The 72089-nt window shown below is 34.7% G+C and overlaps 3 protein-coding genes across 3 annotated transcripts; all 3 read right to left on the bottom strand.

Annotated features, from left to right (window-relative positions):
* Positions 1-33447: 33447 nt before the first annotated feature.
* On the bottom strand, positions 33448-38492 carry LOC139844328 (coatomer subunit delta-2-like). Its single transcript, XM_071834549.1, has 12 exons — positions 38432-38492; positions 38271-38331; positions 38065-38104; positions 36955-37178; positions 36429-36671; positions 36184-36358; positions 35596-35900; positions 34570-34762; positions 34330-34483; positions 34146-34208; positions 33947-34043; positions 33448-33792 (listed from the first exon to the last, which is right to left on the bottom strand). Exons 2-12 carry the CDS (start codon positions 38271-38273, stop codon positions 33703-33705), a joined length of 1587 nt encoding a protein of 528 aa, XP_071690650.1. The 5' UTR covers positions 38274-38331; positions 38432-38492; the 3' UTR covers positions 33448-33702.
* Positions 38493-43101: 4609 nt separating this feature from the next.
* LOC139844327 (probable glycosyltransferase At5g03795) lies at positions 43102-48861 on the bottom strand. The gene is made up of 4 exons (XM_071834548.1): positions 48317-48861; positions 44633-44877; positions 44181-44532; positions 43102-44088 (listed from the first exon to the last, which is right to left on the bottom strand). Exons 1-4 carry the CDS (start codon positions 48650-48652, stop codon positions 43414-43416), a joined length of 1608 nt encoding a protein of 535 aa, XP_071690649.1. The 5' UTR covers positions 48653-48861; the 3' UTR covers positions 43102-43413.
* Positions 48862-51882: 3021 nt separating this feature from the next.
* Positions 51883-52380, bottom strand: LOC139842108 (uncharacterized). The gene has a single exon (XM_071832282.1). The coding sequence runs from the start codon at positions 52378-52380 to the stop codon at positions 51883-51885; it is 498 nt and encodes a 165-aa protein (XP_071688383.1).
* Positions 52381-72089: the final 19709 nt, after the last annotated feature.

Raw genomic sequence — 72089 nt, 5'->3', positions numbered from 1 at the left:
ATGAAGCCCACAAGTCGAGGTATTTGATTCATCCAAGAGCCGGTAAAATGTACCACGATCTCAAGGAACAGTATTGGTGGCCTAATCTTAAGAAGGATGTTGCAACTTATGTTGGGAGGTGTTTGACTTGTTCGAAGGTTAAGGCTGAACATCAGAGGCCATCTGGATTACTTCAACAACTGGAAATCCCACAATGGAAATGGGAAGCAATTACGATGGACTTCATCACAAAGCTACCAAAGACAGTAGGCGGTTATGATACCATATGGGTTATCGTTGACCGACTTACTAAATCTGCACACTTCTTAGCCATGAAGGAAAAAGATACAATGGAGAGACTTGCTCAACTGTACATCAAAGAAGTTGTGTCTCGTCATGGTGTACCCCTATCGATTATCTCAGATCGCGATACCCGTTTTGCTTCAAGGTTTTGGCGTTCTTTGCAAGAAGCCTTGGGAAATCGTGTCGACATGAGCACTGCATATCACCTGCAGACCGACGGTCAGAGCGAACGAACGATTCAGACTTTAGAGGACATGTTGCGTGCCTGTGTTATTGACTTCGAAAAGTCTTGGGAAAGGCATTTGCCGTTAGCCGAATTCTCTTACAACAACAGTTATCACTCGATATTAATGCCGCACCTTTTGAAGTGTTGTATGGCCGCAAGTGCCGTTCTCCTATTTGTTGGGCCGAGTTAGGCGAAGTACAAATCACTGGACCCTAGATAGTCCATGAAACGACGGAGAAGATTGCCCAGATTTAAGCGAGACTTAAGATGGCCCGTGATCGCCAAAAGAGTTGTGCTGATCTTAAACGTAAAGACTTCGAATTCAACGTGGGTGACCGTGTGATGTTGAAAGTCGCACCTTGGAAAGGTGTGATCCGATTTGGAAAGCGCGGAAAGTTAAACCCGCGATACATTGGCCCTTTCGAAATCTTGGAACGTGTTGGACCCGTAGCTTACCGTTTGGATCTTCCGACTCAGTTGAGCGCAGTTCACCCTACTTTTCATGTGTCGAATCTGAAGAAATGTCTTGCCAAACCAGAACTTGTCATCCCTCTCGATGAACTTACGATTGATTACAAACTCCACTTTGTGGAAGAACATGTTGAAATCATGGACCGAGAGGTTAAGACTTTGAAGCACAATAAGATTCCAATTGTTCGAGTCCTATGGAATGCCAAACGTGGACCTAAGTTTACTTGGGAATGAGAGGATCAAATGATGCAGAAGTATCCTCACCTCTTCCCGACTTCAACACCTGCCTCAACTTAAATTTCGGGACGAAATTTCCATTAACAGGTGGGTAATGTAACGACCCGACTTTTTCGACTTGCTTTTGTGCCTTGTGTTTTAGCGAAACTGCGTATTTGTGCGTATTGTGCTACTTTATACTCTGGAACCTTTATATACATGGTTTACTTTCATTTATGCATTAAAACGTGCCTTAGAGTACATAGGATACTTAACTTGTTCACCGGAAGCTTTTATGACCGTTAATGTCACTTGACGTTTCGAATTAACTGCGAACCGCGCACACGTTTAACTTTTGTCACAATCGGAATATTATGACTACGAAATATTAATTATTATTTTATAATAATAATTACTTGGGTTTATGGATGCTTAATTACGCGTAGTAATTTACTTGTGCTTACTAGTTAGTCTTGTTGAACTTTCTACCTTGTTGGACCTAAGCCCACCCTACTCTAGCTAGTAGCCCATTTATTTAGCTCACTTATTAATTACTAGTGACCCATTAATATGTAAGACAAATGCTCATTTATTAGAGGGAACATGCTAGCATTTATGTCAAGTATTATCCTTAATGTTGCATGGGATCCTAACATAAGCACCAACTTTAGACAACCATTAACCAAAAAACAAACTTTTGTCCCCCTTGTCTCCCCCTCCAAATTTCGGCCAACTCACCACCACCCTCACCCCTCATTCACCTATAAATACCACCCTTATTCCATCCATTTAACACTTGCTCTCATTTGTATTTCACACACACTTACTCTCTTATTTCCTTTCTAGTCTTTCTCACTCTAAAACTTGTAAGTTTTTGATTTTTCTTCTTCTTCGTCTCCTTTCTTTTTCGTGATCATCATTATTCTTTAAAAGATCAAGCTTTTTAGCTTTGATCTTGATTACATCTTGTAAATTCAAGCATGAATCCTTCAAGAACATGGAAGATTCAAGCTTTCTAGCTTTGAATCTTCACCTACTTTATAGATCTACATCTTTTAGCTTTAATCTTGTTATTTTGTTGTAAAGATTCAAACTTTTGTTTGTAATCTTCATGTAACTTAAAGATCCAAGCTTTATGCTTCAAGATCTTCAAGAACAACCAAGATACAAGCTTTCTAGCTTGAATCTTCATATCTTTTTGTTGGATCTAAATTTTCTAACTTATGATCTTGTTGTTTTGTTATAAAGATTCAAACTTGTGTTTGTTATCTTCATGTAACTTAAAGATCCAAGCTTTATGCTTCAAGATCTTCAAGAACACCAAAGGTCCAAGCTTTCTAGCTTTGTAACCTTGCAACTTGTGTGAAAAGGATCCATGCTCTCTAGCTTAGGGTTCCATCACCTCATTTGACTTAGATTATGTTCATACTTGTTTGATTGATGTAAAGTTTGTAGCTTTAGTTGTAAATAGAACTTGTAATTGTGTTAAGACTAAGGATATGATGTAACTTTGGTTCATCATCCATCTAAGACTCTTTATTGAGTTGTGTTCTTACTTGGTCTTAACATATTATGTGATTTATGGTAGAATCTTGGTCAAGGTGATGCTAACCCATCAACGAGTTGTACACTTGAAGCTACAAGCATCAAGGATGAGAACCGTGATGAGCATCAAGCACCAAGAACCCCACCGGAGCACATGTTTACTGTTTTTTGGGATCTGATCAGTAACCTGGGCTACTGTAAAGCTCATTTTCAGTTATTTCGGTTCAAGTAGATGATTTTCTGTTTAGGCCTCGTCTTAATCCGAGTTACGGTTTAGGATTTATGGCCCTCCGAAAGTCACTACGCCCTTATAACGTTGTGCTGAAATTTCTGACCTACTCGCACTTAAACCATCACCACAGTCAAACGAAGATGAGTTAGGTTCTAAAAATTGGTCAGCGGTTAGAGGACTCACATACGGAGCCATAGCCACTGACTAAGCATCTTTTCAATTTACGTAGAGGTCGTAGCAGCTGATCCAAATCAGCCTATTGTTTTGACCTCTATACTTGATTAACTTACTTAGTTTTTATGATGATGAATGATGATGATGATGACACTTAAACTTATTTTATGCACTAATAGAACTTATAAAGACAGCTTACTGACCTAGTAACCTTTGATTTAGGTTGACGACCTTTCGGACCGACTTACTACTTGCACACTTTTGTATCGACTTGTATTGCTTATTCACTGTGAGTTATAGCTTCCCTTTTTACTTTACTATTTTTGGGACTGAGAATACATGCGCTTTTTATGTTTTACTTATTTGACACGAGTACTTAAACTTTACATATGTGTGGGTTATATAACGGCATAAACTTTCCCCTTAGCACGGTAACGTTTAACTATTGGTTTTTGAACCGGTAGACGCGAATCTTAGATATGAATCCATAGGGTTTGACATCCCCACTCGGGCTAGTCGCGCTAGTATTTAACGGGTGTTTAATACTTCGAGGACATACACACTCGCCATGTGTACTTTTAGGGGGTGATATTTATATTTACGTTAAGTCTAGTTACCATGTGCCCATGATTATACATATACTTTTCATACTGTTTTGAAATAATGAAATCTCGTGGTCAATCTTATATTACCGTTACAATTTAAACTATAGCTCACCAACATTATTGTTGACATTTTTAAGTATGTTTTCTCAGGTGCTTAGAGGCTTGTTGCTTCCGCTGTTAGACTTGCGGTCATGCTGTTTAGACTTACTGTTAAGGACCTGCTGAGTTAGATATTCGCTGCATAACTTAGAGATGTCTCAATCATGGAACTTTTCTTTTGCATTCGTAGTTTATATTATTTTCAAATAATGACTTTGTAACGACCTTTGTGTCACGTTATCTTTTGTAAACGCTATGTCTTTTTATGAATGCAAACTGGTTTTCAAACAGCATATAGTATTTGGCCGTGTAAAGATCCTGTTGTTGACGAATTGTACACGATGGTTTTGTACGGGGCGTCATAGTATCAAAGTTCTGTGAGACTCGTGGGCTCAGAAGTGAGTTATTTACCTTGAAAGGTACTTGGGCGTATAAAAGTAAGAATAGGTATATGCCATTAATTAAGTCTCTTGTCCTAAGAGATCAACAATTTGATTTCGTTTCTTGTTAACATGAATATGTCATCTGAATATATACCCACAAAAGGAAAGATGATGTTTTTAGCCTTACAGGCATCATGAAATGCATGAAATGCATCATGAATGTTACCAAATGCGAGGCGTATATGAAATAGTGTATATTTTACTAGGAAATACTATTAAATACGATACAATTTTACACAAGATATTTATTTATTTAAAGAATGGATATACTTAAACCTTGCTACAACACTTATAGGCAGTGTACCTAATCGTACAGTAGTGTAGTTTTTAGTAAGTCCGGTTCGTTCCACAGGGAAAAATCTTTAACCAAAGCTTAACGCAATATTAGTTTTAATTTATAAAAATACAAATATATAAATAAGTAATATTATTATTATAAAAGGGGGTTTTTACCATTTAATGACCGGTTTGTCGATTTTAAAAAACTTTAGTTGCAGTTAAAACCTAATGTAAAATATTAAAAATAAATATAACTTAATTTAAAGCGTAAAGTAAATAACGATAATGAAATTGCGATAAATAAAAGTGCGATAAAATAAAATTGCGATAATTAAAAAATACGATAATTAAAAGTGCAATTAAATACAATGACAATAAATAAAAGTGCGATAATTAGAAGTGCAATTAAATGTAAAATAAAGGAAATTAAATATGAAATAAAAGAATTATGCTTATTTAAACTTCCGTAATCATGATGTTTGACGTGTTGATTTTAGTTTTATGCCCATGGGTTAATTGTCCTTTGTCCTGGATTATTTAATATGTCCGTCTGGTTTTTGTCCATAACAGTCCATCAGTCATAAATATAAAGTGCGAGTGTCCTCGTCAAATTATCCTTATACCCGAAGTTAAATATTCCAACTAATTGGGGACTTAAACTGTAACAAGGTTTTAATACTTTGTTTAATAATTACACCAGGATATCGACTGTGTGTAACCCAAGGTTTTAATACTTTGTTATCAATTATGCCAAGTGTCCTTGTACATAATTTCACCCCTGTTTTAATAATTTCATAGACTATTAATTCATTCCCGTGTCCGGTTAAATGAACGATTATTCGTACATATAAATATTCCGCCCATCGTGTCCGATCGAGTGTATATGGTTATTTATAGGGACGTCCAATTGTAAATCTTTATATTAAAATTAACAAACTATCATTTAGTTAAACAAATATAAAGCCCATTAATAGCCCATAGTCTAATTTCCACAAGTGTCGTTCTTTTGTCCAAACCCCAATTATGGTACAAAGCCCAATTACCCAATTTTAGTAATTAGCCCAACATCATGATTACTTCGGATTAAATAAGCATAATAATAACTTAGCTACGAGACATTAAATTAAAAAGGTTGAACATAACTTACAATGATTAAAAATAGCGTAGCGTTACACGGACAGAATTTCGACTTACACCCTTACAACATTCTCTAACATACACTTATTATTAGAAATTAAAATTAAAATTAAAATTATAATATATATATTATATTAGAAATTATATTAGCTTATTATTAGAAATTATATTAGCTCAAAACTTGCGGTTTTGTGTCACCCACTTGCTAACCTTGTGTTGGGAAAGCAACACGTCCAGTATACTTATTCCGTATATTACCTTTCGGTAAACTACCGTCCGGTTGTAAAGGAAAGTGTTGAACAAGCAACTGTTAAGGCAATGTCTAATGACATGCTTTTGATTATGGTCTATATCGTGTCGGATGCAATTACTATCCTTTGTAGGTGCAATAGTAAAGCTCACCCTTATGGTTTTTCGGTCTGGCATAAGGTCCTGTCTTCGACCATGCTATGCAACCACCGTTCTTACGGTTGACACCCGATTTGGTTCAGGTGACCTAATGAATTCCGGGTGAATTCCTAGGATTTTACGTTCAATGGTAATGAACGCATTGAAAATGGGTTTTCAGAAAACAAATCGGTTTGTAATTTTGATCAAAATATTTTCTCGTTCAAGCTCGAGTTTAGATATCATCGAATTCCATGAGTTTGAATTCTCAATCTTTAAAAGTCAATCTCAAGGATTGAGTAATATCATTCTTAAAAGCTGATTTTTGATCTTTTAAGGAGATTATCCTTTCTGGAGATCTGATTCATTAGTCTTATCAAGCTAATTTGCATGGCACCCTCCCCATTTTACTAGATAGATCCTCTCATGGTTAGGATAAGTCTGACCACTTGGCGACCCTGTTTGATGCTGAGGTCCGTGGATTTTCTGCTGATTTTAGAGATGACTTTTCTAGATTTTTGGTCAACCTACAGCTGGTCTGGACGACAACTTCTTGACCTAAATCAAGAAGCACGTGTCTTTTTCGGAAGACTTTACTTCCTTTTAATGATGGAATTGATTCATCGTGTAGATCCATCTTTCTTTCAAATATATTATAATAAATCGGGTAAAACTGTTTATTTTCGTCCAAAACAAAAGTATTTTCAATTAATTGTACAAAAATATGTGATATATGTTTTGAATAACTTGGTAAAAATTTCCCACACTTGGCTTTTATTTTCCTTTCTTTGCCTTTTTATTCTCCTCTATTCCATTTTAAATGAATTCTAACATTTTGGTTTGTTTCTCAATTTATGTCCTTTCCAAGGTAACAATAATTTCGGTGTTAACACATAGTTTTATCGTTCATAAATATGTATAAACATGATTTTGAGTTCATTTAATTGAAAATTTTGAAAATTTTTACTAGAATTGGGTAGTCAGTATATAATACTAGGGCTGTTCTTTATTATCAGAGAGCACTAGATTCTAATACAACTACTGCTTTACTAGTATTTCTAATGGTAACCAAGTGTGTAAAGTAAAAATTTTAAAATCCGAAAGAATTTAACCCCTTCCCAGACTTAAGATCTTGCAATGCCCTCATTTGCAAGAAATCAGTAACAATTTAAATTATTGAGGGTGATTAGCATAGAAAAATGATTAAATTTTACCAAAGTTTCCAAACATATTGTTGTTTGTGTTGAATGATAAATGGTGCACATCATTTGTTCATTCCGTCTTGTTGTTATTTCACATATATTTTGCATCTTGTCGTCAAAATTAGTTGCTTTTGCTGAACTTAATGCCAGTCTTTGAAAATGCGTTGTTTTACCCTGTTGTGTACATAAGATAAACTGCAAACATATATACATATTTTTGAAGTTTGGTATATTACCCCACATTCAAAAATTATTAAAATCTAATAATAAAAGTTAGAAAATTATAAAAACTATTACAATATTAACATAAGTGTTAAATGTAGTAACATTACAAAAATAAATAAAACTAAATAAACTAGGGTTGATACTGATACCAGTAGGGGTTCCATGCATAACCGTATGTGTTATAAAATGCTTCAGCTGGGTTATAAGTAGGATACGGTGGTTGGATCTCTATAGACCAGGGAGGAAATACGGGCTTTGGAGTAGGAATATAGTTTCTACCTATATGTTGGAAATGTGCTATGATATGGTTTTGATGAACTTGCCAATCTTCAAATGCACGATGTCTAGCATTTTCATACTCTTGTGAAGCTATAAACCTTTGCATTTCTGTCATTTCATTTCCCCCTCCCACATTACCTGGCTATTGATTTCTTTCAACCTGTGGATGTCTTCCATTATATTTACTGCGGCGTTATTTCGCCTCTTCAAAACCTTAGCACCATGATATACATTTAAACCAATTGTATCGTGGGGTTCTGGTTCTTCGATTAATAATCCCCCCCGACTTATATCCACATCGAGATACTCAGCAATTAATGTAATAAATATACCACCTCCTATTATACTGTGCGGTCTCATCCCCCTAACCATAGCCGATAAATAATAACCCACACAATAAGGTATACTTACAGCGCTTTGTGGGTCTCGAATACACATGTGGTAAAATAAATCTTACTCATTTACCTTTTCCTTATTTTTACCTCGCTGTGTAATCGAGTTCGCTAGAAACCTGTGAATTACTCTTAACTCAGCTCTATCAATATCAAGATAAGAGTAATTTCCCCCTTTAAATCGGTGATGGCTAGTCATTTGACTCCATACACCATGCGTATCAAAATTTTCATCAATCTTCCTACCATTTAATATCAACCCTCGACAATCGGCAGATGCTAGCTCCGCAGGCGTATATATACGTAAGGCCTGAGCCATGTCTAGTAGAGACATGTGGCGCATCAAACCTCCTAACAAAAATCTAATAAAAGTTCGATCGGTTAAACTAGCTACCCGATCATTTATTTCTATACTACACAATAATTCTTCACACCATACTTTATATACAGGTCTACGCATGTTGAATAATCGTACCCAATCGTTAAAAGTAGAATTACCATACCTCTGTGTAAGTAATTCTCTAATCTGTTCACCCAATCCTACGGTTTCTAACGGTTCCCATTCTATTACCCTAGGTACTTCAACAGCTTTAGAATGAAGAGTGTGCAAGCTCCTTTGGTATTTTGGATAATATATCCAACGTCTGTCTAATCTCAAGTTCGGGTGCAAATCTTCCACGTGCATATCTGAAAATGTCATAACTGGATGAGGTATATCTTGTTTGTAATAGTTATCAACATCCTGTTGTTCCGCATTCTCAGGAGGAGCAATGCGAGCTTGGGATGAAGATTCACCCCTTTCAGTCGTTTTCCTTGAGTAATTCCTTGATAGCATCCTTCTCAACATGATTTTGTGAAAGATTTGATGAAAAATGGCCAAAAATTGCGAATTCGTGTGTGTTTGTCGCAGTATTTGAGTTTAGTTGGGAAGAAACTGGTCTGTTCGATCCCTTTTATTTTTTTCTGGATTTCGCAACCTCCGCGAGTCGCGGTGGTGTTTCCCTTCAAACTCCGCGAGTCGCGGAGCTTATTTTATTTTATTTTTTTCTAAATCTTTAACTTATAAAACAAATATTAACTAATTTTAAAAATTTGTTTCCCTTGTTATTTAGAACGAGGTCGTTTCGGATCGATGTCCTAGTCCGTCCCTCGACAAAATTTTAAAATTTGTCTATTTAAAGCGCGGTTTTAAAAGCAAAGATTTTTGGGTTTTTTAATATTTTTGGCATACTTTAAATCAATAAGATTAAAAATAATGATAATAAAAATACTCGTCCCTTCCTCGGGTAAAGCAATTTCGGTTCAACGACCTAGTCTTCAACTTACGACGAATTTTTAAAAATCATATTTTTAACTTAGCAAAATAAAGTAAATTTTTGTTTTTAAATTCACACCAAACTTAAATTTAAAATGCATAAAATTAAAAATTCATATTTTAAAAATTCACACCAAACTTAAATTATATTTTTGTTTTTATACATACAAACTTATTTTAAAAATATTAATTTTCCAAATATTTACAATTTTAAATATATTGATTTAAAAAGTTTACAATATCAGTTTAAGATTTATATATTAATTTTAAAAACATGGTAAAAATAAAATTAAAAATCTTTTTGGCTTTTATCCCACTTTAATCAATCAAATATTATCAAAAATATGCGCCCCTCTTTTCGGTAAAGTAATTTTGGTTCCATAACCTAATTTAACTCATGACGAATTTTTGAAATATTTTGAGTTTGATTGATTAAAGATATTTATACCTTAAGAATAAACGGTAAATTTCGCAGTGATGTAATAAATTTTTGTATGATATCAACAATTTCGGTCGCAAGACCTAATTTCATCGAATACCAATTTAATACTTTATAGCGAACAAATTAGTATTTATTATCAAAAGGTTAAAAATAAAAATAAAAATAAAAATAAAAACTGTACAAACTTACCTGTGAAATAGATTTCTTAGTGATATGCTCTAGCCCACTCATAAGATAGTCGAACTAATTGATTTTCCATGGCTACATAGGCGTAACCTCGAGCATTTAATGTTTTTTCTTCTAAACATATGAACGGTCCATCTCTGCATAAAGTAACAAATTCGGTGTTTGAATAGGTTTGATTATTTGAACATTTACCTTCGTGTGACCATTTTCCGCATTTGTGACATCTTTCAAGGTGCCGTGCTCTTCTTTTCGCTGCGGATTTTGATTTTCCTTTACCAAATTGTATCTTATTATCTTCGCATCTGAATTCTTTTCTTACTCCGTCCAATTTTTCTCTGATTACTGATACCAGTTCACTCGGAAGTGTGTCATTATTACGTTTAGTAATCAAAGCGTGTAGCATTAGACCATGGTTTAGTTCACAGGAAGTCTTCATTTCGTAAAAACCTAAAAAAAATAAAAATTCAGAATGGGGGGAGAAGACTAGTTCTTTAGGGTCTGCTAGGGAAAGACCATTCAGGTTCCATTTTCGAGAACTACACGAAAACAGAAAATCTAACTCTAACAGAAATACATATTATCCTTTAAAGACTTGATTCTCCCCACACTTAGTTAGCTGTGGTATCGAAATTGTGATTAACTTCGTTGTTGACTTTCATCGGACTATCTATGTAGTGTTTAACTCTGTGACCATTAACTTTAAATTCAATCCCATTTGAATTTATTAATTCTATCGTTCCGTATGGGAAAACTCTTTTGAGTATGAATGGTCCAGACCATCTTGATTTCAATTTTCCAGGAAATAGCTTGAATCGTGAATTGAAAAGAAGAACTCTGTCTCCTTCTTTAAATTCTTTTGAACTTCTGATTCTTTTATCATGCCATTTCTTCGTTCTTTCTTTATAGATTAACGAATTTTCGTATGCTTCATGTCTTAATTCTTCTAATTCGTTTAATTGACTTAACCGTAGATGTCCAGCTTCATGTAAATCAAGATTACATGTCTTCAAAGCCCAAAATGCTTTGTGTTCAATTTCTACTTGAAGATGACATGCTTTTCCGTAAACGAGTCTAAAAGGTGTGGTTCCAATTGGAGTTTTGTAGGTTGTTCTAAAAGCCCAGAGTGCATCCTCCAATTTTATGGACCATTCCTTCGGATTTGATCCTACGGTTTTCTCTATAATACGTTTTAAAGCTCGGTTGGTATTTTCAACTTGTCCACTTGTTTGTGGATGATATGCAGTGGAGATTTTATGAGTTACTCCATATCTTTTAAGAACTTTCTCAAGTTGATTATTACAAAAATGAGTTCCCCGATCACTTATTAAAGCTTTCGGCGTTCCAAACCTTGCAAAAAGACATTTTAAAAAGTTGACTACAAATCGTGCATCGTTAGTTGGGAGAGCTTGTGCTTCCGCCCATTTAGATACATAATCAATGGCTACGAGAATGTAGAGATTATTATGAGATTTTGGAAATGGACCCATAAAGTCAATACCCCAAATGTCAAATACTTCACATACTTGAATGACATTTTGTGGCATTTCATCACGTTGACTTATTTTTCCGGCCCTTCGACAAGCATCACAGGATTTGCAAAGAAGGTGTGCGTCTTTGTAAATTGTAGGCCAATAGAATCCAGCATCATAAACTTTTCTTGCTGTTAGTTGAGGCCCATAATGCCTTCCTGTTGGTCCTGTGTGACAATGGTTTAAGATTTTACTAGCTTCATCTCCGAATACACATCGGCGTATTATTCCATCGGGACAACTTTTAAACAAATGTGGATCTTCCCAGAAATAGTGTTTTATATCACTGAAGAATTTCTTTCGTTTTTGGAACGACAATCCTTTCTCAAGGAATCCACAAACTAAGTAGTTTGCATAGTCTGCAAACCATGGTATTTCATTATAATCTATCTTCAATAGATATTCATCAGGAAAGTTGTCTTGTATGGCCGATTCATTTAGAACTTCTAATTCGGGATTTTCAAGACGAGAAAGATGATCAGCGACGAGATTTTCTGCTCCTCTTTTATCTCGGATTTCAATATCGAATTCTTGTAAGAGTAAGATCCAACGGATTAATCTTGGTTTGGCATCTTGTTTCGAAAATAGGTATCTAAGAGCAGAATGGTCGGTATAGACCACCGTTTTTGCTAGAACGAGATATGAACGAAATTTGTCAAAAGCAAAGACAATAGCAAGGAGTTCTTTTTCAGTAGTTGTGTAGTTCGTTTGTGCTCCTTGTAACATCTTACAAGCATAATATATAGGTTGAAATCGTTTTTCAATCCTTTGTCCTAAAACGGCTCCCATTGCAAAATCACTTGCATCGCACATTAGTTCAAACGGTAGATTCCAATTTGGTGTTATCATGATCGGCGCATTAGTGAGTTTCTCTTTAAGAATATTAAAAGATTTGATACATTCATCTGAAAAGATGAATGGAGCATCCTTTTCCAAGAGTTTATTCATAGGAGTGGCAATTTTAGAAAAATCTTTTATGAAACGTCGGTAAAAATTGGGATGCCCTAGAAAACTCCTAACTCCTCTAACATTGGTGGGATGTGGAAGTTTAGCAATTTCATCTACTTTAGCTCTATCCACTTCAATTCCTTCCTTTGAAATTTTATGTCCAAGAACGATGCCTTCTTTAACCATGAAATGACATTTCTCCCAATTAAGTACTAGATTTGATTGTTCGCATCTAATAAGCATTCGTTCAAGATTCACTAGACATGATTCAAATGTATCACTGAAGACTGAAAAGTCATCTTTGAAAATTTCCATGCATTCTTCTATCATGTCGTGAAAAATCGCCATCATGCACCTTTGAAAGGTTGCAGGGGCGTTACAAAGTCCAAATGGCATGCGTTTATAAGCAAAAGTACCATAAGGGCACGTGAATGTGGTTTTCTCTTGGTCCTCGGGTGCTATTGGAATTTGAAAATATCCGGAAAATCCATCAAGAAAACAATAGTAACTATTTTCGACTAATCTTTCCAACATTTGATCAATGAAAGGTAAGGGAAAGTGATCTTTTCTGGTGGCATCATTTAATTTTCTATAATCAATATATACACGCCTTCCTGTTACAGTCCTAGTCAGAATAAGCTCATTTTTCTCATTTATAATGACAGTCATGCCACCCTTCTTAGGCACGCATTGAACTGGGCTTACCCATGGACTATCAGAGATTGGATAAATTAAACCTGCATCTAGCAGTTTAATAATTTCTTTCTTAACAACATCTTGCATATTCGGATTTAGTCTTCGTTGGCGTTGCACATACGTTTTATGACCTTCTTCCATAAGGATTTTATATGTGCAATACGAAGGACTTATTCCTTTAATATCATGAATCTTCCATGCAAAGGCTGGTTTATGAGCTTTTAATATAGAAATGAGTTGAGATTTTTCATTTTCAGTAAGAGAAGACGATATTATTACAGGTAATTCAGATTCACCATGTAAATAAGCGTATTCCAAATGATTTGGAAGTGGCTTTAACTCTAATGTCGGAGGTTCTTCTATCGATGATTTATATCGATATCTGTCTTCTTCTTTTAGCATTTGAATTTCTTCTGTAATTGGTTCATATCCATTAGCCATTAGTGTAGCTAACATTTCAGTTTCATCAATTGGTTCAGTTCCTTCTCCTAAAGAACATTCTCCTGTTTCTTGTAATTCTGGAAATTCTTCTAACAATTCTGCATGTGAATCTATAGTTTGAATATAATAACATGTATCATCTGCAGATTGTGGTTGTTGCATTGCTCTATCAACTGAAAAGGTAACACTCTCGTCCTCTATACTTAGGGTTAGTTTCTTACCAAACACGTCTATCATTGCTTTAGCCGTGTTTAAGAATGGTCTTCCTAATATGAGAGGAACTTGAGAATCTTCTTCCATGTCCAGAACAACAAAATCTACTGGAAATACTAAAGTACCAACTTTAACTAGCATGTTCTCCATTATCCTTCTAGGATATTTTATTGATCTATCGGCTAGTTGTATGCTTATTCTTGTTGGTTTCAATTCTCCAAGGTCTAGTTTAGCGTATAGTGAATACGGCATTAGATTTATACTAGCACCTAAGTCTGCCAATGCTTCTATTGAACTAAGACTACCCAGAAAACATGGAATTGTGAAACTTCCTGAATCTGATAATTTTTCTGGTATCTTATTCAACAGCACTGCTGAACAATTAGCATTCATAGTAACAGCCGAGAGTTCTTCCATTTTCTTTCTATTCGAGATTAGATCTTTCAGAAATTTAGCATATCTAGGCATTCCTGAAATCACATCAATGAAAGGAAGATTTACATTTATCTGTTTAAACATATCCAAGAATTTGGATTGCTCGGCTTCAAGTTTCTCTTTCTTCATTTTACTCGGGTAAAGAAGGGGTGGTTGGTATGGTTTAACATAAAGTTTAGCTTTAACTGTGTTATCTTCATTAACCTTTTCAACTACCGGTTCTTTTTCCTTATCTTGTTCGGGTTGTGGTTCTTGTGGAGTAGGAATAGCTTCATCAGAAATTACAGGTATTTCAGGTGGTTTAAGTGTTGTACCACTTCTTGTGGTAATGGATTTAGCTATTTCATTCCGGGGGTTAGCATTTGTATCACTAGGTAGACTTCCACGTTTTCTTTCACCTATTAACCTTGCTAGGTTACTCACTTCTTGTTTCAAATTTTGAATAGAAGCTTGTTGATTTCTAAATGCTTGAGCATTTTGTTCATTGGTTTGTTTCTGAGATGTGAAAAACTGCGTTTGAGTTTCAACTAGCTTCGTCATCATATCTTCTAAATTCGGCTTTTTATCATCGGTTTGTGGTGGTTTGTTTTGAAAATTAGGTCTTTGCTGATTGTAAGTATTATTGGATACTTGTTGATTGCTAGGACCTTGTTGGTTGTTGTATGGAACATTTCGGTTATAATTCTGGTTTTGATTGTAAATCGGTCTTGGCGGTTGATAATTATTCTGATAATTATTTCCAGGCCTTTGGTTTATGTATGAAATATTCTCTCTTTGTTCCATTGTTAGTTCAATACTGAGACAATCTTTTGTCAAATGTGGTCCTCCACACTGCTCACAACTAATTCGTATTGAGTGAATATCTTTAGTCATCTTTTCCATTCGTCTCTCGACAGCGTCTATCTTTGCGGAAATGGAATCTAAGTCATGGCTAGAATCAGCTCTAGCTGCTTTAGATGATCTAACGATATCTTTTTCTTGGTGCCACTCATGTGAGTGGGAAGCAGTGTTATCAATAATTTTGTAAGCATCAGTTTCAGTTTTCTTCATAATGGAACCACCAGCTGCTATATCGATGTCTTTCCTTGTAGTGATGTCGCATCCTTGGTAGAATATTTATACTATTTGACAAATGTCTAAACCATGTTGAGGACATCCTCTTAATAACTTTCCAAATCTAGTCCACGCCTCATATAGAGTTTCATTCGGTTTCTGTGTGAACGTAACAATTTCTCCTTGAAGTCTTACGGCTTTAGATGCCGGAAAGAATTGTTTAAGAAATTTTTCAACTAAAACGTCCCATGTATCAATTGCCCCTTCAGGTAACGATTCCAACCAATCTTTGGCTTCTCCCTTTAAAGTCCAGGGAAATAACATGAGATATATCTGTTCATCCTCCACTTCTCGGATTTTAAATAGTATGCAGATCCTATTAAAGGTACGAAGATGTTCATTTGGATCTTCCTTCGGCGCACCACTAAATTGACATTGATTAGTCACCATATGTAGAATTTGTCCTTTGATTTCATAATCTGGCGCATTAATGTATGGATGAGTAATTGCGTGACCTTGGCCAGTGCGTTTAGCTCGCATTCGGTCTTCCATACTTAGAGGTTCCAGATTCTCCATAATTGAATTTGTTGAATCTGAATCACTAGAGGATTCTGATTTAATGGTTCGTTCCTCAACAATCTCTGTTTGAATGATTGGTGGTTCCGGAGGAAAAATTAATGGTTCAGGATCTATGAATCGTCCCTGAATATTCTCCGAATTCTCAATTGTGAGGTCGGGTTTAAAAAATGGATTATCGGAAATTTGAATTGGAGTACTTGGTCGACTGGATGACGATTCTAAAGAAAAATCAACGGCGACAATATTTGCTAGATGTCTTGATCTGGTTACAGGTGGTGAACGTACAAAAGGTGGTAAACGTCTTGCTCGGTGCATTCACTGAATATCCTATTAATTTTTAAAAGGAAAGAAAAATTATATAAGTTATCCAATTAATAGACTTTTTTGATTTTGCCCACGTTTCGAATAGCCAAAAGATGCAGCAGAGGGGCAGGATTCGTTTGGTCTCAATATAATTGAGTACTGTTTGGCTCCAATAACCCGGTCCACGTACAAATCCAACTATTACTACGAACCAGAAAATTTTGATGTCTATCAATTTAACCACTTAAAATAAATTTTCGTAATTTAAAGAAATTTAGAGAAGAAATAGAATAAATTCTAAGTCCTAAAACTAGAATGTCGAGAAATAAGAAAGAAAAAAGAGCGCGTCGAAAAAGGTCGAAAAAGAAAAGGGTTGAAAAATAAAAGGCGTCGAAAAATAAGAAAGAAAAAGAGTGACTTATAAAACTTTAAAACACTCGACTAACCCAACCTTATTACTATCACTAACTTAAAATTAAAATTGCAAATTGAGATTACTAATTGGAGTGATAATTGATACATAGGTAAAAGGCGTCGAAAAATAAAAATAAGAAAGTAGTGCGTCAAAACTTAAAAAGGAACTAAAAATTAAAAGTTGCGTCTAAAAATATTAAAGCTTACAAGAAAAACTATATCCCAAATGGCAATATCTTAAAAAGGTACTAAAACTTAAAAAGGCGTCGCAAAATTATAAAGTACCTAAATCTTAGTCTAAAGAGAAAGCACTTAAGGGATTTTACGGCAAAGCTTAAAAATCTAGAAGTAAAAATAACTATGGCAAAAACTATGGATTAAAACTAAATATGAGCGAAAAATACAAAAAATTACGCTAAAACAATTAAAAAGGGACAAAATATAAAAATATACTAAAAGTTGTAAAAAGTACAATTTTTATAAAAATATTATTTTTATATTATTTATTTATTAAAACTATTAATTTTACAATTTAATTAAACTAATTAAACTAAATATATAAAATAATTAAAACTAAACTAAATTAATTAATTAATTAACAAAACCTAATTAGGGTTTTTAAATAAATAATAATAATAATTACACGTAATTAATGCAGAATTAGGGCTTCTGCTAGTGTCAGGGTGGCTCCGCGAGTTGCGGTGCCACGTACCAGAAAACTCCGCGAGTCGCGGAGGTTAAAATTTTAAATGCACAAATATCGTTCGACAGGTTCTGTAGTTTTTTTTAAATTATATTTTATATATTTTTCTGTTTTTAATAATTATAAAAAATATAATAAATAAAAACTTATATTTTAAAAACTAAAATAAAAAAATAGAAATACTTTATAATTTTATAAATAAAAATCTTAAAAATAGATTTATATATTTTTTTTTCGGTTTTTAAATTTTTATATTTTTTAATATTTAAAATGTATTTTTACAAAAACTAAATAAAACTTGATAAAAATCTCTTTTTTTTTATTTATGTGTGTGGCGTTTCGCTTCGGCGTTCCCCGGCAGCAGCGCCAAAAATACTAAGCATCTTTTCAATTTACGTAGAGGTCGTAGCAGCTGATCCAAGTCAGCCTATTGTTTTGACCTCTATACTTGATTAACTTACTTAGCTATTATGATGATGAATGATGATGATGATGATGATGACACTTAAACTTATTTTATGCACTAATAGAACTTATAAAGACAGCCTACTGACCTAGTAACCTTTGATTTAGGTTGACGACCTTTCGGACCGACTTACTACTTGCACACTTTTGTATCAACTTGTATTGCTTATTCACTGTGAGTTATAGCTTCCCTTTTTACTTTACTATTTTTGGGACTGAGAATACATGCGCTTTTTATGTTTTACTTATTTGACACGAGTACTTAAACTTTACATATGTGTGGGTTATATAACGGCATAAACTTTCCCCTTAGCACGGTAACGTTTAACTATTGGTTTTTGAACCGGTAGACGCGAATCTTAGATATGAATCCATAGGGTTTGACATCCCCACTCGGGCTAGTCGCGCTAGTATTTAACGGGTGTTTAATACTTCGAGGACATACACACTCGCCAGGTGTACTTTTAGGGGGTGATATTTATATTTATGTTAAGTCTAGTTACCATGTGCCCACGATTATACATATACTTTTCATACTGTTTTGAAACAATGAAATCTCGTGGTCAATCTTATATTACCGTTACAATTTAAACTATCGCTCACCAACATTATTGTTGACATTTTTAAGCATGTTTTCTCAGGTGCTTAGAGGTTTGTTGCTTCCACTGTTAGACTTGCGGTCATGCTGTTTAGACTTACTGTTAAGGACCTGCTGAGTTAGATATTCGCTGCATAACTTAGAGATGTCTCAATCATGGAACTTTTCTTTTGCATTCGTAGTTTATATTATTTTCAAATAATGACTTTGCAACGACCTTTGTGTCACGTTATCTTTTGTAAACGCTATGTCTTTTTATGAATGCAAACTGGTTTTCAAACAGCATATAGTATTTGGCCGTGTAAAGATCCTGTTGTTGACGAATCATACACGATGGTTTTGTACGGGGCGTCATAGTATCAAAGTTCTGTGAGACTCGTGGGCTCAGAAGTGAGTTATTTACCTTGAAAGGTACTTGGGCGTATAAAAGTAAGAATAGGTATATGCCATTAATTAAGTCTCTTGTCCTAAGAGATCAACAATTTGATTTCGTTTCTTGTTAACATGAATATGTCATCTGAATATATACCCACAAAAGGAAAGATGATGTTTTTAGCCTTACAGGCATCTTCAGTCGGTTGGATGCATGAAATGCATCATGAATATTACCAAACCCATTGATGTTATGCGAGGCGTATATGAAATAGTGTATATTTTACTAGGAAATACTATTAAATATGATACAATTTTACATAAGATATTTATTTATTTAAAGAATGAATATACTTAAACCTTGCTACAACACTTATAGGCAGTGTACCTAATCGTACAGTAGTGTAGTTTTTAGTAAGTCCGGTTCGTTCCACAGGGAAAAATCTTTAACCAAAGCTTAACGCTATATTACTTTTAATTTATAAAAATACAAATATATAAATAAGTAATATTATTATTATAAAAGGGGGGTTTTTACCGTTTAATGACCGGTTTGTCGATTTTAAAAAACTTTAGTCGCAGTTAAAACCTAATGTAAAATATTAAAAATAAATATAACTTAATTTAAAGCGTAAAGTAAATAATGATAATGAAATTGCGATAAATAAAAGTGCGATAAAATAAAATTGCGATAATTAAAAAGTACGATAATTAAAAGTGCAATTAAATACAATGACAATAAATAAAAGTGCGATAATTAGAAGTGCAATTAAATGTAAAATAAAGGAAATTAAATATGAAATAAAAGAATTATGCTTATTTAAACTTCCGTAATCATGATGTTTGACGTGTTGATTTTAGTTTTATGCCCATGGGTTAATTGTCCTTTGTCCTGGATTATTTAATATGTCCGTCTGGTTTTTGTCCATAACAGTCCATCAGTCATAAATATAAAGTGCGAGTGTCCTCGTCAAATTATCCTTATACCCGAAGTTAAATATTCCAACTAATTGGGGACTTAAACTGTAACAAGGTTTTAATACTTTGTTTAATAATTACACCAGGATATCGACTTTGTGTAACCCAAGGTTTTAATACTTTGTTATCAATTATGCCAAGTGTCCTTGTACATAATTTCACCCCTGTTTTAATAATTTCATAGACTATTAATTCATTCCCGTGTCCGGTTAAATGAACGATTATTCATACATATAAATATCCCGCCCATCGTGTCCGATCGAGTGTATATGGTTATTTATAGGGACGTTCAATTGTAAATCTTTATATTAAAATTAACAAACTATCATTTAGTTAAACAAATATAAAGCCCATTAATAGCCCATAGTCTAATTTCCACAAGTGTCGTTCTTTTGTCCAAACCCCAATTATGGTATAAAGCCCAATTACCCAATTTTAGTAATTAGCCCAACATCATGATTACTTCGGATTAAATAAGCATAATAATAACTTAGCTACGAGACATTAAATTAAAAAGGTTGAACATAACTTACAATGATTAAAAATAGCGTAGCGTTACACGGACAGAATTTCGACTTACACCCTTACAACATTCGCTAACATACCCTTATTATTAGAAATTAAAATTATAATATATATATATATATATATATATATATATATATATATATATATATATATATATATAATACGTTTGATAGAGAGAAAGAAAGATATATAAAACGATCAAAATGCGTTAGCTTTTATAGGCATTTTTGTCCAGGGTATCTCCGCGAGTCGCGGTCCCTTTGCACTACAAACTCCGCAAGTCGCGGAGTTCGTAAACCCAGCTCACACAAGTTTGGATCCTAGTCTGCCGACAGTTTTAATATATAAATATAATATATATATAATTTATATAATTAATTATATATTATATTATATTTATATACATAGTTAACTTGTAATTTTTAGTCCGTTGCGTCGAGCGTTGAGAGTTGACTCTGGTCCCGGTTCCGGATTTTCGAACGTCCTTGCGTACAATTTAATATCTTGTACTTTGCGTTTTGAATCTTATATTCTTGTAATTTTGAGACGTTTCTTATCAATAATTGGAACCACTTTGATTGTATTTTGTACTTTTGAGCTTTTTGGTCGTTTGCGTCTTCAATTCGTCGAATCTATCTTTTGTCTTCACCTTTTATTATTTAAACGAATATCACTTGTAAATAGAACAATTGCAACTAAAAGCTTGTCTTTCTTGAGGAATAATGCTATGAAATATATGTTCGTTTTTAGCATTATCACCCATCTAAAACATCGAGCGCTTATGTCACAATACCAAGCTGACAGGTAGAATGGAAAACATGGTGATCATAACCATGCGATTTGTTGTCTGGATAGTGTTAGCCACGGATTTTTACTAATCCCTTAATTTCGGAAAGAGACCATAGGTATAAAGAACCTGATATTTAAGAACGTTTCATTTGACTCAATGAATTGAATTTTTTGCTAAAAGTGACTAATCAGACTTATATGCAATGCAAGCCATAATTATTTATAGCATCTTCAGGACGGTCTGAACGAACAATGAAGGATATCACCCAGTTTACCATACTGCAGGTGAACTTATTCTTAGATGGAATGAAAGCACAATTCCATAATGTAACTTTATCCTTTCAGTTACATGTTGAAGTTAGGGTTAACGTTAATCTAGAACAACATATAGTTGTAACCAATGAAGGAAGGAATATGTAGAGTAACCACATAAGTGTCGTAGATGTTTTAAGCAGTCCCCTCCAAGAGGATAACAAGATTTATAGATTCCTAAAGTATATTACACTATAATTTCGAAAGAAAATCGAACGAAAGGTGTGGTCCTTGAACGAGAGTGAACTCTTCGAGCGGTTCATCCTGAATTTGTCCTTATACTTAAGGGGATGCGTGGATTAGAAGATATGTGAACCCTAGGTCATAAAGAATGGTTTACTCCAAGTGGAAAGAATCCCCAAAAATGATTTTTTGTACCTCAAAATAATGAATCCTAGAGATGACGTTTACGAGGGTGCTGCGATTAGTCGTGAAACATTGAGAGTAGAAACCCACCTAGTGCCTTTCCTACGATAGGGTGACCACTAGGTATACCCCAGAAAACTGATTTATCGACCCGCGTTTTTGCCATGTCTAACCTTAAAAGGAACATTTTATGAGCGCAAAGACTTCCTAACAAATTTTATAAAACCGCCATCCAAAGTGGCTCAAGAGTTTTAAACAAAGATCTTAATGGTAAGCTCTTATCCCTAACGGAGGGCGAGAAGAAGTGTGATCCATACGTGGTGTAGTCTAATACGAAAACCTTTAATAAAATCAACCAAGGAAGTTTTGAAAAACCTTTAAACGTTTGATGTGAGAACATAAACGGAACGAAGTTCCTAGTAAATTTAGAAGTATGTACAACGTGTGCCATTTTGCACAAAACTATTTGACTTAAGTTAAACAGCTCAATAAAGGAGCGATTTTTAAATAAATTTGAAGGTATAACTTAGTATGTACTAACCAAAATAAGTAAGGGTAAATTGCTAACTTAATCATATATATGATTTTATAAATCGCATAAGTGACCGAAAAGTTTTTAGTACTTTCATTTGTCCATAAATCTCGTGAGGACCGCACAAATAAGCAACGTGTAAAAATTTTGATAAACATAGTTTTTCGTATTTCAGAGGTTACGAGTTGAAAAGGATCGAGTGAAAATCTTTGAATCATCGGGTGACATGTTACTAGGTAATGAAAACTAATGAATTAAATGTAGTTTTGGTAATTATAAGGGCATAAGTCTTTGGACCAAAAATATTCACGTGTGAAGTCGTTGCTAAAAAGTGAGGTATGAAGGATAGAGCATGAGGACAAGAAGTTAATCACTTCTTCACTTTGCAAAATGCCAAACAGGTTATGGCCAATATTAAAGTCGGAGTACTGATGATGTTAATATCGCTAGATGAGAATCCCTTGGAATAAGTCAGGACTTAGAATTATGTAAGAAAGATCATTGCTCTGACAAGTGTGGCAAATAAGATCCCTGGGGTAACGCAAAAATTTTGAATGGTTTAAGTGTTAGTGGATGCCCAAAGGCTCTGCATGACGTGGTAGTAAGTGCCTTCATCACACACACACACACACACACACACACACATGAATCTCTAGATTTCGACGGTTGTAAAGTCTTCATGATGACTTGGATACGAATAAGCAACGAATAATTTTATATAATAAGCAATGAAAATTATATAGAAATCATTAGGGTGACAATGTAAGAAAAGAAACGAAGTTCTTAGTAATCTAGGGTTACGTACAACCCGTACCATTCAAAGTAAAATATCTTTTAAATAAAATATTTGGTTTGTAAAAGTGAAAGTAAAATTTCATATGTATTTGTCAAAAGTAAGTAATCATTTACTTTATTTTATATAACATATACAATTTCAAAATTTTGCACGAATGGCAAATAAAATAAATTTACTTTTATAAAACTTTGAGAGGATCGTACTGTAAAATGGTGTGTGAAAAATTTTTGGCAAACAAAATTTTCATATTTCGGAGGTTACAAGTTGGAAAAGGATTGATGAGGATTGAGTAAAATATTTTGAAAATTTCGCGCGATCTTTGAGGTAATAAAAACCATTGAGTTTAAAAGTGGTTGATGACTATTGGTAGGGCATAAATCTTTCGACCAAAAATGCTTAAGTGTAAAGTTGTTGCTTATAAGTGAGTTACGAAAGGGAGAGTATGAGGATGGGAATTAACTACTCATTGATTTTGGAAAATTTCGAATTGGTATGATTAATATCGAAGTAAGAAGGATGATGGTGTGATTATCATCAAATAAGAAATCTCTCGGAATAAGTTAGGATTCAGAGTCGCGTAAGTGTGAGTATCAAATAAGATTCTTGGGTAATCTTTAATATAGAATTTGAATCGCTGAAGTGATGGGATACAATTTCCTTTATGTATCGTTGTGCAAGTTTATCAATTGTATTGGTTCCTTTCATGGTTAGAAAGTAAGCAGATTTGGTGAGATGGTCAATAATAACCCAGATAGTGTCCTAACCGCCTACCGTTTTCGGTAGCTTCATGATAAAATTCATTGTAATTAATCCCCATTTCCATTGTGGGATTTTGGGCTGTTGAAGTAACCCAGATGGCTTTTGGTATTCGGCTTTGACCTTTTGTGCCTTTATGCAACTAATAAGGTTTAGCTTCGACTACTTCTCTCCTCGTAAACTATTAATGGTTCGCCATTCTCGCGAGGTATATGAATAATCTTCTCACTATAAATAACTTTCACTTTCATCCTTGAAAGCCAATCCGTTCCAACTATTTCATCAAAGCTTCCTAACTTGATGAGTATTAGGTTAACCCTAAAGTTCATTCCAACTTTTACATCAAGCTTCCTAACTTGATGAGTATTAGGTAAATCTTAAGGTCCATTCCAACCAATTCTTATTATACTGCCGTGAAAAATTTTATCAACCTTCTCAAATAACATCTGCTTGTTCGCAGGTAACTAATCCTTTCCAACTACTACTATAAAACTTCCAAGTTTTATTGACATGAGGTCATCTCCAAATGACCAACCTGTTAATTTTAAGGTACTACCTTAAATTATTCCTCTATCTCTGCCATCTTACCATTTGCTTGTCTTATAGAATACTTAACCCTCATGGTTGTTGATGGCTTATTAGTCATAACACCAAGATCCTTAGATATAAGGTTTCTATCGCTCTAGTAATAAACAACCTCGAGAAAATAAAATGTTGTGATGAATCGTCCCCTCACTATAATCAGGATCCATGCGGGTCTCCATAACGATTGCTCTACCGCAAGTAAGTCCAAAGTTTTTCCTATTTGGGACCTTTTTCCTTAAGTGTCCTAGATGTCTATATCTATAACAGATTTTCGGGTTATCAATTCTGCAATCAAGGCCCTTCTTGTACAGTATCTAGGCTAAGTGGTTTCCTCTAACAGACCACATAATGCGTATACTCAAGTGGTTCCTACCAAAATTTCCTTTGAATCACTTCATATTCCTTATATAGTAGCATTGGGACTTCTGCATGACTTACTTCAATATAATCACGCTGGCCTGGCGTCATTATATTGTACTAAATCGTACGTTCATTCCAATATCACTCCATATGGTCAATGTAACGTGATCACTCCAAGTTCTACTCAATTTCATCTAACGATGCTTTATCTATGCTATCTCAAAACAAATTCTACATAATTAATCTCATGGTTTCTCGGTGTGGGTGCGTAGGTTCCGTAGGTCATGCATCATTGCCTAAAGGTCCGGAATTTCTTCAAAATGTTCGGGTTCAGATATCGTCATTAGGTTCCTTTCTAGAAGTTCCATCTGGGTATCGTGTCGAACTGTACGTGTAGCAAGTAGTAATACGATATGTCTTGAGGCGACTCCCAAGTCTTCAGGTATGGCTGGGCATCAGTAGATGACACTCTGACCTGGTGAAAGGAGATGCCTTCCCGACTTCTCCAATGCCTATGAGTGTTAGGGACCTAAGTCCAGAAGTGTCGTTAGATCGTCGAGTAGTGGTGTAGAATGAAAGAGATAAGTGACGGTCATGAAAGCGTACGGTATATGAGTCAACTTGGGGAAACTGAACATTCTTCTAATGTTCATACATTGTATGTGGCTAATTAGGGTGAGCTCGGGGTGCGGTTACTCCGACAAGTCCTCACATATCTCCTCCTCCGAGGATTAACTTTAGTGGGCGTGTAATCCGAGGGGTACTCCTCCTAGATTGCGTGAAGTAATGCTTTGATCTCTGGAACGGTGGAACGGTAGTAACAGGTGGATTACAATAATAGTCCTTAGGGTTAGAAGAGTGGGAAAGTAATTCAGAAAAACATCTGAACTGGGAAGGATTCTCTAAGTCGGTACAGCAAAATGCAGATGGGTAGCAAGCACGTAATCAGGCATAGTAACTACAGCAGCCTAGATCATCTACAGCAGTGCATAGTATGGCAATAATAACAGTTCTAAACAGAAGTAACATGCAAAAGCAGATAGTAGCATGCAGTACCGAGAATAAGCAAAAGCATACAGCGAGTTTACATAGCAGTAAAAGAAAACGGTAGCATGCAGCAAGTTCATACAGCAGTAGAAGTAAGCAGTGGCATGCAGTAGTAGTAAGCAGTAACGTGCAGTAATATAACACAGTAGCATGCAACAGGTTCCGCAGAAACAAGTAAACGAGCAAGTTGTAGATTAGTCCTATTAGCGAATCCTACTCGACTCGGTCAAGACTCACTAATGCAACCTAATTCCCTACAACCAATGCTCTGATACCAAATGTGATGCCCCGTACAAAACCATCGTGTACGATTCGTCATCAACAGGATCTTTACACGGTCAAATACTATATGCTGTTTGAAAACCAGTTTTGCATTCATAAAAGATAGCGTTTACAAAAGATAACGTGACACAAAGATCATTACAAAGTCATTATTTGAAAATAACATAAACTACGAATGCAAAAGAAAAGTTTCATGATTGAGACATCTCTAAGTTATGCAGCGGAATTCTAGCACAGCAGGTCCTTAACAGCAAGTTTAAACACCAAGACAGCAAGTCTAAATAGCGAAAGCAACAAACCTCTAAACACTTGAGAAAACATGCTTAAAAACGTCAACAATAATGTTGGTGAGCTATAGTTTAAGTTGTAACAGTAATGTAAGGTAGGCCACGAGATTTCAGTCCTTCAAACAGCGTTTCAAAACAGTATGAAAAGTATATGTTTAACTGTGGGCACTTGGTAACTAACTTAACGTTTGTAACCCCCTAAAAGTACACTTGGCGAGTGCGTATATTTACGAAGTATTAAACACCCGTTAAATGCTAGCGCGACTAGCCCGAGTGGGGATGTCAAACCCTATGGATCCATATCTAAGATTCGCGTTCACCGGTTCAAAAACCAATGACTAAACGTTACCGAGCTAAGGGGAAAGTTTATGCCGTTGTATAAACCACACATATATAAAGTTTAAGTACTCGTGCCTAGTATGTAAAACGTAAAAAGCGCATGTATTCTCAATCCCAAAATAGTTAAAATAAAAAAGGAATGCTATAACTCACAGTGATAAGAGCGGTAAAGTCGATAATGAAAGTATGCAAGTAGTAAGTCGGTCCAAAAGGTTGTCAACCTAAGTCAAAGGTTACTAGGTCAGTATGTTATCCTCATAAGTTCTAATAGTGCATAAAATAAGTTTAAGTGTCATCATCATAAAAGCTAAGTAAGTTTGACAAGAATAGAGATCGAAACAATAGGCTGACTTCAGTCAGCTGCTACGACCTCTATACAAAACAAAAAGATGCGTAATCAGTGGCTATGGCTCCGTATATGAGTCCCCTAACCGCTGACCAATTTTCAGAACCTAACTCGTCTTTGTTTGACCGTGGCGACGGTTTAAGTGCGAGTAGGTCAGAAATTTCAGCACGACGTTAATAGGGTGTAGTGACTTTCGGAAGGCCATAAATCCTAAACTGTATATCGGATTAAGACGAGGCCTAAACGGAAAATCATCTACTCGAAACGAACTAATTGAAAATCAACTTTCCAGTAGCCCAGATGGTCTGATAAGATCCAGAAAACAGTAAGAAAGGTGCTCCAGTGGGGTTCTTAGTGCTTGATGCTCATCACGGTTCTCATCCTTGATGCTTGTAGCTTCAAGTGTACAACTCGTTGATGGGTTAGCATCATCTTGAACAAGATTATACCATCAACACACAATATGTTAAGACCAAGTAAGAACACAACTCATTTAAGAGTCTTAGATGGATGATGAACCAAGGTTACATCATATCCTTAGTCTTAACACAATTACAAGTTACATTTACAACTAAAGCTGCAAACTTTACTTCAATCAAGCAAGTATGAACATAATCTAAGTCAAATAAAGTGATGAAACCCTAAGCTAGAGAGCTTGGATCCCTTTCACACAAGTTATAAGGTCACAAAGCTAGAAAGCTTGAACCTTTAGTGTTCTTGAAGAACTTGAAGCATAAAGCTTAGATCTTTAAGTTACATGAAGACCATAAACACAAGTTTTGATCTTTATAACAAAGTAATGAGATCGTAAGTTAGAAAACTTAGATCCATCAAAAGATATGAAGATTCAAGCTAGAAAGCTTTCATCTTGGTTGTTCTTGAAGCATAAAGCTTGGATCTTTAAGTTACATGAAGATTACAAACACAAGTTTGAATCTTTATAAAAAAAATAACAAGATTAAAGTTGAAAGATATAGATCTACAAAGTAGGTGAAGATTCAAAGCTAGAAACCTTGAATCTTCCATGTTCTTGAAGGATTCAAATCCATGTTTGAATCTACAAGATGTAATCAAGATCAAAAGCTAAAAAGCTAGACCCATGATGATGATGATGATGATGAATTTGTGAGAGAGAGAGAGAGAGAGAGAGAGAGAGGAAGAAGAAGAAGAAAAATCAATACTTACACTTTTTAGAGAGAGAAAGAACTAGAGAAAGAATTAGAGAGTGATTGTGTGTGAATTACAAATGAAAGCAAGTGTAAAATGGATGGAATAAGGCTTGTATTTATAGGTGAATGAGGTGAGGGGAGGGGGGTTTGGCCGTGATTTTCATGGGGGGACAAGGGAGACCAACTTTTGCTTTTTGGTTAATGGTTGTCTAAAGTTGGTGCTTATGTTAGGATCTCATGCAACATTAAGGATAATACTTGACATAAATGCTAGCATGTTCCCTCTAATAAATGGGCATTTATCTTACATATTAATGAGTCACTAGCTATTAATAATTGGGGCTAATTAAATAGTCCACTAACTAGTGTAGGGTGGGCTAAGGCCCAACAAGGTAGAAAGTCCAACAAGACTAACTAGCAAGCATAAGTAAATTACTACGCGTAATTAAGCATCCAAGAACCAAGTAATTATTATTATAAAATAATAATTAAGATTTCGTAGTCATAATATTCCGATTACGACAAAAGTTAAACGTGTACGCAGTACGCAGTTTGTTCGAAACGTCAAGTGACACTAACGGTCATAAAGGCATCCGGTGATCAAGTTAAGTAACCTACGTACTTAAAGGCACCTTTTAACATATAAATGAAAGTAATCCACGTGTAGTAAGATTCCAGAGTATAAAATAGCACCGTACGCACAAATACGCAGTTTCGCGAAAGCACAAAGCACAAAAGCAAGTCGAAAAAGCTGGGTCGTTACATTTAAGCATCACGAGTGTTTGTTGATGTATAGGATCCATGAATATGATCACAATTTGTACTGATAAACATCAATTGAAGAGTTGAATTGTTGAAATTGAAAATATATAAATTATAAATATTTTTGCGTCAATGGTCCCCTATTTAAGTGAAGAAGATGAAGATGAAGAGTAAATGACGAATTTACCCTCACATGCAAATCACATGACAAGGGTTAACGGACTTTTTAACGGAAAGTTGACGAAGGGACGCGGTATGTTTAAATATGATAATGGAGCGATGTTGTAAGCAGAAAAAAAATGAAAGGGACGTTGTTCACTATTTAGTGTACAATGGAGGGAGCAACGGCACCAAAAAGTCTAATATATATAATTAAATAAAAAAAAATATCAATTAAAGTTAAAATACCTTATTTTTAATAGTTAAATACAATTTAAGTAAATAAATAATAAATTAGAGTATTATTTTTTTATGCGTAGTAAAAAAAATTTAACGTATATATAAGCTCATTTTTATTTTCGTTCAGGGTCTAAAAATTGTTGAGACGACCCTCATCATCATCACCAATCATATGTGGTGTATATAAGGGCAATTGAAAAAAAAAATTTGTCTAATCAGACATGTGCACTGTCAAATGTAGACGATTCAATCATGTTCCAAATTCAGTCAACAGGCATGGGTTGGCATGTTCGAATGGAATGTTTCATGCACATGAAATATTGTAACTATAACTTAAGTAAAATAATACAAATCGTCTGTAGACAAAATATGATAAAAATAATCACATAGACTTATCTGAGTAGCCACTGAGTTGCCTAATGAAGCATATCATCTCGATTCGATTCCTGACTATGACATATCGTGCAGAAATAGAGTGTGACTAGAGGGTGCGCATAATATGCAATTCGCCCGGTACCAACTCTCGCGCTCGGGGGCTTGATTACCCGAGATTTACCCTCTACGAGGAAGCCAATGTGTTTGTTCATAGGGAGTTTCCTCACTGATAAAAAAAAATGATTAAAATGTGTTCTTTGAATTATCCGACTATTGGGTTAACTTCTAATACTCCTTTACATTTTATTATAAATTATAATTATAGCAACGCCGGTTAAACGCAAATGATATTTGTAACACGGTACATTTCTTTTAACTTTAAAGTCATAGCGGAAGTAATTGGAACAACAATTTTATATATATATATATATATATATATATATATATATATATATATATATATATATATATATATATATATATAACATGTCAATAAAGTACATTACTACAATAATCAAGTGTTACGTTTCAAAAACATGTCAGTCATAATAATTACGGTTGTCAGAGGTTAGTAGTAGTAGTGTCAAACATAACCAACTATACAAGTTCTTCTCCCATCCCATAGCATGCAATGCATCTAACCTACAAGGGAGAAGATATGAGAAATTAGCATGAAATGAAGTGAATGAAATAACATAACAGATAATAGCATACAACATCATGCTCTACTAGCATTGCAACTACCAACTTATCGGGCTAGAGTTTACCGATAGTTCTTGTTGCCGAATCATTGGTATAACTTTCCATATGCAATGCATGCATCATCTGAGTATACTACTCAGACAATAACAGTTGAACCCAACCATATCCGTCTGGGTTGACATCTTTTCGCCAAGGCTACCATATGACGAATTAACATGTGCACATAACCAGTATACATCATCACAACATACATTACAAATATCACGCAACTTAACATTATGACCAACAGTATAAAGGCCATCTAATCATGTAAACTAGTTATTGAACGTGGCAAGTAGCACAACCTACTACTTATAGTAATATCCAAAAATATAGTTTCACTCACCGATTACCAGCAAAATTCAGTGGTCTAATATTTACTGATTCTTCACCTTTGCTTTATCACATGAGAACATTATAATCTGAGATAGTACACTTTTCCACTCATTTTTATCACTAAAATAGTTTAAAACCCTCGAACACATCCCATGGGTCAAGATTACACCTGACACATTCACAAAACAAAGCTATTCGCGCGAGTGACATATGGTATGCGCGAGGGACCCGACACGTGTACTGAAACAATCATTTAATTAGAAGAAGTTATATTTATTTTTGTGTGCGAAAGACTCACTACACGCGCATATTAGCCTCTAATAGCGTGATTTGCACTTCGGGCGCGTGCTGAAATTCTCACCCTTGTGGCTGAGATCTCACCATTGCGGATGAGATCTCTCCCTTGCGGCTGGAATCTCATCTGTGTGGGACTTGAAGAGCACTGGTCCAGGAACATCATATAACATGTATAAACATCGTAGCAATCAACAATCGAGCATGACAAATACATGTATAACAAGATTTGATTAAAACCCACTTTGTATCAAAACTTAACAAGAACTCAAGATTAAAAACTAACTGGGATAATGATATCAACATGTGCTTACCTTACTAGATTGCTGAAACCACAACCCAGAACCAGAATCAAGAATTAGGGTTTTTGGTTCGAGGTGCGTTTGTGTACGTTTGCGTGTGTGAGATTTCCCAAAAAAAAAAAAAAAAAAAAAAAAAAAAAAAAAAGAACTAAATCAAAATGTTGAGTATAAATGCACTTTGGGGTTTCTTCAAAGTGAGGAATCCCCACTTCATACGGATATTTACCAGTTAATTGTAACACACCACATTAAGCGGTTCTAACGAAATAAACAGATATTTTCTATGACCCTTTTCATAAAACGCATTCAACTAGTAAAAAAAATAATTATAAACACATAATTATTATATCACAAATATCAACCACTAAATACTAAATCAAGGGCAAAGGGTAAATTACCACTAGGTTTAAAATGAGTTTATTACAAATCTACCCCTTTAAGAAGATTTTGTTTTTGAAATCTGGTCAAGGTCAAACAAATACAGTTATCTGGTTCTCATCACAACCTTTGTTTTCTTAACTCATGTTTGAACTCAAACTATGTTATCATCCCACTAACATTACAAAATCGGTTTCATCAGAATCGAGCGATCTTTTTGTCTAGTAATGAAGTTGATTCATTCATTAAGAGCAGTAGTTTACGAGTAAAACTGGCTTTATTAAATCTATTTTGAATTTAATAGATAAATACCGAGTAATATAAAAATATATATATTTTCGAAAAGAGATATATTTTGAAAGAGTACTTTAGTCTCTCAAATTTGATACGTAACGAAAGACAGTAATTTTTATTTTACTACTAACAAACTTGAGTAACAAAAGATATGGGTGATTTTTGGGGGCGTTGCCTCCAATATGATATGTATTTTTTTTTTTTTTTTTTTTTTTTAATTTTTTTTTTGAAGTGGACGCCTAATATTAACCCTTGTCAGGCATGTACTGATATGTGCCACAAACTAGTTTGGCGTATTGGAGCACACTTGGCCTAACCATGGTCCCATTCATGATTTGGCCATTATCATATACTACCCGACGCGAAGCTTCCTTTTGGTCTGCTGTGACCACACAGCGATCTAAGACATTTTTGTACCCATACCATATACTTTGTTTTAGACCCAAAACCCAAATACGTAGTCTCATCACCTTCTAATTTTCTTGCCCTCATCGAGAGCTCTCGTACACTATTATTCTCTTATACAGAAACGTTTTGTCGTGTCTAGACGAATGCATTGGTTAGTTAGATGTAAAGAGCTTAATATTCACGTTTATCTTTATCTCTTTCTATCTCGTACACGTTTGTTGTTTTAATCAGGCATGTTAAATGTGGTGTAAATTATTGATGAAATGGTTGGACGAAAAATCATGTTCCTTTTGTGATGAACTTTTGATGAAGATGATGATTAGTATAAAGAATGATAGTCTCATTCAAAAACATATACAAACCGACTACCGAGCAAGTATCTTATGTTTTGGAACTATTAACTCCAGATGCATATATTAATGTTTTAAGGAAGATCTATAATATTGGGGTTTTCGGTCGTGCCATGGAAATTATCTATTAAAAGCAAACGAATCTGCAAATGGGCATTGCGAATACGATTTAAACTGTGTCCCCCACCAAAACCAGAATAACCAAACCAAAGTTAGCCCGGTTCTTACTAGGTCCACCCATTTAGTGAACAACCTTAGCTTATATAGGGTATGGTTGTTTGCCTATCATGAAGTGTCCACATCCCAAAAGGTCTGTAGTGCAACAAAAGCAAGTCCAATTTATGTGTTTCTTCTTTCAAGACTAACAAAAAACGACGTTTACTGCATTGCACTGCATATAGCTTGTATGATCTTTTAGCACTAATTTGGAAATATGTGATAATGTAAGGGAATAAAGTTCATTTCATAATATTAATATATCCATTTATTCTACAAAAGACCAGTACCATAAAAGTTTTCCAATTAAAGTTCTCTCAAATACGAAGACTCAAAATGCAACAACAAGAACATATGCCAGCCGAAAGTCGAATTTAATTCCTTCTATATTGCTGGGAAAGTAATAACACACCTATATGACAGCAACAGAAAAACGTCAAAACATCATCACAGGTAGGTCCGATCTCTCGATATGTTAAACAACTTCAATCAAACAACTTGGTAGCTATCGGTGAGCAACTGTGTTCTCTGGGCAAACTTTGGAGCAGCTCCATCTTTGAGTGGGAGTATGCTCACAACCTTCAATCATTTTGATCACATAATTTGTAAATTGCTTGATTTAAAAGAAAGTGAAAATTAAAAACATACAACCAGAGATGCTATGCCGAAAAAACATATTTTTTTTTTAAACGAGACGCCTTATTAAACACGGGTTGCGGAGTGGAATGCATACCTTCATGTTGCTGAAAGTACTTGTTGCGGAGAAGCGCACAGAAATGGGGAAGAAAGCTGAGGTATCAGCAGAAGGAACAACAAACTCCATTGAACCACTACATATAATATTTCATTATGTCAGTTTATGTCTCAGATAATAGTCACTACGTTACCTTTCATTAAAAAAAAGTGAAATAAAATATTGTGATTTATTTAACCTGCGGTTTGAGTCATCAATGAGAAGGATAGACCATTCCAACATCGAATTTCTGGAGTCATACCTGCACTTGAAAGAAATGTATCAACTCCAAGGACCCACAATATTGACAAACTTTATCTCAAACCATTTTTTAACTTCTATTTAAGGAAAACAAATCCGATAAAATAAAGCTAGAATTTCACCTCCATTCTCCATCAACATTCTTAACAGTTGGTGCCTCTCTGAGAGCCGGAAGAGGAACCGAGATAACAACATTTTGCAAGTCAAAGGTTGATGAAGCTTCATACTCAATGCTAACGTCAGTCTCATTTCCAGAAACGGAAGGCCAGCAGTTAACTAACAAAAATGTGTTCAAAATAACATACGAGTATAAAAGAATCCATCACAGATAGAAGAAGATAGCACTAGATGATGAGGCTTACTTGTCAGAGGAACATCAGACTCATCTTTACTTTGCAACCTCCACTTCAGAAGGCCAAGACCATCACCGGACTGTCCGGCTGGAAATGGGCGGTTAGGATCCTTGGAACCCAGAATGTTTTCACTGGCAAACAGCTCTTTGTTGATGTTGGGATGTGTCTTGAATTTGATTTCCGGATTATCCCCACTCTCAATCTGTATAAAAAAATTGGTACAGAAATATACTAATCAATAATCAATAATCAATAATCAATAATCAATAATATCAGAAATCAACAATCAATAATAACAAAAACAATGATAACAATAAAGGTTTAGCATTAAGCTTTATATGAGTAATAACAGGAATATAAGAGTCATCTGCATGTTCCATCCCTACAAATGTATTCAGTAAATGACCAAAACATGTCCTTGAATTGAGTAATAAAGTCAAAAGTTGACATGTTGTTTGACAACGATACCATGATCTTTATAGAAGGCACAAAGAAGGGTAACAGATCAAAATTGTCCAAGTTTCAGTATGGTGGACTTTAATCAGGCTGTTACAGGTTATGTTAAACATTTTTCTGTTTTTCGATATGATAATTATCGTGTTACTTATTAAATATAATATTAATATTAATATTGATACTAAAACTACAGTTATCAAATTGTCAAATATACTATGTTATATGCATTAAATACTAAGTGGATTAAATTGTCACCATTGATCATCTATTGACCGATGGCTTCAAAAGCTTCACATTGAGTTACTAATTCTTGATGGGCTAAGGTCACACGTAAGTTCTGTCACTCAAATCCAAATTTTAAACTTCAGCCCAATCGATGCAAATGTTCGTTGACTGCAGTCCACCTAAACAAACCTATGTATTGCTTCACCAAAAGCATTACGTGTAAGCACATGACTATTACTAAAGGGTCAAGTTTCATTGACAATAACAGAAGATGACTATTACCGTTGTATGGTAGATAGATATGCATATAAGATATAGGTAGATAGCAGATGGGAAAAAAAGAATGATGCATACCTGAACTTGAATAAACCCATCATCCTGGTTAAGTATTTGGAGAGATAAGGTTCCCTGCACATCAAAATTACTAAGACCACCATCTCTCTTCAGTGTTACATTAAGTTTTTCTTCAGTTGTCAAAGTGATAGGGTCAGTAGGTGGTGCAACAGCTGATCTGCTTGAGTTAGCACTTGGTCTGACGTCTTCCACAATATCTTCACCCTCAGCTTTAAGTGATTCCAGAAACTGGTTTGCCTTTTGTGATTTACCAAGCTTCATACCCATTCCTTTACTTGGAGCACTAACAGCTGCACTTGGTCGACCTGACAGAATTTAACTTACAAATGTCAGGCGTGTTTAATTTGAAGGTACACATCTGATACTGTTTTGGTGTAAGGGAACGGGCTTTATACCCATTAAAGATGGGAACCCAATTCTACCATGCTATCAAACCCATACCCATAGTGATTCTTGATTCTAAGTGAGAAATCATCTTACCAATTGGTTATGTAAATTCTATCTTTCACAATATCATTATGAAAGCAAATTGAAAGCCTTTTTGAATTAGAGGCCCAAAAAGAGTATATATAAAAAGCAATCACCAACCTTTAGATTTGCTTGAGAAGGAGTCGACGTCAGAGCTTAATCCAAATCCAGAACCACCTCCAAAAGTATTATTACCGATACTCGTATCATTAACATAACCACTATCCATTCGTCCAAGTGAACCCATAGAACCCATTGATGAAAAGCCACCTTTGTCCAATTTACCTCTTTCAATCTGCAGAAATCACACAAAGATTTAATGCATAAATAAATGTAAAAGAAAATGTAAACCCTAATCAACTTACCTTGCTTTTATCAATCTCATTGGCTTTACGCCTCATAGCATCCTTGGTTTCATTTATTTTGCTCTGTAATACCAGTTTGTGCAACCTCTCCTCATGACTCTCCATCTCACAGTATTGCTTCACTTGTGCAACAGTTACATTCTCTTTGTGTCCAAGAGAAATGGCTTCATCAAAAGCAAAAATCAGCTCAAAAGCATTCTTGCAGATGCCTTCTTCATCTAATGAGGGAGAGTACTCAGGGACCTATGCATAGTTAAGAAATACAATGTACTAACCTCTAATGTTTTAAATTATTATGGAAATGAATACTATGTGTACGAATTGAAATAAACTTATACTTCTTAATTGGTGGAGAAAATAATAATTTGATCACTAAGTCAAATTGATACAGATCATGAATGTGGTGTAGAATCTATAAGAAGTATGATATCCTTTTCATTTACGTAAATATATAATTTGTAACTCTGAAATGTTGGTAAAACTCAATGCATGATATGTCAAATTAGTTATGCAGCAAAAAGGATACAACTTTAGAGAGAAGCCTCAGTGTATCGAGATCCTCAAGAATATTGCTTTGCTTGTTAGTCACGAGTAGCAGATACAAGCTCTCGATCGGCTGGTAGACATAGCGCACATTCTCGGTCTCAACGTAAGTATGCTGTTTCCCACTCCCAACCAACTTAGGAAAAGCTGCAAGAAGCCCCTCAATTCGAATACGAGACATGTCAACAAACTGCCTTGAAACAAGTGCTGCAAAACAATTATATGACTGTTAGTTTACAACATCCACAAAGAAGGGGCATTAGAAACAACAAATATAACATACAGCTTAAAAGTTTGGAAACAAAATGCACAAATAAACAAGCCGGTACCAACTCCTATTGGTTATGGGACAGCGCCCATGTCTTATACAATTCGATCAAAAGTTAAAGCGCGCAAAGGAACAGGATTAAGAAAATTGAGGTGCCAATTTAAAATATTTCTTAAGACTCGGTAACAATCTTGTAGAAAGCAAGCTTTTGCAGAACTTGAGCTAGTCAGACAGAAGACTGGAGATATGTGGATTATCAAAAAAGAGCCTTCATATCTAATCTAATGACTTAACAAAAGATAAATGATCGCTATGGTACTTCAGATTCAGACACATAGATTTTTAATGGATTACCCTATTACCAACAACATTATTATTCATTATTTATGATTCTAACAGCTCTCAACACTAAAATCCTAAAGCCATTTTGAGGTACACCGAAGGCTGCACCTTCCATCAACCAACTATAGACATCTTTAAAAAAACTGAAGTGCCTACTCTGTGATCTGAGCCACAACCCACAAGCACCAAAATGTCAACAGCTATGCAAATCATATTATACTACTAAAAAACTTAAATCACAACAAAGAGAAACATTTCAGTAATAATCTTATTAGTTTTAATATTTTTATTTTCTAAAATGTCCTCACTTAGATCCGCAATGTCATCAAATTTCGACATTTTTGCTTCAAATAAACTAATAACAAAACATACATTCCACATTTTTATATTCAGATATACATACACATACATATATACTCATGTATAGTAAGATCAAATCTAGTTCGTTTCAAAGATCTAAGATTGAAACACAAAAAAAATCACCTTTCCCAGATTTACTGGTAATAGAAGCTGCAAGAACAACCTGCAAAATAAAAGTAGATAAAATTAACAACCAATTATAACCACCAGAAACCCTAATTTTACTGACAAATTTTCAGATCAGATACGATTCACAAAACTATTAAAATACTCTCAAATCTGACTACACAATTAAGAGATTGAACAAAGTAATTAGCTTAATCAATCACCATTTTGTAGAGTATCGAATATCAATTGCGATTTGAATCACGTGCAAATGTTTGAGATAACCTACAGAGCATAAATTAATTACAGATCAAGCAATGATATAATGTGATAGGAGTATCAAACGGTTCCATAAATGTGTAGATCGGCGTGAATAGATACTTACCGGAATGTTGATTGATCCGGCGAAATGGAGATCTGATAAATTTTTGATACTCTGTATCGTATGTTTCCTTCGATTCAACTATATATCATCAGTTCAATTGCACAGGGATAAATATTTCATTTCGCACCCTTGTGAATAAGTTTACTTACAATTTACACCCTTATACATGTTACAAGAAAATGTTGATTATTGGGAGACATTGGTGTACATACTAATCAACTATTTTTTTGTTTTGAAATCAGTTTGAGATCACCCAGGATACTTAACTACTCACGCGTTCATCTCTCGTAGTTGTATAACTCGCCTTCAACTACTGCCCTAGACGAAATCCAGACCAATTCGAGCAGGAGCGGAGCCAGAATTTGACGATAGAGGAGGCTTACTCTACAATTAAAAGAGAAACTTAATAAAACTAAAAAAGACAACTTCATATGTATAATCTTTTTAATTGTTTAAAGCACAGATAGAAATAAGTACTATACGGAACTTTAGTAACTACTAAACAACAAAAAAATGTTATAATAAAATTTGCGGTATGAAAACTAATATGGCCCATGTAAATATAATTGATAGGTAAACTTGTACGATGTGTTTCAGTTAATATTACTCCGTATTGAGGTTTGGAAGATTTGTAACTCAAACAATTGGTTTATATGAATCATTGAGGGAGGCTTAGCTAAAATAATTAAATATGAGCTATTAATATTTCATCGAAATTGGGCCTATTGGGGGTGGCTGAGCACCCCTCTGTCCTCCGCTATTGAATCCGAGAGCATGATCGGTAAAACCCCCCTCCCCGCTGCCCCCGCACTAAGCGAAAGGCGACCTCCGTGGATACTTCATGTCAGGGATAACATTAAGTGCAATGTTGCAGCCCAGCGGAGTCGAAGTCATGACCTCTCGCTAAGAGAGGCATACCAGAACTACAACTCAATGTTACTAATCAACTGTTTTTAGTATTATATGATATATGATATTACTAATGATGTTTATGTTTATGTTTATTTAAGTGAAACAAATTTTTAAAAAAAATAATGATTTGGGGTAGTCTGGGACACATTATGAGAACAGAGGGGAAAATCGACAATCAAAGTGAGTAGTGTATTACGTTATTAGGTATTTGTATGCTTACGTTATTATGCCTGGTGTGTTTATCCAACACATCGTGAAAATGTAAATTGAATGTGTATAAACATATTGTTCTCAAAAGTTAGTGATAGACACGCAATCGTTGATTGTAAATTGTAACAAGTAATTTTAGTTACATACAAAGCCCAATAATTTATGATTATAAGTTCAAGTGATTTCTAGTTATTTACATAAACCAAGCTCAAATGAGCGTTCTTTGTTACGGAGTATTTTGTTATCTTAGAAAATAAATGGAAGAGATTTTCTCTATTTAATTAAGCAGGGAGGCTGAATAGTTTTACTTATAGGTACGTAAGTCTAATCGAGTTATCCCGTAATTGTTTTCAAATCTTTTTCGGGCAACTCAAGATGCGTTACAAGTGAGGTTCAAACGTAAGATTTCATGTAAAGATATGTGAAATTGTGAACGTCAAGCACGAGGTGACAATATATTTTACTCATGATGAAGTTTCATATTCGATTTCATTGAAGATGGTTATCTAAGATGAAGCTTCATATTTGATTTCATTGATGTAACATCCCAGAAAAAATTGGGATGCGCCGCATCCCTGTCTGGAAAGGAATTCTGGCCAGTTTCGATTATTGAGGGACCAAATGCGTAAATTCCTAAAATCGACTTTTAAGCCCTAAAATCAGATCTGAACTTCATTTTGTTCTACATTTCCTTCTAGAAGACTCTCAAACTAGAGAGAGAAGCTAGAGTGAGAAAGTGGAGATTTTGGTGGTTCGAAGAGAAAATGTGACCTAAAGCTTGTGGAATCTTGTTCTAGTAATCTAGAGCTATTTTCCTTCCTTTGGTAAGTTCTAAGTCTGAAATTTATGCCTTTGATTCTTTGCTTGGGAGAAGGTTAGGGTTTATGGGTTGTTATAGACCTTATTTATATAACTTGTGGGTTTTGAATGTTGAAAGAATATGAGCATGCAAACTCTAATTTTGGGTTTTATTTTTAATATTTGATAATTGGTTAGATAAGTTGATTTGTGGTGGGTTTTAGCCTTAGGGGTGTAATTGATGATAAAATCTATTAATAATAACTTGATTATTGGCTAAATTAGCAAAATTATGAGTTAAGGGTCTAGTGAACTTGTATACAAGACTTGTTGATTTAAAAAAAAAATGTTAATGATTTGATGATCAAGAATTTGGTTTGATTATATGAGTAAGTGGTTAAGATGTAAGAAGAGGAAACATGAGATTTTATATTTAACTTGAAATTTACTAATAAAAGCTAGAGTTCAAGAATTTGGTAATGAGTTTTGAAGACTAAGATTTATTATTTTCGTATCCTAATAAAGAAATGGATGTAAGAATGAACTTTTGGGAATTTGGGATGAACCCTAGTGTCGTTAGTCTTGTTTGACCCTATATGATAGAAATATGATAACTTGTATGTGTTTATATGCCTATTATTTAGGTGATTTGTGCTTGAGAACGGTTGTGTTGACTTCTTGATAGGAAGTTCTTGTTGAATTGCTTGCTTGGATTTGAGGTGAGTATATTGGGTGTATGCATATAATTTGGTAAGTTTGTATTGATATGTGAAATTGTGGTTCGGGAGGAGACTCGGTTACCGGGTGGATGTGACAAGTTCTCATATGGATGACGACTCGGTTCCCGGGTAGATGTGACGAGTTTATGATCCATGGTTCACCGTCGATAGCTTGGTTCCCGGGTGGATGTGACAAGCGGGTATTGACATGGTTCCCGGGTGGATGTGACACGTCATACCAACGTAAGGTTTGGTTCCCGGGAGGATGTGACAAACCTTGCAAGTTTGTGTTGATTTTTGTTTGTATAGTTGTATGCTTGATGTTGTGGATGTTGTATGTAGTTTAGCTATCTTTATGAGTTTATTGAATTGTATGTATATAATGTATTCACTAAGTGTTTCGCTTATCCGTTGTTGTTTATACTTTTTTTTTATAGGTTTTGGTTTTTTCAAGGGAAGGGTAAGGACATGGTGGTTATCGAGTTGTTATGATCTTAGTTGTGGTATGAAGACTAGATTTTGCGCTTGATGAATTTGCTTGTAGTTCCTTTTGGATGGGTAGTAATTACCTTAAAACTTATGCTATTGATATCGAGTCTTTTGGTCAAGAAGTGCCAAATGGGTCAAGTTTGCCACTTGATTTTTTAACGGGTCGGTATAATACTAAATATTGATTGATTATCATGTAAACTTGTTGAAAATGTTGGTTTGGAAATGAACTATGTTTTGGTTAAATAATAGGTGTCGAATTGGGCCTTTGGAAACGGGTCAAACAGGACAAAATTGGACAAATTGGATCAGCCTGTATAGGATGCGTCGCATCAGGCTCTTTAAAAAGAAAATATGTTGTTTTCTGAAAACGGGTCGAGGTCGTTTCAATTGAAGATGGTTACATAAGATGAAGCTTCATATTTCATTGTATTTCAACTTTTTGGTTATTAGTAATTACCAAGTAGATGAAGAGAAAGCAATGAAATTATCTTCTTAATTAATAGATCTATTTATTTATTATCACGCAAAGAGAGAAGCTAAAATATGCTGGAGTCTGGACACTATCATTCGACAATGGGTCTTTAGAATATCATACATCTAATCAACTTTGGGCTAAAACAGACCAAATCAGCCTATATAGAGCATAATGGGGCTTTTGAAATCTGCTTCTTTAAGGTAGGCCATTTACCTAAAAGTTTTGGACCATTCACGAATTACACCTTTGTTTACCTTTAGCTCATACTGAGAAATGAACATAGATAATAGATACTCCGTATTCCGTAATAAGCATAAAAGTTGACCCCACGTATATCAGAACACCAAAAAAAATAATATCAAAACGGTATATATCAATATATGGTGTATGGCTTTAAGTATCAGTGAAGGCTTTGATAATTGGGAGCTTGGACTAGACTTGACCAACACAAATTACTTCTTTGGATTGATCTTAATCTTAACTTTACCAATTAAGTCATGCTCTTATCTATGTGTTCATCATTAAACAAATTGATAATCAATTTTTTTTTCTACAAATTATATGTCAATGGTATTAAGTATATGTCAACATTGATTTTAATCAATAAATGTATGAGAATTCCTTGTTCCGATACCTGGAGAGGTGAGTAACTTTCCTTCGATGACGGATATACAACCAAGTTATTATATGACCATGCTAACCAACTCATTGGCTACTCTAAGATGTGATGCTATTGAAATTTGTACTTAACTTTTTATGAAGATATCAGAACGCCAGTCCCTATGCCATCTTATCGTGATTATTGATTCTCATCATTAAAATTAAAAAGAGAGAGAAAAAAAAAAGAACATACAGTGGAATTAAGAACCAATGGACCATATTTTCCAACTACGTATCGCAATAGTTGAAATGCATAAGTGGAATAATGTTAACAATGCATGATAGACAAGTTACAATAATATGGACCAAAACTTTAAATACTTTATCAACCACGAGAATATGATCAACCATTATTGTCTTTAGTAAACGTATAAAGTTAAGTTGTTCATCGTGAATTTGACAAAAGAAAGTAATCCATATCCATATCTATATGACTATATCCATATATTCAACCTGTATATGGGCCGTTTAACCTAATAAGTTCTGGGGCATTTCGAACGGGCTAAAAACATAGCAGCTTAGTAGATAACAACAGTGAGTGTAAAACGCAAAAGTAAATAAATATTGAAAAACCCGACCCAATTGCATAATAGACGGTTATAAACAACTTAAAATGCCCATTACATTTTTTTGCTTATATGCACCATTTTGCCCAATTAAAAAGAAAAAGAAAAAAAAGAAAAAAAACTCTCTACAGAGTCGTGTTTATCGAATTGTCACGAATCAGCAACACTTTGGATGTGGATGTTTAACCTCCGAAGCCAAACCGAATGAAGTATCATGTGAAAAACGTCGTACCTCTTTGGAGGATAGTTAACTTCAAAGTGCCTTCGAACTTGTTTACCTCTTCTTTGCATTCTAAGATATTGTCTTGTCGATATATTGGTTAAGATGCTTTTAAGGTTCGGAATATCCTGAACATCAAGTATAACTGCAAACGATTTCCAATTTAGGACGTCACTAAACGGTGCCACATAATGATCCTTGATGAGCACCGGGACACAACCGGTGTATAGGGCTTCAACCATTCTTGGGCTCGCCACCTCATACCCGCTAGGGGAAATGCAATACTTGCTTTGTCTTAGCATACCCATGTACGAAACGCCTTTTGGAAGGTACTTGTGTACTTGCAGGTCAGGGTCCTTGTCCTGCCAATGCTCTAAAAGTATTGGCCTGATAGGACCATGGACCCCACCTGCAAAAAATGCCAAAATGGGTCGGTTCCTTGGAGATGGCCCGTTCAATATCCCACGTGTTGTTCCATCTGGGAGTAATATTTCCGGGATTGATACATCTTTGGACGGATTAAACCCTTCCGAGGTATTTGCATTACATAGAGCCCGAATAGAGTTCTTGAAGAGGTATGGGACCGCTTTTGATAACTCTGGCCCCTACATAGCAAAAGACATATGTTAGCATCCAAGTTGACATTATGAAAACGTAAAAAATATGATGAAACGACAGTATAAAAGACTTTACTAACCCAATCATGGCACGCAACAGTGAAATGATCGGCTCCTAGGCTTCGGTTCCAAAAAGGGTACTTGCCACCCACAAGATCAACATAATCTTTAATTGTTTGCTTCATAGGACGCCAATGGTCAACATTCGGATCACGCTCAAAGATAAACCGAACCATCATTGTGGCACTCATGGGCAGGAAAAATGTGTGAGCTTTTTCGGGGTTTTTTGTTCGAAACTTGGTGGTTTCCATATGGTATATAAAGTTACCTTCCATTGCATATATGTTTTTGCAAGGACCATTATGAAATATTGGAGGTTCCCCTTCTTCATATACGAACACTTTAAATTGCTTTTCCATCTCCAAATAACTCCTAAACAAGACAAACCATCCGGTAAATTATAAGTAACAAACGTTAACAAACAAATTGTTTAGGGCATAAGTGCATAAAGTTCATTTAAAGGGTCTATTACCGGTGAAATGAGGCTGCGTTCCAGTACATTGGACCATACGGTACATAATCTGGATCATTAGTTCTATTTCCTGATTCGGCTTCTTTAATTGCAGCTCGAACTTGACCTAAGCGGGCTTCGAGCTTATCCAAACTGGTGTACTTCCTGTTGATTGTGTCAACATGAAGTCTACCAATTTGATTAGTAGACGCAAAAAGGTCGGGTGCACTCAACGTGGCATTCAAGTCATCTTCCTTGGCAATAGCCTGCCAAAACGACACAATTAGCAGCACAATTTTGGAGTTGTAAGTTGTACTTTAAGGTTTATACTATTAGTTTTACATTTGATAGCAACATCGAGCATACTGACGTACTATTGAATATGTTAGTTTCGAGTATATGTTACAACACCACATACATCTAATAATTCAATGATAACACAATAATCAACTATCAGTCTGTCACATCATTATCAAAGTATATCAAATACAATTTGAACTCTTAAAATTAAGATACTTTGATTAATTCATTTTTCATTTATATGTTGCATTTAATTCAACTTAATATTATTAAATAAATGAATAAATATAATATAAGGCAAGTATATATAAGTATATTAATTAACATATATTTTAATTTAACTATTATACTCTATATATAATCGGGGCAAACGACATAAATTTTCCTTTTTAAAGTTTCCAGGGAGGCCAAATATTTTTACATAGATGTTCGTGGTCTGATCTCGTTATTTCATAATCATATCCGATCCTTTTATGACCACCACAATATGTATCTCGAAATGCTTAGATAGTGAGGTTTGGACCGACGACTTCTTGTGATGATATTAAAACGTCAATCACTAGGTCATTTTGTGATGGTTATTATACTTCGTATATTAGTAATCAATATATAATCATATCATAATCATAATCACCATAAACTATTAATTAATTATTAATAAATAATTAGTAAGTTTATTAATCATGAATTATCGACATCAACATAAAACTAAATTTGAAAATAGAAGCAAAAGATTCCATTTAACAGAAAAAGGTTCCAAAAAGACAAATGATGGCGTAAAAAGAATATATTCATGGTCCTGAACATCCTTATCTCCGAAATACTTTGTAAAGTTCCAGAATTTAAAAGAAAACTAACTTCATGTTTTAATATAATCCGATATATTTAGTAAACACGGTTAATAATTAACAGTTGTGTTATTAGTTAACTATGTACGTAACCTAATGTAATTTTTATATTTAATGGATGTTATGTAAGTTGATCCTCAACTAATACAATCCTAGTCGAAACAAGTAATTATTAATCAAAAAGATATAAGTATGATTTAATGATTGAAAGGTATATATGATGCATCCATGCATTAATTTATATACACATAAATTGTGGTAGGTTGACACCATCTGTGAATAGTAACTTTTTTTTTTTCAAAACATGATTCCCCAAACCACTAACCCAATACTATCCGGATCCCCTGACCCGCTCCACCAACCCGACCCGAATATACGCTACTGTAGCTACAGTACCCTTTTTTTCCGAAACCAACCCGCAGCGAAAGCGCGGACCAAAAAACTAGTTATTATGATTTCGCTAAAACCCCAATTTGGTAACGTGTATAAATTAATTGTACAATTTAAAAAGTGTCATTTTCAAATCAATAATACACTTTAAGGAACACTAACGAAAACTCCAAAGGACTGTTGTTAACAAAATCCTTATTAATTACTAATATATTACAAATACATCCTCATTATATGCGCGTCCTGTCAATTCTAATATTTTATATGGGCACTCTTCATTAATAAAAAAAATAGCCCTTTTTGTATACAGAAGTTTTAAATATATGTACGAATAAGTTCATTAAACACTAAAAAATTTGGTTAAGTACTAGCACTATATGTCCCTTTGGATCATAAGTCATGTGAAAGCGCACGTGTTTTCCGCCCTCAAATCCGCCCCTATATACTCCCTCAGTCCCTCCTTTCTAATTTAAATATCCACAATAAAAATGCACACATTTAAAAAAAAACAATCGATACATTATTAGTCAATAGAATTTTTTTTCTTCCTTCACTTAAATCATTCTCAATTGGCTAGAATCAAATTAAATACTTATTCTGAAAGATATATAAATAGAAATGTGAAGACGAAAGTAGTTTATAGTAAAAATTCTTAATATAATACTGTACGAGTCATTTTTTTTTTTTTTTTTTTTGTAAGCGAGAAAACCCTCCTATGAACAAACACATTGGCTTCCCCATTGAAGGTAAAACCTCGGGTAATCAAGCCTCCGAGCGCGAGATCTGATACCGGGTGAATTGCGCATTATGCGTACCCTCTAGTCACACTCACTTTTTAAACAATTTGGCATAGTCGGGAATTGAACCCGGGTGGTGTGCTTCATTGGGCAACTCGGTGGGCACTCAGGCAAGTCTATGTGGTTTGTAAACTATGATTCTAATAAAAGCTATATATATAAACTATAATTTTTACCGAAACACTACCAAAGCTATATTTGATCTATATAAAACTCTTTCTTCACCGAAAGAAATTAAATGGCTATCAATGTATCACATGAATCCCCTCTGAACTAACTTATTTCATTTGTAACTAGAATTGAACCAACTTGTATCTTCTAGTTTCCAAAATAAAACTTACTTACCACTTGGTTTTCAATTTAATCAACAATCGAACTTTTCTAGAGATTCATTTTTCGTTTTATCAAGGAAATTTTAAAATATTTATTAAAGAATAATGATGATTAATTATCAGATGATTTTAACTTTACTCGCCAATTTATAATAATTCACCTAAAATGTCAAATTAGCGATTAGGCATATTTACGAAGTTCCATTTTGAGAAACTGAATTTAACTCAAAGGGGAGTTTTTATTCTTTGCGTTTAATCACGGCTACTTTTTTTATGAGAATAATTTAATTTAATCATTAATTATTAATTATAAGCCTTATTATAGTAATTTTTCCTTGGTAATTTAACACTTTTTAATGGTTTGACTATCTTGAGCATTATATAAGAATAATTAATAAATTTATATTTTCCTTATTAGAATAAAAAATCAAGTTAAAAATAATTGATTAAAGTGTATTAACTGTATTTTTTAAGATAATTAAGAAATTTTAAATTCATAATTACTACGTATCTTATGCTTTTAGAGGTCAATTCCTTTTCTTAATTGAACTACGTACATAATCCGTTAATCCTTGTGATCACTGTATAGTAGGAAATGAGTAAATTATTATCGCAACAAACAGAAAACATAAATTACTTGATCCTTACGTTATGATAACAATAAGGAAATATTTTGCTTTAAAAGAGCTTCTAATCTTTAGTTAAATATTTTGGTGTATATATATAGTTACAACAAGTAACACTTGAATATAGTAATTCCATTTATATACTTTTTAAAGACTATTTTAAGTCATTTGCAAGGTATTATATGCTTTATTACTCACAAAATTTATGATTAGTTTGATGGTTATATAGTAGTTATTACTAATTCAATATATATATATTTTTTTTTAAATGTTACAAAATAAATAATCTTTAACATGTTTATTGTTTATTATACGGAGTAGAATTTATAGAATTTGGAAATTTTACTTCACCTTGAATATCTAAAAACTATAAACTAAGTATTAAAATTAAAAGAAATTAAAGTGAACTTACAGGCAATTCAACATCCATTTCATCTTCCATAGCTAACGGTGGATAAGATGAATTAAAACCAAAATTTTCTGACGGCCCTTCCGCCACCTCACCACCACCTTTGACTACCGTTGACCGCCGCCCAAATGAAACAGGACCTTCAGCTACCACCGTTACATCTTCTCTAATCACAGAAGAAGAATAAGAATTAATCCCTGAACTCCAAATCCAAGGATAATTATACTTTGACCCATAGTTTGACTTTTTTACCCCTATAATCACCGTCACCGCCATTAACGGTAAAATCAACCATAAAATTTTTGTAGATGTTGTTCTTGAATTCCGCCACGAACCCATTTGTTATATTTGATCAAGTTCTCTTGAAAAATCCAGGTTTTAATATCACTCAGTTTTTGGAATATGATACCTTACTAAAAAGCAAAACAACACTAAATATAGATATATAGATACATATTTTGTATCTATATCTATGTGTTTGTGTAGTAGAAAGTTAGAAATAAATGAGGTTTGACAAATGGTGAAAAATGGTTCTAGTTGTGCTCTGTTTTCGAGTTGCTCATGCAAAAATAAATTAAATAAATGAAGACTGTATTTATAGTTAAATTTATATTTTTTATATATTTAAAAATTTATTTTTTATTATTGTTGTTGTTGTGTTTTGATATTTACAGTTATGTCCTTCAATGCTTTAACCGATGATCTCATAAATGGCTTGGTTTTTAGTGTAGTTTGTTTTGGACACGTGTGTTGTTGGAGTTTAAGAGCACGCGCTAAAACATCGGATGGTTTTTTTTTTTTTTTAGAACAGCAGAAGAAATTTATTACCCACAAGCAAAGCGCCCGGGAAAGAAAACAAAAAATTACAAAGAGTCCAAAAGGTTTTGCAACCACAAGGACCAATTAACTTTATATTTTTTATATCTAGAGAAAAACCAAAAAAAAAAAAAAAAACAATAATGTTTATCCAAAACATGAGATTTTCTGAAAGCCGCATCGTTGAAGGTATAGCTGTTCCGGAGCCGCCACATGTTCCAGAGAGTCGAATACCAAATACTTCTTAGAACCAAACGTTTCTTTCCTTGAATCTGCAAGCCATCAAACCAAGTCCACAATTTTTCCATCGAAGCCCAACAAGGAATGTGCATATTTACCCATGAACCAATATAAACCCATATTTGTCTACTAATGTTGCAAGTAACAAAAATATGATGATCAGTATCCGCATGAAGATCACATAGAGCACAAGCCGAATTGGAGAGAATGATGCCTTTTTTCTCCAGATTTTCTTTTGTTGCAAGACGTTGCATCTTTAAGCGCCAGATAAAAATATTAATCTTTGGAGGAAACGTCGTGAACCAATCAGTTTTGCGTGAGGGAGGGGCTAAGTTATGCGAATCAATTTGGCGCCTTGCATCAGATACAGAGAAAACATTAGAGCTGGAACCATCCCAAACTCAGATATCTTTCTCCCTTGATAAGTTAATGGGAGCTAGAAGACTAAGTAACGAAGAGAACGAAAACTGCTCAATACCACCCCTTAAATCTAGTCTCCAGAACCACGTCCACACTCCATTTTGAAAACGCTCAGCAACCAAGTCCGACTTTCGGGTGTCCAAAGCAAGAAGACGGGGGAATCTCGAAGCAAGGGGCGTTCCTTCCAGCCATGGGTCGTACCAGAAACTAGAAAGAGAACCATTTCCAAGCTTGATATGCATTAGAGAAGGAGGAATCATGTTTTTATCATGAATCGCAGCAACACATTTGAAAATGGCAGCCCAAGTACCTGAAGAAAAACGCTTTGAATAACTCATGTCACTGGATTTGATCTCATGAATCGATGTAATAACTCTAGCCCACAAAGCATTATAGTTCACAAGTAATCTCCATCTCCATTTATAAATAAGAGCATGATTTAGAGAAGCAAGATTTACAACATTTAAGCCACCATTTGCAAACGAATTTTGAATAAGTTTCCACTTTACCCAATGTATTTTTCTAGCATTGTCCTTACCTCCCCAAAAAAAAGCCGCTCGTAAAGATTCCATGGTATGAATAACCTTGCAAGGAACCTTGAACAAAGACATATAGTAAGTGCCGAGAACCCCAAGAACAGACTTGATCAAAGTGAGACGACCACCAAAAGAAATCATATTCGCCTTCCAAGATGCAAGTCGCTTCTTTATCTTAGAAATGATCGGGTCCCAATTGGCGATTCTAGACATGTTAAGACCGACCGGAAGGCCAAGAAAATGGAAAGGTAAGGCTGAATTAGAGCAACCCATAATGGCAGCTAATCGAGCAACTTCCTGCGAATGAACTCCAACACCAAACAAATTCGACTTAAGGAGGTTGATTTTTAAACCAGACACCAAAAAGAAACAACCAAGAATAGTAACCAGGTTCGTGGCATTTGTATCATCCCATTCGCCTACAAACAAAGCATCATCGGCATAAATACAATGAAAGACTAGTTCACCATGGTTAGGATCGCCAACCCTTAGCCCTTTATACAACGAAGCATCTAAAGCGTCTTTTAAGGCAGCGGTGAGACCTTCCATACCAATGATGAATAAAAGCGGAGATAACGGGTCTCCTTGTCGTAGACCACGACCGATGGTGAACTCAGCAGAAGGGCTACCGTTTATAAGCAAGGAGGCACAAGACGAAGAAAGACATGCGCGAATCCAACTGACCCACTTCGGACCAAACCCCAAGTTTGAGAGCATAGTAAGAATATACTCCCAATGAATCGAATCGAAGGCCTTGTCAAAATCGACCTTGAAGAAAAGAGCTTTTTTTTTTCTCTTCTTGCACCATTCCACCAACTCATTAATGATTAACGGACCGTCAAGAATTTGACGGCCTTTTATGAATGCCGTTTGTTCCGGGCTAATAATATCGTCAATGACAAGAGATAATCTATTGGCAAGAAGCTTTGCCAATATCTTATACTGAATACCAATAAGACTAATCGGGTGGAAGTCGTGAACGTGAATAGGATGATCTTTTTTCGGGATAAGAGAGAAGAACGAAGAGTTACAGCCTCTCGGAATAAAGCATTTATCTTCAAAGTCATGTACCATACAGAAGATATCATGTTTAATCGTTTCCCAAAAGTGTTTAACGAATCTAAAAGAGAAACCGTCGGGCCCCGGGGCTTCGTCACAACCACACGACCACACTGCTTCTTTGATCTTTGTTTCAGAAAAAGACGAGCATAAAAAGGTAGCTTTAGACTCGTGAAGTTGTTTCAAGTGGCGACTAGGAGCAGTGACCGAAGCACATGGAACATGTTTGAACTTATTAGAGAAAAATTCAAGAAAAACCTCTTTGACCCTTAAAGGAGAAGTTTCCCAAATACCATTAGACATGATACCGTTAACTTGAAGCATTTTTCGTTTTCTATTGATTGAAGTGTGAAAAAAAGAAGTATTCTCGTCACCCAAGCTAATAGCCAACTTTCTGTTTTTTTGTGCCATATTCGAAGCTTCAGTCGACTCGATCAAGGTCAGATCTTTGAGGATTTCAGAACGAGAACTCGCTAAGGAAATCGGCTCAGTGACCAACTACAGCTCGTCGTCAATACCTTTTATCTGATTAACGTGGGAGATTCGATCAGACATAGCCTGTGATCTCAGGGAAATATTCCACTCTTTCAAGGCACCCTTAACCCGTTTTAGTTTGTCTTTAAAACGTATTTGAGGATTTGAGCTGAGATATGTCTCGGTGTTATTCCAGCAACTGATAACAGTGTTCTCAAAGCCATCTAAATCGAACCAACTTTTGAATAGTTTAAAAGGAGTGGGGCCATAATCGATTACCTCATTGCGAAGGAGAATAGGACAATGATCCGACCAAAGGTTAGTGAGGATAGAACCAACCAAATTTGGGAAAGAATTTAAGAACCCATTAGAAGCAAGAAATCGGTCCAGTTTTGCTCTCTTAGTAAACGACTTGTTAGCTCGAGTGTACGCTCTTCCACCAAGAGGAATATCCACAAGATTCCCCTCTTCAATAAAATTATTAAAAGCCTCAGATGTCCGATTACAAAATCCAGTACCCATTCTCTCAGACGTGGTTCTAACAGAGTTAATGTAGTGACCCGAACTTTTCCATGTTTATATATATTAATTGAGATTGATATTTACATGATTAAATGTTTCCAACATGTTAAGCAATCAAACTTGTTAAGACTTGATTAATTGAAATATGTTTCATATAGACAATTGACCACCCAAGTTGACCGGCGATTCACGAACGTTAAAACTTATAAAAACGACATGACGATATATATATGGATATACATATGGTTAACATGGGATTATGATAAGTAAGTATCTCCATAAGTATATTAACAATGAGTTATATACATATAAACAAGACTACTAACTTAAGGATTTCGAAACGAGACATATATGTAACGATTATCGTTATAATGACATTTAAATGTATATATATCATATTAAGATATATTAATATATCATAATATCATGATAATATAATAATTTAACATCTCATTAGATATTATAAACATTGGGTTAACAACATTTAACAAGATCGTTAACCTAAAGGTTTCAAAACAACACTTACATGTAACGACTAACGATGACTTAATGACTCAGTTAAAATGTATATACATGTAGTGTTTTAATATGTATTTATACACTTTTGAAAGACTTCAATACACTTATCAAAATACTTCTACTTAACAAAAATGCTTACAATTACATCCTCGTTCAGTTTCATCAACAATTCTACTCGTATGCACCCGTATTCGTACTCGTACAATACACAGCTTTTAGATGTATGTACTATTGGTATATACACTCCAATGATCAGCTCTTAGCAGCCCATGTGAGTCACCTAACACATGTGGGAACCATCATTTGTCAACTAGCATGAAATATCTCATAAAATTACAAAAATATGAGTAATCATTCATGACTTATTTACATGAAAACAAAATTACATATCCTTTATATCTAATCCATACACCAACGACCAAAAACACCTACAAACACTTTCATTCTTCAATTTTCTTCATCTAATTGATCTCTCTCAAGTTCTATCTTCAAGTTCTAAGTGTTCTTCATATATTCTACAAGTTCTAGTTACATAAAATCAAGAATACTTTCAAGTTTGCTAGCTCACTTCCAATCTTGTAAGGTGATCATCCAACCTCAAGAAATCTTTGTTTCTTACAGTAGGTTATCATTCTAATACAAGGTAATAATCATATTCAAACTTTGATTCAATTTCTATAACTATAACAATCTTATTTCAAGTGATGATCTTACTTGAACTTGTTTTCGTGTCATGATTCTGCTTCATGAACTTCGAGCCATCCAAGGATCCGTTGAAGCTAGATCCATTTTTCTCTTTTCTAGTAGGTTTATCCAAGGAACTTAAGGTAGTAATGATGTTCATAACATTATTCGATTCATACATATAAAGCTATCTTATTCGAAGGTTTAAACTTGTAATCACTAGAACATAGTTTAGTTAATTCTAAACTTGTTCGCAAACAAAAGTTAATCCTTCTAACTTGACTTTTAAAATCAACTAAACACATGTTCTATATCTATATGATATGCTAACTTAATGATTTAAAACCTGGAGACACGAAAAACACCGTAAAACCGGATTTACGCCGTCGTAGTAACACCGCGGGCTGTTTTGGATTAGTTAATTAAAAACTATGATAAACTTTGATTTAAAAGTTGTTATTTTGAGAAAATGATTTTTATTATGAACATGAAACTATATCCAAAAATTATGGTTAAACTCAAAGTGGAAGTATGTTTTCTAAAATGGTCATCTAGACGTCGTTCTTTCGACTTAAATGACTACCTTTACAAAAACGACTTGTAACTTATTTTTCCGACTATAAACCTATACTTTTTATGTTTAGATTCATAAAATAGAGTTCAATATGAAACCATAGCAATTTGATTCACTCAAAATGGATTTAAAATGAAGAAGTTATGGGTAAAACAAGATTGGATAATTTTTCTCATTTTAGCTACGTGAAAATTGGTAACAAATCTATTCCAATCATAACTTAATCAACTTGTATTGTATATTATGTAATCTTGAGATACCATAGACACGTATACAATGTTTCGACCTATCATGTCGACACATCTATATATATTTCGGAACAACCATAGACACTCTATATGTGAATGTTGGAGTTAGCTATACAGGGTTGAGGTTGATTCCAAAATATATATAGTTTGAGTTGTGATCAATACTGAGATACGTATACACTGGGTCGTGGATTGATCCAAGATAATATTTATCGATTTATTTCTGTACATCTAACTGTGGACAACTAGTTGTAGGTTACTAACGAGGACAGCTGACTTAATAAACTTAAAACATCAAAATATATTAAAAGTGTTGTAAATATATTTTGAACATACTTTAATATATATGTATATATTGTTATAGGTTCGTGAATCAACAGTGGCCAAGTCTTACTTCCCGACGAAGTAAAAATCTGTGAAAGTGAGTTATAGTCCCACTTTTAAAATCTAATATTTTTGGGATGAGAATACATGCAGGTCTTATAAATGATTTACAAAATAGACACAAGTACGTGAAACTACATTCTATGGTTGAATTATCGAAATCGAATATGCCCCTTTTTATTAAGTCTGGTAATCTAAGAATTAGGGAACAGACACCCTAATTGACGCGAATCCTAAAGATAGATCTATTGGGCCTAACAAACCCCATCCAAAGTACCGGATGCTTTAGTACTTCGAAATTTATATCATATCCGAAGGGTGTCCCGGAATGATGGGGATATTCTTATATATATGCATCTTGTTAATGTCGGTTACCAGGTGTTCACCATATGAATGATTTTTATCTCTATGTATGGGATGTGTATTAAAATACGAAATCTTGTGGTCTATTGTTACGATTTGATATATATAGGTTAAACCTATAACTCACCAACATTTTTGTTGATGTTTAAAGCATGTTTATTCTCAGGTGAATATTAAGAGCTTCCGCTGTTGCATACTAAAATAAGGACAAGATTTGGAGTCCATGTTTGTATGATATTGTGTAAAAACTGCATTCAAGAAACTGATTTCGATGTAACATATTTGTATTGTAAACCATTATGTAATGGTCGTGTGTAAACAGGATATTTTAGATTATCATTATTTGATAATCTACATAAAGCTTTTTAAACCTTTATTTATGAAATAAAGGTTATGGTTTGTTTTAAAATGAATGCAGTCTTTGAAAAACGTCTCATATAGAGGTCAAAACCTCGCAACGAAATCAATTAATATGGAACGTTTTTAATCAATAAGAACGGGACAATTCAGTTGGTATCCGAGCGTTGGTCTTAGAGAACCAGAATTTTGCATTAGTGTGTCTTATCGAGTTTGTTAGGATGCATTAGTGAGTCTGGACTTCGACCGTGTTTACTTGAAAAATGATTGCTTAACAAATTTTGTTGGAAACTATATATTTTTAACATGTGAATATTATGTGATATATTAATCTCTTAACGCGTTTGATATTATGTGATAGATGTCTACCTCTAGAACAATTCCCATTGACTCACCTAATAATAATGAAGAGTCAAATGTAAATTGGAATGATTCGTGGACTGATTCACAAGTTCCCGAAGAGGAACCGGAAGAAGAGTCGGAACCGGAAGAAGAATCGGAACCGGATGAAGAAATAGAACCGGTGGGGGAAATAATAAAACGGTTAAGTAAAAGAAAATCCTCAACCAACCGACCAAGGTTAATTATGATCAATGGTGTTTCCGCCAAGGAAGCAAAATATTGGGAGGATTACCAATTCTCCGATGAATCGGATTCCGACGAGAATTCCGATGATGTTATAGAAATTACCCCAACTGAATTTAAAAAGGCAAAAGAAAATAATAAGGGAAAGGGCATAAAAATAGAGAAATCTAATTCCAACCCCGATGAACTTTATATGTATCGTCAACCCCCGAAGTCCTTAAGTTGTAATAATGACCCAGGAACCTCTAAACCACCAGGTTTTTCTAAACCAATGTGGATAACGACGGCTCGTATTAGGGGAACATCATATATCCCTAGAAACTTGGCAAAACGAACCAAAACCGAAGAAGAAGAAACAAGCGAGTCGGAATAAGATAGTTGTATTCGTGTGGTGTAATATATGTAATATAGTGTGCTTATGCTTTATGATATATGTAAAAATTGCTTGTATTAATAAGTATTTTTTTTATGAATCTAACTCTTGTCTATTTTACAGTATAAAAACACAAAATGGATAGACAACCCAATATTTTAAGAGACCTACCCGGAGACATGATTGATGAAATCTTGTCTAGAGTCGGTCAGAATTCTTCGGCACAACTATTTAAGGCGAGATCAGTTTGTAAGACATTCGAAGAACGTTCCAAGAATGCCTTGGTTTATAAAAGGCTTTCGTTCGAAAGATGGGGGATATCACATTGGGAAATCCATAAGTTACGATGTGTTTACTTTGACGCATATATTGCGGGGAACCCAAATGCTATTTTACGCAATGGGTTAAGAAATTATTTTGACTCAATATATCCGAATATTGGACTTCGTGATTTAGAAAAAGCGGCTAACATGCAACATAAAGAAGCATGTTATGCTTACGGATTAGTAATGTTCGCTTCTCACCAAAGTGAGAACAAGAACATTGGCCTACAACTATTAAACAAAACGTTCCCACAAGTGACGGAGTCGGTAATTGGGGTAAGAAATGAGGTTTTTAGATTGTTACGGGACTGTTGGACATTACGTAACCCTCATCCCTTTGACGACGTTACAACACGCTGTCTTATCAACGGCCATAACGGTTATGTTCCACAAGACCAAGGATGGGAAGTAGTCCTAGTAAAACCAGAATGCATGACTTGTTTCTGGACGTATGAATTACGTGTCTTTATTGCCTTTGCTGAACGACTTGTGTACTAGCTAGAATTATCTTCACAACTATCTTGTATCAAAGTTATTGTGTGCTATATTTCATGCTTTATGTAAAATAAGCGGTATTGTAAGTTTGTAAAATATTGTATAAAAGTTTGAACGCGAAATATTATTATAATCAGTTTTTCATATAGAATTGTAGTAGTTGAATTGTATATTAGCTACTAAGTATGAACTTAACGGGTAGGTACTACCCGAATTTAAACTTATAAAACGCTAATATGAAGAAAAAGCTTTTATAAATGAGTTCATATTATGCTACGAAATACTATTAACTACTCTTAATATTCTGTATGATTAACTTGTTCCATTTAACTATTTTGAAGGAAATGGCACCGACTACTCGACACACCGTGAATATGAATGAAGAAGAATTCCGTACTTTTCTAGCTTCAAACATAGCCGCAGTACAGGCTGCGCTACATACCAACAATAACCTTGGATCTAGCAGTACAGGAAATCGTGTAGGATGCACCTACAAAGAATTCACTGCCTGCAAACCTTTGGAATTTGATGGAACCGAAGGACCGATCGGATTGAAACGGTGGACCGAGAAGGTCGAATCGGTGTTTACCATAAGTAAGTGTACTGAAGAGGACAAAGTGAAGTACGCTACGCATACCTTCACAGGTTCTGCGTTAACATGGTGGAATACCTATCTAGAGCAAGTGGGACAAGACGATGCGTACGCACTACCGTGGTCAGCATTCAAGCACTTGATGAACGAGAAGTACCGTCCCAGAACCGAGGTCAATAAGCTCAAGACAGAACTTAGAGGGTTACGAACCCAAGGATTTGATATTACCACGTACGAAAGACGATTCACAGAATTGTGTCTATTGTGTCCGGGAGCATTCGAAGATGAGGAAGAGAAGATCAACGCGTTTGTGAAAGGATTACCGGAAAGAATCCAAGAAGATATAAGTTCACACGAGCCCGCCTCCATACAACAGGCATGTAGAATGGCTCACAAACTAGTGAACCAGATTGAAGAAAGAATTAAAGAACAGACTGCTGAAGAGGCCAATGTGAAGCAAGTCAAAAGAAAATGGGAGGAAAACGGTGATAAGAATCACCAATACAACAACAACAACAATTACAACAATAATCGCAACAATTATCCCAACAATCGCAACATCAATCGCAACTACAAAAACGGCCCAACAACAACAACAACAACAACAACAACAGCAACTACAACAATCATCCCAACAACAATAATAACCGCAACAACAACAACAATCAGAAGCAGCTATGCCAAAGGTGTGAAAAGTATCACTCGGGGTTCTGCACCAAATTTTGCAACAAGTGTAAAAGAAATGGTCATAGCGCGGCGAAGTGTGAGGTCTACGGACCAGGGGTTAATAGAACGAAAGGAACAAATGGTGTCGGAACGAGTAATGGCGGAGCAAGTAGTGTCGGAGCAAGTTATGCCAATGTAGTTTGTTATAAATGTGGGAAACCGGGCCACATTATTAGAAATTGCCCGAACCAGGAGAACACGAATGGACAAGGCCGCTGAAGAGTTTTCAATATTAATGCGGCAGAGGCACAGGAAGACCCGGAGCTTGTTACGGGTACGTTTCTTATTGACAATAAATCTGCTTACGTTTTATTTGATTCGGGTGCGGATAGAAGCTATATGAGTAGAGATTTTTGTGCTAAATTAAGTTGTCCATTGACGCCTTTGGATAGTAAATTTTTACTCGAATTAGCAAATGGTAAATTAATTTCAGCAGATAATATATGTCGGAATCGAGAAATTAAACTGGTTAGCGAAACATTTAAGATTGATTTGATACCAGTAGAGTTAGGGAGTTTTGATGTGATAATCGGTATGGACTGGTTGAAAGAAGTGAAAGCAGAGATCGTTTGTTACAAAAATGCAATTCGCATTATACGAGAAAAAGGAAAACCCTTAATGGTGTACGGAGAAAAGGGCAACACGAAGCTACATCTTATTAGTAATTTGAAGGCACAAAAACTAATAAGAAAAGGTTGCTATACTGTTCTAACACACGTCGAGAAAGTACAAACTGAAGAAAAGAGCATCAATGATGTTCCCATTGCAAAAGAATTTCCCGATGTATTTCCGAAAGAATTACCGGGATTACCCCCACATCGATCCGTTGAATTTCAAATAGATCTTGTACCAGGAGCTGCACCAATAGCTCGTGCTCCTTACAGACTCGCACCCAGCAAGATGAAAGAACTACAAAGCCAATTACAAGAACTTTTAGAGCGTGGTTTCATTCGACCAAGCACATTACCGTGGGGAGCTCCTGTTTTGTTTGTCAAGAAGAAAGATGGTACATTCAGGTTGTGTATCGACTACCGAGAGTTGAACAAACTTACCATCAAGAACCGCTACCCACTACCGAGAATCGACGACTTATTTGATCAACTACAAGGCTCGTATGTTTATTCAAAGATTGACTTACGTTCCGGGTATCATCAAATGCGGGTGAAAGAAGATGATATTCCAAAGACTGCTTTCAGAACGCGTTACGGTCATTACGAATTTATGGTCATGCCGTTTGGTTTAACTAATGCACCAGCTGTGTTCATGGACCTTATGAACCGAGTGTGTGGACCATACCTTGACAAGTTTGTCATTGTTTTCATTGATGACATACTTATTTACTCAAAGAATGACCAAGAACACGGTGAACATTTGAGAAAGGTGTTAGAAGTATTGAGGAAGGAAGAATTGTACGCTAAGTTTTCAAAGTGTGCATTTTGGTTGGAAGAAGTTCAATTCCTCGGTCACATAGTGAACAAAGGAGGTATTAAGGTGGATCCGGCAAAGATAGAAACTGTTGAAAAGTGGGAAACCCCGAAAACTCCGAAACACATACGCCAGTTTTTAGGACTAGCTGGTTACTACAGAAGGTTCATCCAAGACTTTTCCAGAATAGCAAAACCCTTGACTGCATTAACGCATAAAGGGAAGAAATTTGAATGGAATGATGAACAAGAGAAAGCGTTTCAGTTATTGAAGAAAAAGCTAACTACAGCACCTATATTGTCATTGCCTGAAGGGAATGATGATTTTGTGATTTATTGTGACGCATCAAAGCAAGGTCTCGATTGTGTATTAATGCAACGAACGAAGGTGATTGCTTATGCGTCTAGACAATTGAAGATTCACGAACAAAATTATACGATGCATGATTTGGAATTAGGCGCGGTTGTTTTTGCATTAAAGACTTGGAGGCACTACTTATATGGGGTCAAAAGTATTATATATACCGACCACAAAAGTCTTCAACACATATTTAATCAGAAACAACTGAATATGAGGCAGCGTAGGTGGATTGAATTATTGAATGATTACGACTTTGAGATTCGTTACCATCCGGGGAAGGCAAATGTGGTAGCCGATGCCTTGAGCAGGAAGGACAGAGAACCCATTCGAGTAAAATCTATGAATATAATGATTCATAATAACCTTACTACTCAAATAAAGGAGGCGCAACAAGGAGTTTTAAAAAAGGGAAATTTAAAGGATGAAATACCCAAGGGATCGAGAAGCATCTTAATATTCGGGAAGACAGAACCCGGTATAGGGCTGAAAGGATTTGGGTACCAAAATTTGGAGATATGAGAGAAATGGTACTTAGAGAAGCTCATAAAACCAGATACTCAATACATCCTGGAACAGGGAAGATGTACAAGGATCTCAAGAAACATTTTTGGTGGCCGGGTATGAAAGCCGATGTTGCTAAACATGTAGGAGAATGTTTGACGTGTTCTAAGGTCAAAGCTGAGCATCAGAAACCATCAGGACTACTTCAACAACCCAAAATCCCGGAATGGAAATGGGAAAACATTACCATGGATTTCATCATTAAATTGCCAAGGACTGCAAGTGGTTTTGATACTATTTGGGTAATAGTTGATCGTCTCACCAAATCAGCACACTTCCTGCCAATAAGAGAAGATGACAAGATGGAGAAGTTAGCACGACTGTATTTGAAGGAAGTCGTCTCCAGACATGGAATTCCAATCTCTATTATCTCTGATAGGGATGGTAGATTTATTTCAAGATTCTGGCAGACATTACAGCAAGCATTAGGAACTCGTCTAGACATGAGTACTGCCTATCATCGACAAACTGATGGGCAGAGCGAAAGGACGATACAAACGCTTGAAGACATGCAACGAGCATGTGTTATTGATTTCGGAAACAGTTGGGATCGACATCTACCGTTAGCAGAATTTTCCTACAACAACAGCTACCATTCAAGCATTGAGATGGCGCCGTTTGAAGCACTTTATGGTAGAAAGTGCAGGTCTCCGATTTGTTGGAGTGAAGTGGGGGATAGACAAATTACGGGTCCGGAGATTATACAAGAAACTACCGAGAAGATCATCCAAATTCAACAACGGTTGAAAACCGCCCAAAGTCGACAAAAGAGCTACGCTGACATTAAAAGAAAAGATATAGAATTTGAAATTGGAGAGATGGTCATGCTTAAAGTTGCACCTTGGAAAGGCGTTGTTCGATTTGGTAAACGTGGGAAATTAAATCCAAGGTATATTGGACCATTCAAGATTATTGATCGTGTCGGACCAGTAGCTTACCGACTTGAGTTACCTCAACAACTCGCGGCTGTACATAACACTTTTCATGTCTCGAATTTGAAGAAATGTTTTGCTAAAGAAGATCTCACTATTCCGTTAGATGAAATCCAAATCAACGAAAAACTTCAATTCATCGAAGAACTCGTTGAAATAATGGATCGTGAGGTTAAAAGACTTAAGCAAAACAAGATACCAATTGTTAAGGTTCGATGAAATGCTCGTAGAGGACCTGAGTTCACCTGGGAGCGTGAAGATTAGATGAAGAAGAAATACCCGCATCTATTTCCAGAAGATTCGTCAACACCTTCAACAGCTTAAAATTTCGGGACGAAATTTATTTAACGGGTAGGTACTGTAGTGACCCGAACTTTTTCATGTTTATATATATTAATTGAGATTGATATTTAAATGATTAAATGTTTCCAACATGTTAAGCAATAAAACTTGTTATGACTTGATTAATTGAAATATGTTTCATATAGACAATTGACCACCCAAGTTGACCGGCGATTCACGAACGTTAAAACTTATAAAAACGACATGACGATATATATATGGATATACATATGGTTAACATGGGATTATGATAAGTAAGTATCTCCATAAGTATATTAACAATCAGTTATATACATATAAACAAGACTACTAACTTAAGGATTTCGAAACGAGACATATATGTAACGATTATCGTTATAACGACATTTAAATGTATATATATCATATTAAGATATATTAATATATCATAATATCATGATAATATAATAATTTAACATCTCATTAGATATTATAAACATTGGGTTAACAACATTTAACAAGATCGTTAACCTAAAGGTTTCAAAACAACACTTACATGTAACGACTAACGGTGACTTAACGACTCAGTTAAAATGTATATACATGTAGTGTTTTAATATGTATTTATACACTTTTGAAAGACTTCAATACACTTATCAAAATACTTCTACTTAACAAAAATGCTTACAATTACATCCTCGTTCAGTTTCATCAACAATTCTACTCGTATGCACCCGTATTCGTACTCGTACAATACACAGCTTTTAGATGTATGTACTATTGGTATATTCACTCCAATGATCAGCTCTTATCAGACCATGTGAGTCACCTAACACATGTGGGAACCATCATTTGTCAACTAGCATGAAATATTTCATAAAATTACAAAAATATGAGTAATCATTCATGACTTATTTACATGAAAACAAAATTACATATCCTTTATATTTAATCCATACACCAACGACCAAAAACACCTACAAACACTTTCATTCTTCAATTTTCTTAATCTAATTGATCTCTCTCAAGTTCTATCTTCAAGTTCTAAGTGTTCTTCATATATTCTACAAGTTCTAGTTACATAAAATCAAGAATACTTTCAAGTTTGCTAGCTCACTTCCAATCTTGTAAGGTGATCATCCAACCTCAAGAAATCTTTGTTTCTTACAGTAGGTTATTATTCTAATACAAGGTAATAATCATATTCAAACTTTGGTTCAATTTCTATAACTATAACAATCTTATTTCAAGTGATGATCTTACTTGAACTTGTTTTCGTGTCATGATTCTGCTTCATGAACTTCGAGCCATCCAAGGATCCGTTGAAGATAGATCCATTTTTCTCTTTTCTAGTAGGTTTATCCAAGGAACTTAAGGTAGTAATGATGTTCATAACATCATTCAATTCTTACATATAAAGCTATCTTATTCGAAGATTTAAACTTGTAATCACTAGAACATAGTTTAGTTAATTCTAAACTTGTTCGCAAACAAAAGTTAATCCTTCTAACTTGACTTTTAAAATCAACTAAACACATGTTATATATCTATATGATATGCTAACTTAATGATTTAAAACCTGGAGACACGAAAAACACCGTAAAACCGGATTTACGCCGTCGTAGTAACACCGCGGGCTGTTTTGGGTTAGTTAATTAAAAACTATGATAAACTTTGATTTAAAAGTTGTTATTTTGAGAAAATGATTTTTATTATGAACATGAAACTATATCCAAAAATTATGGTTAAACTCAAAGTGGAAGTATGTTTTCTAAAATGGTCATCTAGACGTCGTTCTTTCGACTTAAATGACTACCTTTACAAAAACGACTTGTAACTTATTTTTCCGACTATAAACCTATACTTTTTATGTTTAGATTCATAAAATAGAGTTCAATATGAAACCATAGCAATTTGATTCACTCAAAACGGATTTAAAATGAAGAAGTTATGGGTAAAACAAGATTGGATAATTTTTCTCATTTTAGCTACGTGAAAATTGGTAACAAATCTATTCCAATCATAACTTAATCAACTTGTATTGTATATTATGTAATCTTGAGATACCATAGACACGTATACAATGTTTTGACCTATCATGTCGACACATCTATATATATTTCGGAACAACCATAGACACTCTATATGTGAATGTTGGAGTTAGCTATACAGGGTTGAGGTTGATTCCAAAATATATATAGTTTGAGTTGTGATCAATACTGAGATACGTATACACTGGGTCGTGGATTGATCCAAGATAATATTTATCGATTTATTTCTGTACATCTAACTGTGGACAACTAGTTGTAGGTTACTAACGAGGACAGCTGACTTAATAAACTTAAAACATCAAAATATATTAAAAGTGTTGTAAATATATTTTGAACATACTTTAATATATATGTATATATTGTTATAGGTTCGTGAATCAACAGTGGCCAAGTCTTACTTCCCGACGAAGCAAAAATCTGTGAAAGTGAGTTATAGTCCCACTTTTAAAATCTAATATTTTTGGGATGAGAATACATGCAGGTCTTATAAATGATTTACAAAATAGACACAAGTACGTGAAACTACATTCTATGGTTGAATTATCGAAATCGAATATGCCCCTTTTTATTAAGTCTGGTAATCTAAGAATTAGGGAACAGACACCCTAATTGACGCGAATCCTAAAGATAGATCTATTGGGCCTAACAAACCCCATCCAAAGTACCGGATGCTTTAGTACTTCGAAATTTATATCATATCCGAAGGGTGTCCCGGAATGATGGGGATATTCTTATATATATGCATCTTGTTAATGTCGGTTACCAGGTGTTCACCATATGAATGATTTTTATCTCTATGTATGGGATGTGTATTGAAGTATGAAATCTTGTGGTCAATTGTTACGTATTCATATATATAGGTTAAACCTATAACTCACCAACATTTTTGTTGATGTTTAAAGCATGTTTATTCTCAGGTGAATATTAAGAGCTTCCGCTGTTGCATACTAAAATAAGGACAAGATTTGGAGTCCATGTTTGTATGATATTGTGTAAAAACTGCATTCAAAAAACTGATTTCGATGTAACATATTTGTATTGTAAACCATTATGTAATGGTCGTGTGTAAACAGGATATTTTAGATTATCATTATTTGATAATCTACATAAAGCTTTTTAAACCTTTATTTATGAAATAAAGGTTATGGTTTGTTTTAAAATGAATGCAGTCTTTGAAAAACGTCTCATATAGAGGTCAAAACCTCGCAACGAAATCAATTAATATGGAACGTTTTTAATCAATAAGAACGGGACATTTCAGTTAAAATCGCCAAAAATAAGGTAATCGCCTTCATTCGAAGCCATGAAAGAAATAATGAACAACCATAAACGTTTCTTTAATACAAGCGATTGAGGAGCGTAAACGTTGAAAATGTACGAAACAGAGGAGCGATTAGCGAAATGACCTTGCACAACAAGCACATTGTCAAAAGAAATAACACGTGTACTAGTAAACACTCGGGGGTCCCAGATAGTAACAATCCCACCTGAACGACCACGGGCGCTAGAAGCAGCAACTTTGAAATGAAAATTTCCCCAAAACGCCTTAATGGCAAAATAATCGAGAGACGCCATCTTTGTTTCCTGAAGACCTAGCACCGAAATATAATGATCATTGCACAATTTCCTAACCCAATTTTGTTTTAATTTATTGAACATCCCGCCTCCAATGTTAAGAGATAAACAATTCATTAAACAGTATTGAATCCACCCATACTCAATATAACTGTTTGGTGTTCTTTTGTGATTTTGCCCAAATCGTAACCGAGTATCTTTCCCATATTCACATGCTTGTTTATAATGTTCTCCTTTACCGCAGCAGATGAAATAGAAACAGGACTTGAAGTGTTTCTTTTGTTGCCAAAATTTTTATTGCTAACAATCGGAGAATGAACCCTCATTTCAATAAACCCCGGGGGTTCGGAAAAAGAAGATTGTTTGGAAGCATTCTGATCACCTGACTTCGATTCAATATCATTAACAACATTTTCAACATTTACCTTATTAGTCTCCTGCTCTTGTTGTTTCGTTTCGATGTGTTCTGAGTGCAAGTTAGGAAATAAGGATGGATCAGCTTCATTGAAAAAGGTATTGTCTACAAAAGAACCTGATGAGGTAACAGAATTAATTTCCTCAGAGGCATACATATCATGTGAATCCTGAGATGAAGAGTTATCATCAAAATCCAAGATAGAAGGGGTCCAGTCTGATGTCTCCCGAACAAGGACCTTATACACTTTGTTCTTAACCGAAACATGGATGACATCATGAATGTAATCAAGTCGTTCTGTAATGATACAAATCTTTCCACGTCTAGAGTTGTCTAAGCATTGACAGTGAAAGATTTGTAACCAAAGTTTAAGGCCACCTTCTTATAGATATCTTTCGTCCATGCACAAGCAGGGAGGCCACCAATATCTAACCAAACTGCACGTTCTTTAACCACGAAAAGTTCATCATATTCTTTTACTTCCTCAACATAAGACTGAATTTTTTCATGGCATTTAAAGTTCGAGAATGAGTCTATGTTTGGGAAAACCACATCAATACACGATCCCCCCAAATGGTTGAAACCCAGATCAGCGAAACCTTCCGCATCCCAAATACGATTGATACATGGGATTAGTTCCGGATCCTTTAACTTAGCAAAAAATAACAGAGGTGCTTCAATTGGTTTCACCAAGTCCGAGTCAGGTATCACAATAGACTTGATGATCTTAACAGGTTTAATAGGTTCCACACCTTTCAATATCGATGCAAAAGAGTTCTCATTCAAAGAAGGAAATTCACTGAAATTATGAACCCTAGTGGGATGAATGAAAGGCTTACCCACGGGCTTAGAAGCCTTAGCTGATCGAGAAAATAAATCGTCCCTGTTAGATCTAGCGAGTTTTGCAAATAAATGATAGTTACCTATCCAAGTCGCGGATAAACTTGATTCCAGTGAAGCAATTGAGTCGACATTGAGGAAACGAACGAAGGCAAATCTGCAGCCCACTTTCGATAGTTTTCGAGCGATGTACACGTCAAAGACTTTTCCACGTTCTTTACTGAGATCGCGTAAATCAATGGTACCGAAGGAGCGAGGGAAATTGGTGATGTAAATTGTGGTTGCGAGTTTGGAGGTGTCGATGTGATCTTGTCGAGACATGATAAGAGAAAGATGAAGATCCCCGGTGTTTGATCCCGCCGGAGTGATTCCGGTGAAGGAGAAGAGTCGCTCGGTGCTAGGGTTCACAAATTGGGGCTTTTTTTTTTTAATTTTGCAATCCATTGGATGGTTGACATGTTGAGTTACAATAACAAGTGAGAGTATAGATTCATCGTCGCAGTAGCGGAGCTTGGAGCTAACTATAAATGTTACGATATAAAAAAAATGTTTTCCAAAAAGAAAATAAATTACACATAGAACACTGACGAAGCTCGTATCTAAAAGTGACTATCAACGATCCAGCGGCGGTACTTAGTTATACCCGGAGAGGGTGCCCGCCCCGTCCGAAATTTTTAGAAAAAAGAATTTTACACTAATTTTTTTTTTAGGGTAAAGAGTTTTCACCCGGTAAATATTATAAAAATTTCACAATCACAAAAATGTTATCGAGCTAATAGAACTCGAAAACAGGAAATGACTAACGATTACAAAGAAGTAACCAAAACAACCACAAACCGCACTCACCACGCAAACATTATATATTCCATGCTACCTTCAAATTGCGAACTTGAGGATATTCCTTGAACTTCATCGACATCAACTTTAACCGCACGGTACCATAGATGATGTTAAACACCTGGTTAGGATCCCGAGACTCCCCTTTAAACAACCTAGCATTGCGTTCTTGCCATATAAAATATACCGACGCCGTAAATAAAATTTTGAGCACAATTACTCTTGCTACTTTGCTCTTTGCAACTGGAATAAGCTTATGGACTATTTCTTTCCAAATGTTTGTAATTCCCGGAATCGCATTGAACTTCAACACTTTATCCCACGCTTCTTTCGAGTAATTACATTCGAAAAAGAGATGGTTATACATGCCTTGTTGAAGCTTACATAGAGGGCAAACCAATAGACCTCCATTAGCATTATATGTCCCACACTCGCATCATATCTTGTGTCTTTAGCTTCTTGTTAATGAGCAACCAAGTAATAAACGAGTGACGTGGAATTGAATTTGAGAAGCACACCACCGAGAACGAATCCAGTTGCTGAGCACGAGACCTAATAGCCTCCCAAGCTTGCTTTGCAGAAAACTCCACCAAACTCCCATCATATGACTTTCATAAAATTTTATTAGTAACATCTTTATTTGAAAGAGGGATATCTAATAAAATTGGATATTTGGTGACCCATTGAGAAGGCCATTTCCAGCCTTCTTGAGAAAGCAGGTCTGAAACTTTTGACCCATCTTGCAATGATGCTCGACACATATCTCTTGAGGTAATAACATCTGCTAACGGACCAAAGTCATTCCATATATCATACTAAGCGGACGTATTTCTTCCATCACCAACCACATAAATAAATCAGTGTCGTATAGTCTCCCTAATACTTAGGATTTTTCGTCAAGCCCAACTAGCCGTAGGAACATTGCCAACTACCCAAAAGTTACGATTAGACAAGCGGTAAGTATGTATCCATTTGACCCACAATGATTGTTTATGGGTTAAAATGCTCCATACATGGTAGGCCATTAGAGCAATATTCCATTTTTTGAGTCTTTTTATACCAAGCCCACCTTCGTTTTTAGGCACACAAATATCCAACCATTTGACTTTAGCTTTCCCCTTCTTCATATCGCCTTGACACCATAAAAATCCACGCATAATCTTCTCCATGTCTTTTATAACACTGTCCGGGAGAATAAGCACCAATGACCAATACACTTGCATAGACGAAAGAACTGAGTTGATAAGTTGAACTCAACCCGCGAATGATAACAATTTTTTCTTCCAATCATCAATCTTCCCCCGCATTCTATCAATCAGACCTTTACAATCTTTATGATATAACCTCGTTGAAATTAGCGGCACTCCCAAGTATTTCTCCGGCAACGTTTCTTCCTTAAACGACATGCTCGTTAAAATAACATTTTTATCGAGTTAGGAACATGAGCACAATAGGTTGTACTTTTTTGAAAGCTTGGAACCAGCCCTGAGCACTCTTTAAATTCATTCAGAGCATCGGCAATGACTTGAACAGAACCAGCTTGAGCTCGTGAAAAAATGAAAAGGTCGTCTGTGAAACAAACATTAACAATCTCTTGCCTCTCACATTTAGGGTGATATAAAAAACCTTTAGCCCCTCTAATATTACGTTTTATCATCAACGTTAAAATCTCCATAATCATAGTAAACAAGTATGGAGACATCGGGTCCCCTTGCCTTAACCCTCGTTTACCCTTGAGGAAGCCATGAAACTCCCCATTGATGCTAATCGAAAACGAGGTGAATGTAACACAATTCATTTTCCATTTAATCATCTTATTATGGAACCCGAAATCATGTTAAGCAATCAAACTTGTTAAGACTTGATTAATTGAAATAGGTTTCATATAGACAATTGACCACCCAAGTTGACCGACGATTCACGAACGTTAAAACTTGTAAAAACTATATGATGACATTTATATGGATATATATATATATATATATATATATATATATATATATATATATATATATATATATATATATATATATATATATATATATATATATATATATATATATATATATATATATATATAACATGATATTATGATAAGTAAACATATCATTAAGTATATTAACAATGAACTACATATGTAAAAACAAGACTACTAACTTAATGATTTTGAAACGAGACATATATGTAACGATTATCGTTGTAACGACATTTAATGTATATATTTCATATTAAGATATATTAATACATCATGATATCATGATAATGTAATAATTTAACATCTCATTTTATTTAATAAACAATGGGTTAACAATATTTAACAAGATCGTTAACCTAAAGGTTTCAAAACAACACTTACATGTAACGACTAACGATGACTTAACGACTCAGTTAAAATGTATATACATGTAGTGTTTTAATATGTATTCATACACTTTTGAAAGAGTTCAAGACACTTATCAAAATACTTCTACTTAACAAAAATGCTTACAATTACATCCTCGTTCAGTTTCATCAACAATTCTACTCGTATGCACCCGTATTCGTACTCGTACAATACACAGCTTTTAGATGTATGTACTATTGGTATATACACTCCAATGATTAGCTCTTAGCAGCCCATGTGAGTCACCTAACACATGTGGGAACCATCATTTGGAAACTAGCATGAAATATCTCATAAAATTACAAAAATATGAGTAATCATTCATGACTTATTTACATGAAAACAAAATTACATATCCTTTATATCTAATCCATACACCAAATACCAAAAACACCTACAAACACTTTCATTCTTCAATTTTCTTCATCTAATTGATCTCTCTCAAGTTCTATCTTCAAGTTCTAAGTGTTCTTCATAAATTATACAAGTTCTAGTTTCATAAAATCAAGAATACTTCCAAGTTTTCTAGCTTACTTCCAATTTTGTAGAGTGATCATATAACCTCAAGAAATCTTTCTTATTTACAGCAAGATATCTTTCTAATATAAGGTAATACTCATATTCTAACTTTGATTCAATTTCTATAACTATAACAATCTTATTTCGAGTGAAAATCTTACTTGAACTTATTTTCGTATCATGATTCTGCTTCAAGAACTTTCAAGCCATCCAAGGATCCTTTGAAGCTAGATCCATTTTTTTCATTTCCAGTAGCTTTATCCAGAAAACTTGAGGTAGTAATGATGTTCATAACATCATTCAATTCATACATATAAAGCTATCTTATTCGAAGGTTTAAACTTGTAATCACTAGAACATATTTAGTTAATTCTAAACTTGTTCGCAAACAAAAGTTAATCCTTCTAACTTGACTTTTAAAATCAACTAAACACATGTTCTATATCTATATGATATGCTAACTTAATGATTTAAAACCTGGAAACACAAAGAACACTGTAAAACCGGACATACGCCGTCGTAGTAACACCGCGGGCTGTTTTGGGTTAGTTAATTAAAAACTATGATAAACTTTGATTTAAAAGTTGTTCTTCTGGGAAAATTATTTTTCTTATGAACATGAAACTATATCCAAAAATCATGGTTAAACTCAAAGTGGAAATATGTTTTCTAAAATGGTCATCTAGACGTCGTTCTTTCGACTGAAATGACTACCTTTACAAAAATAACTTGTAACTAATATTTCTGACTATAAACCTATACTTTTTATGTTTAGATTCATAAAATAGAGTTCAATATGAAATCATAGCAATTTGATTCACTCAAAACGGATTTAAAATGAAGAAGTTATGGGTAAAACAAGATTGGATAATTTTTCTTGTTGTAGCAACGTGAAAATTGGTAACAAATCTATATTAATCATATCCTAGCTAACTTATATTGTATTATACATGTATTCTAATATATTATGTAATCTTGGGATACCATAGACACGTATGCAAATGTTTTGACATATCATATCGACCCATGTGTATATATTATTTGGAACAACCATAGACACTCTATATGCAGTAATGTGGGAGTTAGCTATACAGGGTTGAGGTTGATTCCATAAATATATATACTTTGAGTTGTGATCTAGCCTGAGACGTGTATACACTGGGTCGTGGATTGATTCAAGATAATATATATATATCGATTTATTTCTGTACATCTAACTGTGGACAACTAGTTGTAGGTTACTAACGAGGACAGCTGACTTAATAAACTTAAAACATCAAAATGTATT

This window comes from Rutidosis leptorrhynchoides, chromosome 4, assembly GCF_046630445.1.
Source record: "Rutidosis leptorrhynchoides isolate AG116_Rl617_1_P2 chromosome 4, CSIRO_AGI_Rlap_v1, whole genome shotgun sequence".
Classification (NCBI taxonomy): Eukaryota; Viridiplantae; Streptophyta; class Magnoliopsida; order Asterales; family Asteraceae; genus Rutidosis; species Rutidosis leptorrhynchoides.
Note: the sequence above shows the minus strand (reverse complement) of the source record. Positions and strands in the feature narration are given on the sequence as shown.

Coding starts and splice junctions, on each gene's coding strand:
- LOC139844328 (XM_071834549.1), bottom strand. Junction 34,484..34,569: donor GTCTGATGTTCCTCTGACAA/GTAAGCCTCATC, acceptor CATTTTTGTTAG/TTAACTGCTGGCCTTCCGTT. Junction 34,209..34,329: donor AATGTTGATGGAGAATGGAG/GTGAAATTCTAG, acceptor TTTCAAGTGCAG/GTATGACTCCAGAAATTCGA.
- LOC139844327 (XM_071834548.1), bottom strand. CDS start 48,652: ATGGGTTCGTGGCGGAATTCAAGAACAACATCTACAAAAATTTTATGG. Junction 44,878..48,316: donor AAATGGATGTTGAATTGCCT/GTAAGTTCACTT, acceptor TCGTTTTGGCAG/GCTATTGCCAAGGAAGATGA. Junction 44,533..44,632: donor AACGCAGCCTCATTTCACCG/GTAATAGACCCT, acceptor TGTCTTGTTTAG/GAGTTATTTGGAGATGGAAA.
- LOC139842108 (XM_071832282.1), bottom strand. CDS start 52,380: ATGGGTACTGGATTTTGTAATCGGACATCTGAGGCTTTTAATAATTTT.